The sequence below is a fragment of the Haliotis rubra genome, unplaced genomic scaffold (assembly GCF_003918875.1).
Source record: "Haliotis rubra isolate DU_JTF1 unplaced genomic scaffold, ASM391887v1 Scf1436, whole genome shotgun sequence".
Lineage (NCBI taxonomy): Eukaryota > Metazoa > Mollusca > Gastropoda > Lepetellida > Haliotidae > Haliotis > Haliotis rubra.
The window spans coordinates 8,811-80,899 of NW_025765377.1; the positions used below are offsets into that span (position 1 = coordinate 8,811).

General features: G+C 41.2%; 2 protein-coding genes across 2 annotated transcripts in view; both read left to right on the plus strand.

Annotated features, from left to right (window-relative positions):
• Positions 1-9,958: 9,958 nt before the first annotated feature.
• Positions 9,959-46,174, plus strand: LOC124269286. The gene is made up of 6 exons (XM_046704290.1): positions 9,959-10,069; positions 16,630-16,722; positions 31,965-32,057; positions 34,426-34,518; positions 44,583-44,651; positions 45,069-46,174. Exons 2-6 carry the CDS (start codon positions 16,633-16,635, stop codon positions 45,942-45,944), a joined length of 1,221 nt encoding a protein of 406 aa, XP_046560246.1. The 5' UTR covers positions 9,959-10,069; positions 16,630-16,632; the 3' UTR covers positions 45,945-46,174.
• A 9,309-nt stretch (positions 46,175-55,483) lies between these two features.
• Positions 55,484-72,089, plus strand: part of LOC124269287 (SEC14-like protein 2) — a 23,941-nt gene continuing 7,335 nt past the window's right edge. Inside the window, exons 1-9 of the mRNA XM_046704292.1 lie at positions 55,484-55,629; positions 57,546-57,615; positions 58,078-58,121; positions 64,642-64,798; positions 66,931-67,025; positions 67,432-67,507; positions 69,945-70,025; positions 70,624-70,707; positions 71,238-71,338. Coding sequence (XP_046560248.1) covers positions 55,576-55,629; positions 57,546-57,615; positions 58,078-58,121; positions 64,642-64,798; positions 66,931-67,025; positions 67,432-67,507; positions 69,945-70,025; positions 70,624-70,707; positions 71,238-71,338 — 762 coding nt within the window. The 5' untranslated portion in view covers positions 55,484-55,575. The remainder of the gene's footprint in view (positions 55,630-57,545; positions 57,616-58,077; positions 58,122-64,641; positions 64,799-66,930; positions 67,026-67,431; positions 67,508-69,944; positions 70,026-70,623; positions 70,708-71,237; positions 71,339-72,089) is intronic.

Below are 72,089 nucleotides of genomic sequence, written 5' to 3' on the forward strand. Positions count from 1 at the left end.
TAGTGGGCTGAGGGTGTTTGTAGTGTTAGGTATGTGGACACTAGAAATATACCTAAGGTTTTGAAAGGTTATTTAGTGGGCTGAGGGGTGTTTGTAGTGTTAGGTATGTGGACACTAGAAATATACCTAAGGTTTTGAAGGTTATTTAGTGGGCTGAGGGTGTTTGTAGTGTTAGGTATGTGGACACTAGAAATATACCTAAGGTTTTGAAAGGTTATTTAGTGGGCTAGGGGTGTTTGTAGTGTTAGGTATGTGGACACTAAATATACCTAAGGTTTTGAAAAGGTTATTTAGTGGGCTGAGGAGTGTTTGTAGTGTTAGGTATGTGGACACTAGAAATATACCTAAGGTTTTGAAAGGTTATTTAGTGGGCTTAGGAGTGTTTGTAGTGTTAGGTATGTGGACACTAGAAATATACCTAAGGTTTTGAAAGGTTATTTAGTGGGCTTAGGAGTGTTTGTAGTGTTAGGTATGTGGACACTAGAAATATACCTAAGGTTTTGAAAAGGTTATTTAGTGGGCTGAGGAGTGTTTGTAGTGTTAGGTATGTGGACACTAGAATATATATACCTAAGGTTTTGAAGGTTATTTAGTGGGCTTGAGGAGTGTTTGTAGTGTTAGGTATGTGGACACTAGAAAAATATACCTGAAGGTTTTGAAGGTTATTTAGTGGGCATAGAGTTTTTTAGTGTTAGGTATGTGGGTACACTAGAAATATACCTAAGGTTTTGAAGGTTATTTAGTGGGCTGAGGAGTGTTTGTAGTGTTAGGTATGTGGACACTAGAAATATACCTAAGGTTTTGAAGGTTATTTAGTGGGCTGAGGAGTGTTTGTAGTGTTAGGTATGTGGGCACTAGAAATATACCTAAGGTTTTGAAGGTTATTTAGTGGGCTGAGGGTGTTTGTAGTGTTAGGTATGTGGACACTAGAAATATACCTAAGGTTTTGAAGGTTATTTAGTGGGCTGAGGGGTGTTTGTAGTGTTAGGTATGTGGACACTAGAAATATACCTAAGGTTTTGAAGGTTATTTAGTGGGCTGAGGAGTGTTTGTAGTGTTAGGTATGTGGACACTAGAAATATACCTAAGGTTTTGAAGGTTATTTAGTGGGCTGAGGAGTGTTTGTAGTGTTAGGTATGTGGACACTAGAAATATACCTAAGGTTTTGAAGGTTATTTAGTGGGCTGAGGAGTGTTTGTAGTGTTAGGTATGTGGACACTAGAAATATACCTAAGGTTTTGAAGGTTATTTAGTGGGCTGAGGAGTGTTTGTAGTGTTAGGTATGTGGACACTAGAAATATACCTAAGGTTTTGAAGGTTATTTAGTGGGCTGAGGAGTGTTTGTAGTGTTAGGTATGTGGACACTAGAAATATACCTAAGGTTTTGAAGGTTATTTAGTGGGCTGAGGAGTGTTTGTAGTGTTAGGTATGTGGACACTAGAAATATACCTAAGGTTTTGAAGGTTATTTAGTGGGCTGAGGAGTGTTTGTAGTGTTAGGTATGTGGACACTAGAAATATACCTAAGGTTTTGAAGGTTATTTAGTGGGCTGAGGAGTGTTTGTAGTGTTAGGTATGTGGACACTAGAAATATACCTAAGGTTTTGAAAGGTTATTTAGTGGGCTGAGGGGTGTTTGTAGTGTTAGGTATGTGGACACTAGAAATATACCTAAGGTTTTGAAAGGTTATTTAGTGGGCTGAGGAGTGTTTGTAGTGTTAGGTATGTGGACACTAGAAATATACCTAAGGTTTTGAAGGTTATTTAGTTGGCTGAGGGGTGTTTGTAGTGTTAGGTATGTGGACACTAGAAATATACCTAAGGTTTTGAAGGTTATTTAGTGGGCTGAGGGGTGTTTGTAGTGTTAGGTATGTGGACACTAGAAATATACCTAAGGTTTTGAAGGTTATTTAGTGGGCTGAGGGGTGTTTGTAGTGTTAGGTATGTGGACACTAGAAATATACCTAAGGTTTTGAAGGTTATTTAGTGGGCTTAGGAGTGTTTGTAGTGTTAGGTATGTGGACACTAGAAATATACCTAAGGTTTTGAAGGTTATTTAGTGGGCTGAGGAGTGTTTGTAGTGTTAGGTATGTGGACACTAGAAATATACCTAAGGTTTTGAAGGTTATTTAGTGGGCTGAGGAGTGTTTGTAGTGTTAGGTATGTGGACACTAGAAATATACCTAAGGTTTTGAAGGTTATTTAGTGGGCTGAGGAGTGTTTGTAGTGTTAGGTATGTGGACACTAGAAATATACCTAAGGTTTTGAAGGTTATTTAGTGGGCTGAGGAGTGTTTGTAGTGTTAGGTATGTGGACACTAGAAATATACCTAAGGTTTTGAAGGTTATTTAGTGGGCTGAGGGTGTTTGTAGTGTTAGGTATGTGGACACTAGAAATATACCTAAGGTTTTGAAGGTTATTTAGTGGGCTGAGGGTGTTTGTAGTGTTAGGTATGTGGACACTAGAAATATACCTAAGGTTTTGAAGGTTATTTAGTGGGCTGAGGGGTGTTTGTAGTGTTAGGTATGTGGACACTAGAAATATACCTAAGGTTTTGAAGGTTATTTAGTGGGCTGAGGGGTGTTTGTAGTGTTAGGTATGTGGACACTAGAAATATACCTAAGGTTTTGAAGGTTATTTAGTGGGCTTAGGAGTGTTTGTAGTGTTAGGTATGTGGGCACTAGAAATATACCTAAGGTTTTGAAGGTTATTTAGTGGGCTTAGGGGTGAGTATGCTTTTACGCCGGCTGGGGACACCAGACATGATCTTTACACATTGTACCCATGCGGGGAATCGAACCCGGGTGTTCGGCGTGATAAGCTAACGCTTTAATCACTAGGCAACCCCACCGCCCTAGTGGGCTTAGGAGTGTTTGTAGTATTAGGTATGTTTTAGTGTCAAGAAACCTAACACTGCGGAAAGAAGGGTGCAAACGTCACAAATTGGTGTTCGTGATTGCTGAAGTGAATTCTGGAGCACCATTATGTGTTGTTGGTAGTGTGTGCAGCGTTCTGTTTCGTTGCTGGGTGTGCTTTCGCCCGTTTGGTGTGCGTGCGTGCGTTCGTGCGCGTGTGTGTATGTGTGTGTGATGGGGGTGATAAGGGGGAGGGTTATTTTATGTAGATTGGAATACTATTTTGTGTGGCCCGTTTGTAATTTGGTCATCCCCCTGTCCATATTCTTAGTATTATAGTAGATTATTAGTTTCTTGAGTGGTTTATATTATATTTGGATATTAATCTGTAAGTACATATTGTGTATATATTTGGCACACATTTCACTTTCATTCTATACAGTTACTAATATTGAAATATCACTAAAATATTCTTCCAGCCAAATGTCAAGTTGACGTAACGCACTTTGCACTGATAAATAGCACCAAGCATATGCCATTGGAAGTGTCTACTTAAAATTCAATCTATTGATTCATGAAGCAGTACATTACTCAATGACCATTGTATAGGCAGCGAGACGCTGCTTAGTTGTGCATACATTGTACTCATGCATGGACACATCAAATGTACTGAACATAATTAATTTGCTGACACGTATCTGGTTCAATGGCAAATATCATTTGTACAGTGAAGCCCAGTTAGTCCGGACTCCGACATCCGGATGTCTCGGCTCCCGGACGATTTTAGCTTGTTACCAATCTATGCCTATTATTAGTATTATGTATATGATTTATATGACGACAGTTGAGGCGTATGATTTTAAAATGATTTGCATGAGTGGTCCCCGAATGATTATCATTTGATATTATGTTGACTGAGTGTGGTTTTACGCCGCTTTTAGCAATATCCCATCAATATCACGACGGGGAACACCAGAAATGAGTTTTACAATTTGTACCCATACGAGGAATCGAACCTATGATGATTATTGAACACGTGTTCAGTAAGTTAAGAACTATTGTGTTCATTGGCGAGAATTAGAGATAACGCTTTTCAACGTTAACCTAAGTAAAGGGGCATCCAACAAGAGTGAGTGAGTGAGTGAGTGAGTATGGGTTTACGCCGCTTTTAGCAATATTCCAGCAATATCATGGCGGGGGACACCAGAAATGGGCTTCACACATTTTCCCCATGTGGGGAATCGAACCCGGGCCTTAGGCGTGACGAGCTAACGCTTTAACCACTAGGCTATCCCACCGCCCCCAACCAACAAGTGTGTCCTGATTAAACATTATGATGTCACACATAATGGGGCTAGCGTCGTCGATTATATGATTGCTGGTAGTGAACTTTTCCTCTATTTTTGTGATTTTGGAACCCATCACAGAGGCGAGTCAGTTCACTTGCCCTTGTACTGTAGTGTTGACAATATAGGTCGATGATGACGTGCCCCACACAGAGGAGCAGCCATTGCTTGACGCGTCCGTAAAATATACCAAATACTTGTGGGATGATTCCAAAGTAACACAGTTTCTGATTCGTTTTCAAGAAGTGCTTTTGTATAATTACGAAGAAATCATCAAAGCATCTTTGAATGATATACAATATTCTGTTGAACTATTTGTGAATCTATACCATTCAGCTGCCCATTGTCACAAGGTGTGTGTTACGAGGAAAGGTCGAAGCATTGTTGTACCGGCTCGGCTACCTTGGTGAGACTCGGATCTCGAGAAGATTAAGAAACACAAATACAGAGCTCTAAGGTGAGGTGAAATTGGGTTTTACGTCATGCTTGAGAATATTTCGCTCATATGACGACCTGCATGCGTGTATGTGTAGGTGCCGCTGCTTGTACTAGCCCAGACTTAAGCTGGTTTTATAGTGCTAGCCCACTGAGATACTATGCCACAGTGAAGCATGAATACCCCACTCAGACACATTATACTGACTCCGAGTCGACCAGTCCTTGTGGTACCCATTAATGCCGAGCGCCAGGCAGGGACCAACAAGTACCATATTTTAACGTCTTTTGGTATGACGCGGTCGGAGATCGAACCCGCGACCTTCCGCTCTCCGGGAGGACGCTCTAACCACTACACCACGAAGGCGGTCTAGAGCTCCAAGACAACATAGGGATTTGGGAAAAGAAATTTCTGGATTAAGAACCTTACGCTCTCTCTTTAAAAAGGCATTTAATGAAAAGAAACACCACTGTGTCAAATATAAACCACGTCAACTCATAGAAAGTAGAAACAGTCCGAAACTCTTCTGGAAAACTATTAAAGGATGAAGGAAAACACCTTCTAACAGTAACTATATTCCAGCAAATCAATGGATCGTTCATTTCAGGGCTCTCTTTAACTTAGACTACTCGCCCGATTATGATAGTGTATCAATCACTACTGTCAATGAATCGGTAAGCACCGATGATATCCCCTTATCAGAAGATGTAAACAAACCATTTACAGAACAAGACGTTTTTAATAGTTAAGCAAGCAAGCTGAAGAGAAACAAATCTCCTGGCGAAGATGGGAAAGTCTGTGAATTTCTACAATCAACTTAACATTATAAAACACCTCTATTTACAATATTGTTCAATAAACTCTTTGATTCGGGAATATTTCCTTCTCGGTGTGGGAAAAAGCATTGTATGTCCGCTTCATAAAACCAGGTGATTGACACAACCCGGGAAATTACCGAGACATCTCACTCATCAACACTGTGTGTAAGGTGTTCACCTCCATACTCAACTCACGACTCCAGATCTGGTGTGACGACAATAACTTGATCTACGAAACTCAAGCTGGTTTTGGACGCGGATATTCCACGGTGGACCAGATTTCTTTTACAGTCAATCATTCAAAAGTATATATCAAAAAGGAATGGAAGATTTTGTTGTTTAATCACCGATGTTTCGAAACCTTTGCCTGCGTTCATCACGATGTCTTACTACATCAACTGAAATCTATGGGTATTAATGGTTAACTCCTCAAGATGCTGTGTGACATGTATGGTAAATTAGCAGCTTGTGTGAAAACTGGAACAGGTCTCAGAATATTTCACGTGTAACATGGGAACTCGTCAAGGATGTATACTAAGCCCAAAATTATTTACTATGTTTATCAATCAACTAGTCACCATGCTGGAAGTAAATGATGGTCATTGCACTTTTGTATCAACTGAAATTCCAAATGAATATGCACTACAATTCGCCGACGACGTATCAATGATAGCAGATACTACTCTGCAGCTACAAAAGAAAATCAATGTTCTTAAAGAGTTTTGTGATAAAACTGGAATGAAAATTAAGTGAGATAAAATGAAAATAGTAGTGTTTCGAAACGGCGGCCCATTGATGAACTATGAAAAGTGGTATTTAAAACGGAAAGAAATAAAAGTTGTAAACCATTTCAGATATCTGGGAATTGTATTCACGCCTAAACCTTCGTGGACTAAAGCACTAAATTGTTCTGCATCTCAAGCGAAGAAACCAATCATCAGTATTTATCGATACCAGTATAGTTTTGGTATATTCAACTTTTGTGACCTTTCTATATTGTATGAAAGCATAGTAGTTCCTATACTATGCTATGGAGCTGAAATATGGGGTACAAACACATCAGAAAATCATCGAGACTGTTCACATTCAATTCTGCAAAAGGTTTCTTGGACTGACCAAAGCTACACCGAACAACATGCTCTTGGAGAATGTGGCACAATCTACTTACAGCTAATTTATATGACAAAAGCTATTATATTTTAGTGCAGACCTATCCATCAGGAACCTTCAAGACTCCCTTACCAATCATACTATATGATTACATCCATCTCTGATACAGGTCGCTATACTTGGGCTTCTGGGATTACAAATATGCTCTTTAACTGGGATTTGGACAAGTGTGTCTACAGCACGAAATGGGAAACATTGATCTGTTCTTATTGGAATTTAAGCAACGACTGAAAGATAATCTAATTCAGGACTCGCACTCACTCCTACATGGCAACTCAAAATGTTGCAACTACAAGCTGTTTAAATCTCTCCTTGATGTTAAAAAGAACCTTACAAGTGACATCCAACCTTATCTTATCAAGTATATGGCTAAATTCCGTTGCAACAACTTCAACCTATGAATAGAATCTGGGCCCACTTGCACAGAGCAATCTTAGTTACAATCAATCTTAGGCCCCTACAATCAACTTTACAATCACCATACAATTGCCCTAATCCACTTGCACAAAGCCGATCTTAGAGCGATTGTAAGACGGCATGTATTTAAGATCGCGATCTTAGCTAAGATCGAACCCTTCAACGGTGGAGGTACGAATTTCTTAAACTCGACTCCCGTCTACAGTTGTCTGAAAGTGCGCATAGCATGCTTCGCAAATAAAAAGTGATACTGGTCCCAGCACACAATACATACCTCCCTCAATCGCACCTTGCAGAATTTTCATGAAAAAGTCCCAGAAATCTTAGAAAGAACCGATTACGTGGACGATAGCATATATTTTTCTACATTCTAACTGTCTTGATTTATGAACTGAGAATGTGATATTGCAACCACAGAAATACCTACCCATGTTTTATGAAAATACTGAAATACGAAAAAATACATGAATAAATTTGAATCTAGATTTAGTGACTTAATTATGGAACTTAAAATAACAAATATAAACGGTATTTCCTTATGATATAACACCTAAATGTATGATTTGCCAATGGTTGTCAATGAGACATTGTTTAAAACGCAGCTGTTGGTGGCGGTGGGGTTGGGGGTGGTTGTAAAATCCTAAATATATCCGAGAATAAAATACAATAAAATAATGGCTACAGAAGTGTTGTAAAGAATGCATGGCAGGGAAATACGTGTATTAAATAATATTTCAAGAGAGTAGTTATTAAATACGTATTCACAGTATATTAATTATTTAACCCTATTGCGTTGATAAATATCTTTAATGCCTCATCATGTGTATATCCCTATTTGATGACTACTTGTATATACATGTATTTAAATTGCATAATCAAATTTAGATTTATGGATGAGAAAGAAACTTGATTTTGCACGTTAACTTGTATCTACTTGTAGATTACTTTAATGATAAACTAAGACAAAATCACTCCATGACCGAAAAGAGATATCAGTATGTTGAGCTCTGCAATGGGCATGACAGACTGTACGGCAACGGCATATGCCAAGGGAAACCACTCCCATCTTGCGTATAAAGTAAAATTATCTGCTCTTGAGTTAATGAAAAGGTCACGGCCATTGTTAATCGCACGTCATAAAAATATACCCCGCAGCCAAAGATTATGTGAAATGTGCACAACTAATAATACAAAGTTCATCGAGGATCAATACCATGTTCTACTGTGTTGTGCCAAGCATCACAATCTACGGATAACATATACAGTCAATGGCCAAAAGTCTGTTCGCAAAACATGTTACGTTGCCCATGTTTTGAGGGGTAGGTTGACTTTGAGAGCGTTTCGCCGTGCTGATAAGCCACCAATCGTAATGTGATTTGGGGTACAAATTTCACAGGTCACAAAATATGTTTAGCACCGATAATATGCGATTATCTCCCTTGCTTTGTTTATATTTTTGTCGTCTGCTATCATGCCGCCTGTCAACCGAGAATTGACACCTGACCAAAGAAATTTAATTGTTGACTTGAAACAGCAAGGCCAATCAAGCTACAAAATTGCTGATTTGACAGGTATCAACCCAAGAACAATTCAGAAAATTTTAAAACGTTTTCGGGAGCGAGGTTCAGTTAAATCGTTGCCGAGAAGTGAACGACGGCTTTTTCGTCTTGTGAAAAGAAATCGCCGGCAAACACTTGGGGATTTGACAGCAAAATATAACAATCAGGGACAGACTACACTGTCTTATCGCACTGTCAGAAGAAGATTGTTCACTGAGGGGTACCGTAGACATGTGGTAAGCAAGAAAATCACCATTTCTCGTGTTAACAGAGAGAAGAGACGCCGATTTTGTCGGACAAAATTGCATTGGGGAAGAAATGAGTGGGATAATGTCATTTTCAGTGATGAGACACAAGTCCAGATTGGGATAGACAGAAAAGTTTATGTGTGGAGAAAGTCGCATGAGCGGTTACAATCCGATTGTTTGGGGGTTCGTACCGATCATGAACGAAATTCGAAGTTTTCAGTGATGTTTTGGGGGTGTGTGTCTGCGTATGGAGTGGGAACTTTAACTGTCGTTGATGGCAACATGAACACTGATAAGTGCATTGCCATTCTTGATAACCACTTGTGGCCTGTAGTTGCCAGGCATTTTGTCAACCGGAATTGGATTTTCCAAGAAGACAATGCCCCTTGTCATGTGTCCATTCGGGCTAACCGTTGGAAACAGGAAAATCATATTCCGACTTTGCCGTGGCCCCCACAAAGTCCAGATCTCAATATCATTGAAAATGTATGGAAAAATGTTAAATATCAACTCAAAGCCAGATTAGGTGACATTAACTCCAGACAAGATCTCATCCGTGTGGTGAATGACATTTGGACTGGGCTTAGTCCCGTTTACATTCGTCGTCTATATGACAGTTTACAAAGACGACTCCGAGATGTCCTAAGAGCACAGGGTCATATCTCTAAATTCTGAAAATTTGAGGTGAGTACCTTTATTATTTACATAGATACGCGAATTTTAAAAGGGGACCCGACTCCGCTAGAAATAGCCGTGACGTCACCGGTGCGAACAGACTTTTGGCCACTGATTGTATATCAACCAATATTTCTTTGAAAATCCAACTTTGCATAAATTCGCTCAGCTTATGCAATCCGTTGATATAAAACAACCCAAGCTACAGCTATGTTCCTGTACAAAGTGTTCAACAAACGTCGTGTAAATTCATTTTTTTAAACTAAAATTAATGCATGCAATATATATTATCAGTCAATTTCAATACTGTATTTTGGGCCCGAGGCCTTCTACTGTAATAAGTCTGTCTGTCTGTCATTGTGATAGGAAAGGTCAAATATCAAGGTTTCTACGTAAGTTGATACTCGAGATAACGTGCAGAGATAACCTCAATGATAAAAACACTGTGAGTACACTCGGTAAATATTACAATCAGAACTAGGCAGGATGTGTTAACCTTAAACCTATGGCGCTACACCCGATGTGAAGTGGAAGCTCTTTTCTGAAGGTATTTTAATGACTTATGATTAATGTGAACGGCAGATAGTGGTTAGGTTCTTGAGAGGCATTTAGAAGTTGGTCCAATCAACCATTTTGACCACTAATGTCCATGATTGGCGCAAGCGCAAACTATTAGTGAGAGTCTTTAACGATAAGACAATTACAACCGCAGCTGAACAGGGATCAAGGAGTGTACCGCCCCAGTGCCTGGGAAGTCAATTAGCTCATTACTGGCTTCTACCCACATCTGCTAATCACTTGTATAAGCTCTTCCCTTGTATAAACATACCCATTATCTGTACATCTCACTCTTTCATCTCCCGTTTCTTATCCAATTTATTGTATATACATGCAACACTGGCTCCTTGTACATTTGGTATATATACTCGTTGATGTATCTTGTTTGTTACAATTCACCTGACGAAGGGGCAAGGAATAGCCCAGAAACGTTGTGACATACAATGAAGAAGAAGTTGTCATCCATAATATTTATGGTTCACCAGATAGTGGTTATTGTTACAAATGTTCACGTGAACAAGTCACTGATAACATGCACCTTGGAGATTAATGGGTCATCTACGACTTGCAGAATGTACTGTGAATCAACGGTGTACATAAATAGCGCAATTTTACAAGTCAGTATGACATAAAATGATTTTATATACTATCGTTAATGCGAACATGTATACAGTCAAGTCCCGTCCATCCGACATCGTCCGTTGCACGCCAATTCGAGGACAGAGCACGTCCATGGTCGAAAACAGGACAATCATGATTCATATCCCCTAAGTCACTGTAATAATACTAAAACGATAATCAATTCAGAGTTCATGTATTTTGTTAGCACATAACATAAAAATACCCAACATCCATAAATCTCATTTGCAATATCAAACACAGGTATAAATTTTACGAATAAAACCATTTACTCACATGTTTCACATTCAAGTACACGCTTCCGTAAACGTGTGACGGAGCCCGTATGATACACTATTTTACTGACGAAAAAGTCTTTGATGCTTTTCTGACATTCAGCCTTGCTCGTGATTTTCCTAAGAGTTTGTTGGATATTTTCAAGCGCATCAAGATCAGCCACGCTGAACGTGTCCAGATGATGCTCAACAAAGCTTGCAATCTCGGTCAAATGATTGTCGGATAAACGGAGGTCGGATAAACGGAGGTCGGATTAACAGAGGTCGGATTAACAGAGGTCGGATTAACAGAGGTCGGATAAACAGAGGTCGGATAAACAGAGGTCGGATAAACGGAGGTCGGATTAACGGAGGTCGGATTAACCCCCTTGATGCCGAGTTTTTTTTCAGGCGCACATTTTCATACAGTTTGAAAAGTGAACGTTGTGCGAGAATTGCGCTCGCGTGGTCCTGGATGTACGTAAGGCTATAAAATTACACAGAAATGTAGAATATTAAATTTCCTATCCGTTGGTATAAATATAAGTACAACTACCTCTGCGGTTTGAGAAATAGACCTTGCTAAATGTTGTCCAAATTTTTGTTATGCGTTAAAAAACAGTAAATTTCTCCGCTCTTTATCGCGCACCGATAAAAGCACTGTGCTACGATTTTTTTATTTTCGCATCTTTACGGAAAGTGTGAGCGAAGAAAATACAGCCTGATATCTGAACGACATGAGTGTATATGAATTGGATTTATGTGCTTATGCATAACATTATGCGCTCAACATTTAAAATGAATCGCAATAAATGTCAAAAATTGATTTTCTTCTACGACGTCAAACGACGACAGAGAGGTCATACACGTATAATGATAAGGGGGCATAACTCCGTTATGCTTAATACTAGGTCAATGTAACTCAGATCACATGGAGAGTATTTGTTGTGGATACGGACGCTATATTTTCGTTATTTTGTGTTCACGGTGAACCAAACTATTCCAATTCAAAGTTCCCCAATAAGAGCGGATACGCTTTGTTAGTTTCACAATTTATAAGAAAAGATGACAACGTACTACATGTGAAAGCACATAATAGCGATTTGGATGGCCCTATCCGATATATATGTTAGTTCTTAGATTCCCATATTCTCCTGTTTGTGTAGATGTATTTTGACTAATTTTGCATCGTTATTACCAAAGTACTAGCCATATCTTCAAATGTAATGAAATTGCTGAAAATAATACAACATTTTAGTTGACGTCATTGCGTGTTTTGTGCATTTTGCGACGTCGGAAAAAGACGACATTGGCTTGCTGATAAGTCTATATCTTACCTAACTTCCATTAATTGTGTGAAAGGTCTCGGCTTCAACGTCAGAATTTAACACTCTTTAGACAAAACATAAAATGACTGGTTCTTCCATTTTAATAGTGTCCTGAATATATCAACACAGTTTGACTGTGTATCTTATCATGAGCAACACGCGCACCTGTTTGGCATCGATTTAACGTAAATGAAAAATAACATTTCACAACACACGAATATTTTGTTTAGGATAAGAATTTTCTTTATTTATGATTATGTGTCTGTTTCTCGTCATAAGTATGCAATGGAAGATGCAAAAAAGATAGCTTTTTATATATGAATCTAGTACGTACTATATATTAGAATATGGATGTAAGATTTGTCCAAATTAAGACATGACATGATTTATATATTTATAAACAATTTTCGTATAAATATAGTTAGATTTGATATCCTGTCATCACAATATTTTTAAATCGAATATGAATTGATTATATTATCGAAAACAATGACCGTGAATCATAAAACGTTTCCGACAAACGCGCACCTGGCCAATCAATATACATCATTGTTTTCTCTATAAAACGACACAAAAAATGTGCAAAGAACAAGACAATTCCTTTAAATGTGTGTGCATATACATTTCATAACATACTTAAATCATTTTCATTAAATAATAGCATTTTTACTTATAAGGTTTAATCAAATCGCCGTTCATTAACCTGTTCGTGTGAAACTGCAATATTCGTTCAAATGCATTGAATATTGTACATCATAGGAACTAAAGTAATTGCAGTTATGACTACGTTTGATCTTCTAACACTTGTGTAAAAGTTTAGAATATAATGTGCTGCACTAAATGTGTCAATTTCTTATGTTAATATTATTCAAACAATCAAAAACTTGCAAAGAATAATTACTTTTGCCCTGAACTATTATAGTTAAAGCACGAGGACGCTTGCGTCCGAGTGCTTTAACGTCATAATAGTTCAGGGAGAAAGTGTGTTTTATTACACTATACATGGTGGTAGAGCGAACTGTATTTCTTTTCTAAGATGCCAAATTTAATACTTTCTAAGGATAATTACGATTAATTTAAGGCAGAAAACAAACGACGGTGTCGGTGACCTAAATTAAGAATCCTCGCACAGGGCTAACTGGCGCGCTGTTCTATTGATGTGTCTGCCCCCCTACGTTAAGACGAACGTTACCAGAAAAAACAAATGATAAACAGTTTCATGACGGTTTACGTTCGGATTTAATATCTTCTCTAAAGTATTTTAATTACATCTGTGATTAACGTAAACCATGTGAACGTCGCATTTCTACTACCAACGTATGTTTAGATCAGTACATCCAGACGAAGCTGAGTAGTCTAGCGACATTCCACGATTGCATTGTGGGAATGTAAACATTGCGAACGTTACCGTGTCGCTGAAAACTTGCGAGTCGAATTTAGACATTTAAAACGTCAGAAAACATAAACGTAATGTTTCCACCAGTGATGTTAGGTGAGTGAAGCAACTGCAAACCAAGAAACGGGATGCAACGCAGTAGTTTACTGTAGGAGGCTGTACGAGGCGATGACAACTGACATGCATCGTGACGTCGCTTACATTGTGACGTAATGTAAAATGGTTCGATTACGATATGTTTTTATCGTTTTCACTGTAAGTAAGAGAAGAAGCCAGAAATGCTGATAATTACACTTGTCGTTCTGCGTGATTTTGCGTCAGTCATTGCGTCACGCTGCACGGAAACTTTGACAATTTCTTATGAATTATCAAATCATTGCATTGTTCTATTTATAATTTCCTATTTATTACTACGATACTCTTTCCATGCATATTCCAAAGGTATTGAGCCATTGCCAGCAATGAATAGACGGATTAATGTTGGAAAATTTAAGTAAATGCTACGCAGTGTAAAATCGGAATTTGTCCTTGTTTACATTTCGAACCAGCGCAGTCTTTCGAGCACAGCGTTCGTTTTCACACCCAATATGTTTCGTCTCATTTTATCTGGACAGTTGGTATTGGTGACAAAGACCAGTTGCAGTTTGATTCTAAAATGTATGGGGAATTCAGTGATGCATTTTTCGAAGCTGAATATGAAATATACATGATGTAATAGGCGTCTCAATACCGGCCTTTGCGAAACGTGATTTTGTAAACACTATCCAATATGGCGGAAAGCGCTCTACGGCGTTCGTGTAAGTGTATTTTCGAAAACATCCCAACCGATTCTAGATTCATCGGCAACGTTTCAGAATTATCATTAGCGATTTCATGTTAAAGTGATATCAGTGTTCATTATTATGTTGGTTTTTTTATTCAATACTCCCAGTAATTATCCGATTTTCACATTTCAAAGCATACAACAAATAACGCTGTGAATCGCGATTTCGTACTGTGTCAAAAATGGCGACATTTTCGATGAAGTCTATTTTGAAAGGTCATTTTCAGCACTTGAGCTTTGTCTAAAATAATAGTGGATGGTATCAAGAAACGGGAAATTTCCCGCAGAATTCGAAACTGTGAAGTGTCTTTGTGTGCGTGGGATATTTTGATTTTTATTGGTCTTGAAATTGAGTGTTGAAGGGAAAGGACATATATGTCCCTGTGGCATCCAGGGGGTTAAAATTAACGGGACTTGACTATTGTTGTCATAAAAGTTATATTCAGGTTTTCATGATGATGATGATTTGGAGAGCTAACGTGCGTTCCCGACACAATGCGTACTTCGCACACGTGGGAAGCATATGAGCAATTTCACACAATATTTTGTAAATTTGTATTGGAAAGTGACCGATAAACGTAGCAGTATTATTTGAGAGCGGTCGTTTTAATGTCTTGTGAAATTTCATGCGGCAGATAGATATTGGTGAAAACGTGTATCCATCCCTGACAAAAGGTGCCACTAACGACGTGACAGTACGTAAACGAGATTATATCAACACAGTTACATTACATGGGCCTCACATACATGTGTTTGCAAAAACTACTTAACTCCTATGGTTTAGGTTTTCTTTGGGAAAATAATGGTGTATTATCTATACAGAGAGGTCAGGGAGTTCCTATCAACACACTTGACCTCACAATAAGTAATGAAACATCTGGCCCGTGAAGATCCGGGGTAGAATAGGTCTTCAGCTTGCCGTACAAGGCGACTATGCTTGTCGTAAGAGGCGACTAACGGGATCGGGTGGTCAGGCTCGCTGACTTGGTTGACACATGTCATCGGTTCCCAAATGCGCAGATCGATGCTCATGCTGTTGATCACTAGATTGTCTGGTCCAGACTCGATTATTTACAGACCGCCGCCATATAGCTGGAATATTGCTGAGTGCGGCGTAAAACTAAACTCACTCACTCACTCACTAATGAAACATCTCCTTGACTTACGACATTCTTCATGTAGAGTAGAGATGTAGAGACATGTATATGCTGAGGCTACAAATCTTTATTCTTGTACATGTACATTGACATAACACTTAGTGTTCGGTGGAAGGAAGACCATTTTTACGCGTGTCCGGTGTTTCACAAAAGGATGGGCAGGACAATTGTCTACAAACATCAGGATCTTTGCTGACTTCCCTGTGACTAACTCCCGGACATGTTTGCCGCTTGATGTATACCGCTAAGTCGCTGAGCTGACACTGAGTGAGTTCGCTAATCACGTCGTTAATATTGGGTCTTGGGGGTAGTAAATCAGTTCGCTATAGCCGTTAATTCGCTACTCACGAGTTCGTTATTCGCGTATAATTTTAATGATATTATAAAGGACTATTGACGGGACTTTTAAATTTGTTCGCTATATCCGTTTGTACGCTATATCCGTGTTCGCTATATCCATGTTTTACTGTATATACATATGATGATATGATACATAGATGTAGGTGTGGCAAGTCATAAGTAAAATGATACATAATACTATATGTGTATAATCTAAAGATATAAATATACAAAATGGATATGATGTGATATATATACATATGATGATATGATACATAGATGTAGGTATGGCAAATTATAAGTAAAATGATGCATAATACTATATGTGTATAGCCTAAAGATATAAATATATAAAATGTATATGATGTGATGGTGATCCACAAGCAACCAAACATATATACTCTATTATCACTTTAGAAATCCCGACACTGTCAAATAGTGCATTAAATGCAAAGGACAAAACAATACAAAAGTGAATAAACTTTTTTCATAATCGTGACATATCTGTCAACAACACTGAGCAACAAACTTGTGTACCAAAGAGTGACTCATTTTTCATGTAACGGAAATGAATTGACAAAAATGAAAGCATGCAATTCGATTCTTCCTCCAGAAGATGGCTGCACGATTGACCAAGGCGGGAAGATGTTGGGTGTTCCAATGTGTGACAATGCTGGTCATGTTGCTAGTAGCAATGAGATATCTGGTAAGTGACAATGTTGGCCATATTGCTAGTGTCAATGAAATATCTGGTAAGTGACAATGCTGGTCATGTTGCTAGTGACAATGAAATACCTGGTAAGTGACAATGCTGGTCATGTTGCTAGTGACAATGAAATATCTGGTAAGTGACAATGTTGGCCATATTGCTACTGTCAATGAAATATCTGGTAAGTGACAATGTTGGCCATGTTGCTAGTGACAATGAGATATCTGGTAAGTGACAATGTTGGCCATATTGCTAGTGTCAATGAAATATCTGGTAGGTGACAATGCTGGCCATGTTGCTAGTGACAATGAAATATCTGGTAAGTGACAATGCTGGCCATGTTGCTAGTGACAATCAGATATCTGGAAATTGGCAATACTGGTCATGTTGCTAGTGACAATGAAATATCTGGTAAGTGACAATGTTGGCCATATTGCTACTGTCAATGAAATATCTGGTAAGTGACAATGTTGGCCATGTTGCTAGTGAAAATGAGATATCTGGTAAGTGACAATGTTGGCCATATTGCTAGTGTCAATGAAATATCTGGTAGGTGACAATGCTGGCCATGTTGCTAGTGACAATGAGATATCTGGTAAGTGACAATGCTGGTCATGTTCCTAGTGACAATGAAATACCTGGTAAGTGACAATGCTGGTCATGTTGCTAGTGACAATGAAATATCTGGTAAGTGACAATGCTGGTCATGTTCCTAGTGACAATGAAATACCTGGTAAGTGACAATGCTGGTCATGTTGCTAGAGACAATGAAATATCTGGTAAGTGACAATGCTGGCCATGTTCCTAGTGACAATGAAATATCTGGTAAGTGACAATGCTGGTCATGTTGCTAGAGACCATGAAATATCTGGTAAGTGACAATGCTGGTCATGTTGCTAGAGACCATGAAATATCTGGTAAGTGACAATGCTGGTCATGTTGCTAGAGACCATGAAATATCTGGTAAGTGACAATGCTGGTCATGTTGCTAGAGACAATGAAATATCTGGTAAGTGACAATGCTGGTCATGTTGCTAGTGACAATGAAATATCTGGTAAGTGACAATGCTGGTCATGTCGCTAGTGACAATGAAATATCTGGTAAGTGACAATGCTGGTCATGTTGCTAGAGACCATGAAATATCTGGTAAGTGACAATGCTGGTCATGTTCCTAGTGACAATGAAATACCTGGTAAGTGACAATGCTGGTCATGTTGCTAGAGACCATGAAATATCTGGTAAGTGACAATGCTGGTCATGTTGCTGGAGACCATGAAATATCTGGTAAGTGACAATGCTGGTCATGTTGCTAGAGACAATGAAATATCTGGTAAGTGACAATGCTGGTCATGTTGCTAGTGACAATGAAATATCTGGTAAGTGACAATGCTGGTCATGTCGCTAGTGACAATGAAATATCTGGTAAGTGACAATGCTGGTCATGTTGCTAGAGACAATGAAATATCTGGTAAGTGACAATGCTGGTCATGTTGCTAGTGACAATGAAATATCTGGTAAGTGACAATGCTGGTCATGTTCCTAGTGACAATGAGATATCTGGTAAGTGACAATGCTGGTCATGTTGCTAGTGACAATGAAATATCTGGTAAGTGACAATGCTGGCCATGTTGCTAGAGACCATGAAATATCCTGTAAGTTACAATGCTGGCCATGTTGCTAGAGACGTTGAAATATCTGGTAAGTTAAACTGCTGGCCATGTTGCTAGTGACAATGAGATATCTGGTAAGTGACAATGCCAATCATGTTGCTATTGACAATGAGATATTTGGTAAGTGACAATGCTGGCCATGTTGCTAGAGACAATGAAATATCTGGTAAGTTACAATGCTGGCCATATTGCTAGAGACAATGAGATATCTGGTAAGTGACAATGCTGGTCATGTTGCTAGTGACAATGAGATATCTGGTAAGTGACAATGCTGATCATGTTCCTATTTAAAATGAGATATTTGGTAAGTTACAATGTTGGCCATGTTGCTAGAGACAATGAAATATCTAGTAAGTGACAATGCTGGCCATGTTGCTACAGACAATGAAATATCTGGTAAGTGACAATGCTGGTCATGTTCCTAGTGACAATGAGATATCTGGTAAGTGACAATGCTGGCCATGTTGCTAGAGACAATGAAATATCTGGTAAGTGACAATGCTGGCCATGTTGCTACAGACAATGAAATATCCGGTAGTGACAATGCTGGTCATGTTCCTAGAGACAATGAGATATCTGGTAAGTGACAATGCTAATCATGTTGCTAGAGACAATGAGATATTTGGTAAGTGACAATGCTGGTCATGTTGCTAGTGACAATGAAATATCTGGTAAGTGACAATGCTGGCCATGTTGCTACAGACAATGAAATATCTGGTAAGTGACAATGCTGGTCATGTTGCTAGAGACAATGAGATATCTGGTAAGTGACAATGCTGGCCATGTTGCTAGAGACAATGAGATATCTGGTAAGTGACAATGCTGGTCATGTTGCTAGTGACAATGAAATATCTGGTGAAGTGACAATGCCAATCATGTTGCTATTGACAATGAGATATTTGGTAAGTGACAATGCTGGCCATGTTGCTAGAGACAATGAAATATCTGGTAAGTTACAATGCTGGCCATGTTGCTAGAGACAATGAAATATCTGGTAAGTTACAATGCTGGCCATGTTGCTGGAGACAATGAAATATCTGGTAGGTGACAATGCTGGCCATGTTGCTAGTGACAATGAGATATCTGGTAAGTGACAATGCTGGTCATGTTCCTAGTGACAATGAAATACCTGGTAAGTGACAATGCTGGTCATGTTGCTAGTGACAATGAAATATCTGGTAAGTGACAATGCTGGTCATGTTCCTAGTGACAATGAAATATCTGGTAAGTGACAATGCTGGTCATGTTGCTAGAGACAATGAAATATCTGGTAAGTGACAATGCTGGTCATGTTCCTAGTGACAATGAAATACCTGGTAAGTGACAATGCTGGTCATGTTGCTAGAGACCATGAAATATCCTAGTGACAATGCTGGTCATGTTGCTAGAGACCATGAAATATCTGGTAAGTGACAATGCTGGTCATGTTGCTAGAGACAATGAAATATCTGGTAAGTGACAATGCTGGTCATGTTGCTAGAGACAATGAAATATCTGGTAAGTGACAATGCTGGTCATGTTGCTAGTGACAATGAAATATCTGGTAAGTGACAATGCTGGTCATGTTGCTAGTGACAATGAAATATCTGGTAAGTGACAATGCTGGTCATGTTGCTAGAGACCATGAAATATCTGGTAAGTGACAATGCTGGTCATGTTCCTAGTGACAATGAAATACCTGGTAAGTGACAATGCTGGTCATGTTGCTAGAGACCATGAAATATCTGGTAAGTGACAATGCTGGTCATGTTGCTGGAGACCATGAAATATCTGGTAAGTGACAATGCTGGTCATGTTGCTAGAGACAATGAAATATCTGGTAAGTGACAATGCTGGTCATGTTGCTAGTGACAATGAAATATCTGGTAAGTGACAATGCTGGTCATGTCGCTAGTGACAATGAAATATCTGGTAAGTGACAATGCTGGTCATGTTGCTAGAGACAATGAAATATCTGGTAAGTGACAATGCTGGTCATGTTGCTAGTGACAATGAAATATCTGTAGTAAGTGACAATGCTGGTCATGTTCCTAGTGACAATGAGATATCTGGTAAGTGACAATGCTGGTCATGTTGCTAGTGACAATGAAATATCTGGTAAGTGACAATGCTGGCCATGTTGCTAGAGACCATGAAATATCCTGTAAGTTACAATGCTGGCCATGTTGCTAGAGACGTTGAAATATCTGGTAAGTTAAACTGCTGGCCATGTTGCTAGTGACAATGAGATATCTGGTAAGTGACAATGCCAATCATGTTGCTATTGACAATGAGATATTTGGTAAAGTGACAATGCTGGCCATGTTGCTAGAGACAATGAAATATCTGGTAAGTTACAATGCTGGCCATATTGCTAGAGACAATGAGATATCTGGTAAGTGACAATGCTGGTCATGTTGCTAGTGACAATGAGATATCTGGTAAGTGACAATGCTGATCATGTTCCTATTTAAAATGAGATATTTGGTAAGTTACAATGTTGGCCATGTTGCTAGAGACAATGAAATATCTAGTAAGAAAGTGACAATGCTGGCCATGTTGCTACAGACAATGAAATATCTGGTAAGTGACAATGCTGGTCATGTTCCTAGTGACAATGAGATATCTGGTAAGTGACAATGCTGGCCATGTTGCTAGTGACAATGAAATATCTGGTAAGTGACAATGCTGGCCATGTTGCTACAGACAATGAAATATCTGGTAAGTGACAATGCTGGTCATGTTGCTAGTGACAATGAGATATCTGGTAAGTGACAATGCTAATCATGTTGCTAGAGACAATGAGATATTTGGTAAGTGACAATGCTGGTCATGTTGCTAGTGACAATGAAATATCTGGTAAGTGACAATGCTGGCCATGTTGCTACAGACAATGAAATATCTGGTAAGTGACAATGCTGGTCATGTTCCTAGAGACAATGAGATATCTGGTAAGTGACAATGCTGGCCATGTTGCTAGAGACAATGAGATATCTGGTAAGTGACAATGCTGGTCATGTTGCTAGTGACAATGAAATATCTGGTAAGTGACAATGCCAATCATGTTGCTATTGACAATGAGATATTTGGTAAGTGACAATGCTGGCCATGTTGCTAGAGACAATGAAATATCTGGTAAGTTACAATGCTGGCCATGTTGCTGGAGACAATGAAATATCTGGTAAGTGACAATGCTGGTCATGTTGCTAGAGACAATGAAATATCTGGTAAGTTACAATGCTGGCCATGTTGCTAGTGACAATGAAATATCTGGTAAGTGACAATGCTGGTCATATTGCTAGAGACCATGATATATCATGGTAAGTGACAATGCTGGCCATGTTGCTAGTGACAATGAAATATCTGGTAAGTGACAATGCTTTCATGTTCCTAGTGACAATGAGATATTTGGTAAGTTACAATGCTGGCCATGTTGCTAGTGACAATGAAATATCTGGTAAGTGACAATGCTGGTCATGTTGCTAGAGACAATGAGATATTTGGTAAGTTACAATGCTGGCAATGTTGCTAGTGACAATGAAATATCTGGTAAGTGACAAAGCTGGTCATGTTCCTAGTGACAATGAGATATTTGGTAAGTGACAATGCTGGTCATGTTGCTAGTGACAATGAAATATCTGGTAAGTGACAATGCTGGTCATGTTGCTAGTGACAATGAGATATCTGGTAAGTTACAATGCTGGCCATGTTGCTAGTGACGATGAAATATCTGGTAAGTGACAATGCTGGTCATGTTGCTAGTGACAATGAGATATCTGGTAAGTTACAATGCTGGCAATGTTGCTAGTGACAATGAAATATCTGGTAAGTGACAATGCTGGTCATGTTGCTAGAGACAATGAGATATTTGGTAACTTACAATGCTGGCCATGTTGCTAGAGACAATGAAATATCTGGTAAGTTACAATGCTGACCATGTTCCTTGAGACAATGAGATATCTGGTAAGTGACAATGCTGGTCATGTTGCTAGAGAAAATGAAATATCTGGTAAGTGACAATGCTGGCCATGTTGCTAGTGACAATGAGATATTTGGTAACTTACAATGCTGGCCATGTTGCTAGAGACAATGAAATATCTGGTAAGTGACAAAGCTGGTCATGTTGCTAGTGACAATGAAATATCTGGTAAGTGACAATGCTGGTCATGTTGCTAGTGACAATGAAATATCTGGTAAGTGACAATGCTGGTCATGTTGCTAGTGACAATGAAATATCTGGTAAGTGACAATGCTGGCCATGTTGCTAGAGACAATGAAATATCTGGTAAGTGACAATGCTGGTCATGTTGCTAGTGACAATGAGATATCTGGTAAGTGACAATGTTGGCTATGTTGCTAGTGACAATGGAATATCTGGTAAGTGACAATGCTGGCCATGTTGCTACAGACAATGAAATATCCTGTAAGTTACAATGCTGGCCTTGTTCCTGGAGACAATGAAATATCCTGTAAGTTACAATGCTGGCCTTGTTCCTGGAGACAATGAGATATCTGGTAAGTGACAATGCTGGTCATGTTGCTAGAGACATTGAAATAAGTGGTAAGTTACAATGCTGGCCATGTTGCTATTGACAATGAGATATCTGGTAAGTGACAATGCTGGTCATGTTCCTTGAGACAATGAGATATCTGGTAAGTGACAATGCTGGTCATGTTCCTTGAGACAATGAAATATCTGGTAAGTGACAATGCTGGTCATGGTGCTAGAGACAATGCGATATTTGGTAACTTACAATGCTGGCCATGTTGCTGGAGACAATGAAATATCTGGTAAGTGACAATGCTGGTCATGTTGCTAGAGACATTGAAATATCTGGTAAGTGACAATGCTGGCCATGTTGCTATTGACAATGAGATATCTGGTAAGTGACAATGCTGGTCATGTTGCTAGAGACAATGAGATATTTGGTAACTTACAATGCTGGCCATGTTGCTAGAGACAATGAAATATCCTGTAAGTTACAATGCTGGCCATGTTCCTTGAGACAATGAGATATCTGGTAAGTGACAATGCTGGTCATGTTGCTAGTGACAATGAGATATTTGGTAAGTTACAATGCTGGCCATGTTCCTTGAGACAATGAGATATCTGGTAAGTGACAATGCTGGTCATGTTCCTTGAGACAATGAGATATCTGGTAAGTTACAATGCTGGCCATGTTCCTTGAGACAATGAGATATTTGGTAAGTTACAATGCTGGCCATGTTCCTTGAGACAATGAGATATCTGGTAAGTGACAATGCTGGTCATGTTGCTAGTGACAATGAGATATTTGGTAAGTTACAATGCTGGCCATGTTCCTTGAGACAATGAGATATCTGGTAAGTGACAATGCTGGTCATGTTCCTTGAGACAATGAGATATCTGGTAAGTGACAATGCTGGTCATGTTCCTTGAGACAATGAGATATTTGGTAAGTTACAATGCTGGCCATGTTCCTTGAGACAATGAGATATCTGGTAAGTGACAATGCTGGTCATGTTCCTTGAGACAATGAGATATCTGGTAAGTGACAATGCTGGCCATGTTGCTATTGACAATGAGATATCTGGTAAGTGACAATGCTGGTCATGTTGCTAGAGACAATGAGATATTTGGTAACTTACAATGCTGGCCATGTTGCTAGAGACAATGAAATATCCTGTAAGTTACAATGCTGGCCATGTTCCTTGAGACAATGAGATATCTGGTAAGTGACAATGCTGGTCATGTTGCTAGTGACAATGAGATATTTGGTAAGTTACAATGCTGGCCATGTTCCTTGAGACAATGAGATATCTGGTAAGTGACAATGCTGGTCATGTTGCTAGTGACAATGAGATATTTGGTAAGTTACAATGCTGGCCATGTTCCTTGAGACAATGAGATATCTGGTAAGTGACAATGCTGGCCATGTTCCTTGAGACAATGAGATATCTGGTAAGTGACAATGCTGGTCATGTTCCTTGAGACAATGAGATATCTGGTAAGTTACAATGCTGGCCATGTTCCTTGAGACAATGAGATATTTGGTAACTTACAATGCTGGCCATGTTGCTAGTGACAATGAGATATCTGGTAAGTTACAATGCTGGCCATGTTGCTAGTGACAATGAGATATCTGGTAAGTGACAATGCTGGCCATGTTGCTAGTGACAATGAAATATCTGGTAAATGACAATGCTAATCATGTTGCTAGAGACAATGAGATATTTGGTAAGTTACAATGCTGGCCATGTTGCTAGAGACAATGAAATATCTGGTAAGTTACAATGCTGGTCATGTCGCTAGTGAACATTCAAATCACAGAATTTTGTTTTAGGATAAAAGTTGTTTAACAAACGATCATAGATTCAAATCGCTATCCTTGGTTTGTATTACAAGGGGGTAAGCGCAGTAGATGTAACAGTCAAACAAATGCACGTGCGGTACATGATCAGCGTTAACATAGACCAACCCTACTTGTTCTCGGTGTTTCATTTCAAGTGTAAATATCTACTAAGTGACGATGTCGACAGTGAAAGTGTGATACGAGGTAGGTAGCGATGTTGGCCATGTTGCTAGTGACAATGAAATATCTACTAAGTGACGATGTCGACAGTGACAGTGTGATAGGAGGTAGGTAGCGATGATGGTCATGTTGTAGTGACAATGAAATATCTACTAAGTGACGATGTTGACAGTTTCAGTGCAATAGGAGGTAGGTAGCGATGTTGGCCATGTTGCTAGTGACAATAAGATATCTACTACTAGTAAGTGACGATGTCGACAGTGACAATGTGATAGGAGGTAGGTAGCGATGTTGGCCATGTTGCTAGTGACAATGATATATCCACTAAGTGACGATGTCGACAGTGACAGTGTGATAGGAGGTAGGTAGCGATGATGGTCATGTTGTAGTGACAATGAAATATCTACTAAGTGACGATGTTGACAGTTTCAGTGCAATAGGAGGTAGGTAGCGATGTTGGCCATGTTGCTAGTGACAATGATATATTCACTAAGTGACGATGTAGACAGTGACAGTGTGATGGGAGGTAGGTAGCGATGTTGGCTATGTTGCTAGTGACAATGAGATATCTACAAAGTGACGATGTCAACAGTGACAGATTGATAGGAGGTAGGTAGCGATGTTGGCCATGTTGTAGTGACAATGAAATATCTACTAAGTGACGATGTTGACAGTGACAGTGTGATAGGAGGTAGGTAGCGATGTTGGCAATGTTGTAGTTACAATGAAATATCTACTAAGTGACGATGTCAACAGTGACAGTGTGATAGGAGGTGGGTAGCGATGTTGGCCATGTTGCTAGTGACAATGAAATATCTAGTAAGTGAGGATGTCGACAGTGACAGTGTGATAGGAGGGAGGTAGCTATGTTGGCCATGTTGCTAGTGACAATGAGATATCTACTAAGTGAGGATGTCGACAGTGACAGTGTGATAGGAGGTAGGTAGCGATGTTGGCCGCGTTGTAGTGACAATGAAATATCTACTAAGTGACGATGTCAACATTGACAGTGTGATAGGAGGTAGGTAGCCATGTTGCTAGTGACAATGAAATATCTACTAAGTGACGATATCGACAGTGACAGTGTGATAGGAGGTAGGTAGCGATGTTGGCTATGTTGTAGTGACAATGAAATATCTACTAAGTGACGATGTCGACAGTGACAGTGTGATAGGAGGTAGGTAGCGATGTTGGCCATGTTGCTAGTGACAGTGAGATATCTACTAAGTGACGATGTCGACAGTGACAGTGTGATACGAGGTAGGTAGCGATGTTGGCCATGTTGCTAGTGACAATGAAATATCTACTAAGTGACGATGTCGACAGTGACAGTATGATACGAGGTAGGTAGCGATGTTGGCCATGTTGCTAGTGACAGTGAGATATCTATTAAGTGACGATGTCGACAGTGACAGTGTGATAGGAGGTAGGTAGCGATGTTGGCCATGTTGCTAGTGACAATGAAATATCTACTAAGTGACGATGTCGACAGTGACAGTATGATACGAGGTAGTAGCGATGTTGGCCATGTTGCTAGTGACAGTGAGATATCTACTAAGTGACGATGTCGACAGTGACAGTGTGATAGGAGGTAGGTAGCGATGTTGGCCATGTTGCTACTGACAATGAAATATCTAGTATTAGTAAGTGACGATGTCGACAGTGACAGTGTGATAGGAGGTAGGTAGCGATGTTGCTGGTTACCATGGTATATCTGGTCAGTGAAGATACCAGTTTGTTGCTGGTGACCATGCTATATCTGGTCAGTGACGATACCGGTTTGTTGCTAGAGACCATGCTATATCTGGTCAGTGACGATACCTGTTTGTTGCTGGTGACCATGCTATATGTGGTAAGTGACGATACCGGTTTGTTGCTAGAGAGCATGCTATATCTGGTCAGTGACGATACCTGTTTGTTGCTGGTGACCATGCTATATCTGGTCAGTGAAGATACCGGTTTGTTGCTGGCGACCATGCTATTTCTGGTAAGTGACGATACCTGTTTGTTGCTGATGACCATGCTATATCTGGTAAGTGACGATACCGGTTTGTTGCTAGAGACCATGCTATATCTAGTATGTGACGATACCTGTTTGTTGCTGGTGACCATGCTATATCTGGTCAGTGACGATACCGGTTTGTTGCTGGTGACCATGCTATATCTGGTCAGTGACGATACCGGTTTGTTGCTGGCGACGATGCTATATCTGGTGAGTGACGATACCGGTTTGTTGCTGGCGACCATGCTATATCTAGTATGTGACGATACCTGTTTGTTGCTGGTTACCATGCTATATCTAGTATGTGACGATACCTGTTTGTTGCTGGTGACCATGCTATATCTGGTCAGTGACCTGTTTGTTGCTGGTGACCATGCTATATCTGGTCAGTGACGATACCAGTTTGTTGCTGGTGACCATGCTATATCTGGTCAGTGACGATACCGGTTTGTTGCTGGTGACCATGCTATATCTGGTCAGTGACGATACCGGTTTGTAGCTGGCGATCATGCTATATCTGGTCTGTGACGATACCGGTTTGTTGCTGGCGACCATGCTATATCTGGTCAGTGACGATACCGGTTTGTTGCTGGCGACCATGCTTTATCTGGTCAGTGACGATACCAGTTTGTTGCTGGTGACCATGCTATATCTGGTCAGTGACGATACCGGTTTGTTGCTGGTGACCATGCTATATCTGGTCAGTGACGATACCGGTTTGTTGCTGGTGACCATGCTATATCTGGTAAGTGACGATACCTGTTTGTTGCTGGTGACCATGCTATATCTGGTCAGTGACGATACCGGTTTGTTGCTGGCGACCATGCTATATCTGGTCAGTGACGATACCAGTTTGTTGCTGGTGACCATGCTATATCTAGTAAGTGACTGAACTTGCCTAGCTGTAGTAGGTACTGAGGGCAATCTCATCCTACCGGGCACCCATTTTACTGCTAGACTTGACCGAAACATTTAGAAAGGGTCTGCTGGCGTGATATAGCTCTGATATTACTGACTGGTATAAAACAACGATCATGCTATCGAAACGTAAACTGTGGCATACGTTCATGCTGTGGAAATGTAACCTGTCATACGCTCATGTTATCGAAATGTAAACTGTCATACGCTCATGCTATCGATATGTAAACTGTCATACGTTCATGTTATCGATATGTAAACTGTCATACTCTCATGCTATCACTATGTAAACTGTCATACGTTCATGCTATCGAAATGTAAACTGTCATACGCTCATGCTATCGAAATGTAAACTGTCATACGCTCATGTTATCGAAATGTAAACTGTCATACGCTCATGCTATCGAAATGTAAACTGTCATACGTTCATGTTATCAATATGTAAACTGTCATACGCTCATGTTATCGATATGTAAACTGTCATACGTTCATGCTATCGAAATGTAAACTGTCATACGTTCATGCTATCGAAATGTTAACTGTCATACGCTCATGCTATCGCTATGTAAACTGCCATACGTTCATGCTGTCGAAATGTAAAATGTCATACGCTCATGCTATCGAAATGTAAACTGTCATACGCTCATGTTATCGATATGTAAACTGTCATACGCTCATGTTATCGATATGTAAACTGTCATACTCTCATGCTATCGCTATGTAAACTGTCATACGTTCATGCTATCGAAATGTAAACTGTCATACGCTCATGCTATCGAAATGTAAACTTCCATACGCTCATGTTATCGAAATGTAAACTGTCATACGCTCATGCTATCGAAATGTAAACTGTCATACGTTCATGTTATCGATATGTAAACTGTCATACGCTCATGTTATCGATATGTAAACTGTCATACGTTCATGATATCGATATGTAAACTCCTGTCATAAACTGTCATACGTTCATGCTATCGAAATGTAAACTGTCATACGCTCATGCTATCGAAATGTTAACTGTCATACGCTCATGTTATCGATATGTAAACTGTCATACGCTCTTGTTATCAATATGTAAACTGTCATACGTTCATGCTATCGAAATGTAAACTGTCATACGTTCATGCTATCGAAATGTAAACTGTCATACGCTCATGTTATCGAAATGTAAACGGTCATACGCTCATGTTATCGATATGTAAACTGTCATACTCTCATGATATCGCTATGTAAACTGTCATACGTTCATTCTATCGAAATGTAAACTGTCATACACTCATGCTATCAAAATGTAAACTGTCATACGCTCATGTTATCGATATGTAAACTCTCATACGTTCATGCTATCGATATGTAAACTGTCATACGTTCATGCTATCGAAATGTAAACTGTCATACGCTCATGCTATCGATATGTAAACTGTCATACGCTGATGCTATCGATATGTAAACTGTCATACGCTCATGTTATCGATATGTAAACTGTCATACGTTCATGCTATCGAAATGTAAATTGTCATACGTTCATGCTATCGCTATGTAAACTGTCATACGCTCATGTTATCGATATGTAAACTGTCATACGCTCATGCTATCGATATGTAAACTGTCATACGCTCATGCTATCGATATGTAAACTGTCATACGCTCATGCTATCGATATGTAAACTGTCATACGTTCATGCTATCGAAATGTAAACTGTCATACGCTCATGTTATCGAAATGTAAACTGCCGTACGCTCATGTTATCGAAATGTAAACTGTCATACGCTCATGCTATCGAAATGTAAACTGTCATACGCTCATGCTATCGAAATGTAAACTGTCATACGCTCATGTTATCGATATGTGAACTGTCATACGTTCATGCTATCGAAATGTAAACTGTCATACGCTCATGTTATCGCTATGTAAACTGTCATACGCTCATGTTATCGATATGTAAACTGTCATACGTTCATGTTATCGAAATGTAAACTGTGAACAATCTCCATTCTTGGTACGAAATGCGTAGGTAAAATATCCAAATCATCATCATCATCATTAGAATCGATACCATAGTTGTTCCATGAGTAGAATTGATCATGCGGTGTCAGCATAACATGATACAACCCCACACAATCCAAAAATCATATAAATCTGGACATTGAGCCCTAAACCATCTGGCCATACCTCAGTCAGAAGAAGGACACGGTATACAGGGCAATCACCATTCCACTTAGATTTACAAGTGTCACAAACGTAGTCTATTAGCCATGGCCTTAGCGATCATAGCAACTGACCTAAATCTATGCTTAAGTGTGGGAGTTACGATAGTCTAAGCGATACGATCGCTTTTGTGGAAAGGGTCCAGTTGAATGATGACAGTTCTCATGGCAACTAGCCAGACAGGACGGTGGTGACCGGATATCAGCAGTGAGGCTTGTGGACTTCAGTCAGTGCATGGACAGTGCATTATCTGACTGTTCATACAGTCATACAGTGATGTGTTCATGCACCGGATATCCCTCATCAGAGACTGATACACTAGTTGTTGCGATGCTCGACGAAGGAATGAACTTTATCTCTTGCAACTGATGGAATATTCTGAATCAAAATCTATTATGCATTTTCTGCTGATCCAGTTATCAAAACAAAATATCAATCTGAAGTATATTTATAATGGATTTATATAAGGGTAGATATCGAATGTGATGGAGAGGTAGAGAAAAAATTTGAATAATTTACTGAAGTTTATTAGTGGGAGGAGTCGGTAGCCTAGTGGTTAAAGTGTTCGCTCTTCACGCCGAAGAACTGGGTTCGATTCCCAACATGGGTACAGAGTGTGAAGCCCATTTCTGGTGTCCCCCGACGTGATATTGCTGGAATATTGCTTAAAGCCAGGGTGTCGGTGTACAAACAACCTTAACGCTACGGTGATCGTAAGTCCCATACATCAACATAGACTTACGATAGCCTTAGCTAAGGTTGTTTTGTACAATGTCACCCTGACCCAGTGTGGTAGTGGGTAAGATCTGGGTGGAATGAGGTCTCTTGTCTAAAGAATTATGATCTTTTATCATTATCATTACACTGACAGGGGTTCAAAAATCCCATCGCCCGACGCCCGCGACATGTCAGTTTTCATTTCGGGCGATCAAATAATGGTATTTTACTTGTCCGTGGGCTACTAGAAAATTTCTGCTTACGGTTTCAAACAGCAAATAAACTTTGATTTCATTTCATATCTGCTCAAAATGTAACTATTAAAATTTGAAACGATACGAGAACGAAATGAGTTATCTTGTGATTACACAATGCCATTTAGAAAGTGGTCAAATGTAACATATGTTATATTTGGGATTACACTTTCTTAGTAAAGTACAAATTCTAGTACTTTTTATTTATTTATTTTTTTATCTTCCTTTGCTATTTATCACTTCTCGATAAACATTAACATCAAATACCATGTTGATTTATTCTTTCATAACTACATCATCATGATTATGTTATAAAAAACAGGGCAAGTGGAAAATTAGTCAAGCCAAGTTACTTTCTTAAAGTCACTTACCCTGTGGCAAGTGGCGTTTAACAAAAAATTAACCCCTGACTACACAGATGTACCATAGTAAACATACGTACATTGGTTAATAAATAAGAAGACTATTTCTACAGCCGCGATAATCAAGAACATCTTTTGAAAAATTTAAGCAAAGCCAGTTTAGAGCAGGTCTTAGTTGACATTTATTTATTCCGTTCCTCAATTTCAAGTGCTCACTCGAAAATACACATTCGTGAGTTATCAATTTGTTTGTTTGTTGTTTAAAGCCCCACTCCCAGTATCCCAGCTATACGGCTGCCGTATGTAAATAACTGAGACTGGACCAGTCAATCCAGTGACCGATATCCTAAGTATCGATCTACACAATTGGGGTACGATGACATGTGCTAAATAAGTCAGCGAGCCTGACCACTCGATCCAGTTAGTCGCCACTTACGACAAGCATGGGTTATTGAAGATCAGTTCTGTCCCAGATCTTCACTCTTACTGGGGTAGGAGATGATGAATTATCATTATTTGTTTGAGTGGTGACAGTGGCCCACGAGTGTGGCACTGGTTGTTTATGTTGGTGCATGTTTAGGAAAGTGACCTGTTTGTTTTGTGTATGTATTTCAGTTTATTGCAAGAAATGAAAGTCGCCAAGAAGCCGGAAAGAGACCGTTGGAAACTCCCAGGGAGAGGTCGATTCTCCACGGAAAAGCTTCTCCCGTAAGGTTGTGAATTATGATGATTATTGGTCAAATGGTTAAATGATTGTAGGTAAATGGCTAACATATCAAAGAAGACACTTTTTTTTAATTTGCTGAAGGGATAGTACTGACATATGTGACATAATATGATGGATTTCAGCTTCTTCTTTATTGTAAACATAACGTAATTCACCTGACAAAGGGACAAGAACATAGCCCAGAAACGCTGTTTACAATATAGAAGAAGTTGACCTCCGTAATATTTTGTCTCATACTAGAATACCAACTTCTATTTGTCTTTCAAGTACCTTTACTGACATAGTTTTTCATGTCCTGAGAGGGTAATACGGGCATCATCTTCATGTCCTGAGTAGATCATCTTCATGTCCTGAGGAGATCATTTTCATCTCCTCAGGAGATAATACAGGCATCATTTTCATGTCCTGAGGAGATCATTTTCATCTCCTCAGGAGATAATACAGGCATCATTTTCATGTCCTGAGGAGATCATTTTCATGTCCTGAGGAGATAATTTTCATGTCCTTAGGAGATAATACAGGCATCATTTTCATGTCCCGAGGAGATCATTTTCATGTCCTGAGGAGATCATTATCATGTCCTGAGAGGATAATACGGGCATCATTTTCATGTTCTGGGGAGGTAATAGGGAAATAATTCAGTGTCATCTGCATATTGACCAATAACATGTTCGATGTCGTTTAAAACAATTCCTTTATTCTGTGGTTGTCTCTGATCATTATTCCTAGTATTTCTGCTACCAATAAGAATAAATATGGAGATATGGGATCATCCTGTCTACATCCCCTTTCATTATCGAAAAACGTGGACAAGTGACCATTCTGTATCATACACGAGGATGCATTAGAAATCAATATGTTAACCCATCTTTGAATGTTACTTCCAAAACCAAACTTGTCTAGGACCATCTTAATGAATAATTTTGACACGGTGTCGAAAGCTTTTTCAAAGTCAATTAAGATTAGTAAACCTTTTATGTTTTGCCTTTTAATTTCAAACATAATGTCATAAAGAAGTCTAATGTTTTCCGTAATGCATCTTCCTGGAATGAATCCTGTTTGATTTTCGTTTATAAGCAAAACAACCTTAACGCTACGGTGATCGTAAGTCCCATACATCAACATAGACTTACGATAGCCTTAGCTAAGGTTGTTTTATACAATGTCACCCTGACCCAGTGTGGTAGTGGGTAAGATCTGGGTGGAATGAGGTCTCTTGTCTAAAGAATTATGATCTTTTATCATTACCATTCTTACGACAACACTGACAGGGGTTCAAAAATCCCATCGCCCGATGCCCGCGACATGTCAGTTTTCATTTCGGGCGATCAAATAATGGTATTTTACTTGTCCGTGGGCTACTCGAAAATTTCTGCTTACGGTTTCAAACTGCAAATAAACTTTGATTTCATTTCATATCTGCTCAAAATGTAACTATTAAAATTAGAAACGATACGAGAACGAAATGAGTTATCTTGTGATTACACAATGCCATTTAGAAAGTGGTCAAATGTAACATATGTTATATTTGGGATTACACTTTCTTAGTAAAGTACAAATTCTAGTACTTTTTAATTTATTTATTTTTTTATCTTCCTTTGCTATTTATCACTTCTCGATAAACATTAACATCAAATACCATGTTGATTTATTCTTTCATAACTACATCATCATGATTATGTTATAAAAATCAGGGCAAGTGGAAAATTAGTCAAGCCAAGTTACTTTCTTAAAGTCACTTACCCTGTGGCAAGTGGCGTTTAACAAAAAAATTACCCCCGACTACACAGATGTACCATAGTGAACATACGTACATTGGTTAATAAATAAGAAGACTATTTCTACAGCCGCGATAATCAAGAACATCTTTTGAAAAATTTAAGCAAAGCCAGTTTAGAGCAGGTCTTAGTTGAGATTTATTTATTCCGTTCCTCAATTTCAAGTGCTCACTCGAAAATACACATTCGTGAGTTATCAATTTGTTTGTTTGTTGTTTAAAGCCCGACTCCCAGTATCCCAGCTATACGGCTGCCGTATGTAAATAACTGAGACTGGACCAGTCAATCCAGTGACCGATATCCTAAGAATCGATCTACACAATTGGGGTACGATGACATGTGCTAAATAAGTCAGCGAGCCTGACCACTCGATCCAGTTAGTCGCCACTTACGACAAGCATGGGTTATTGAAGATCAGTTCTGTCCCAGATCTTCACTGTTACTGGGGTAGGAGATGATGAATTATCATTATTTGTTTGAGTAGTGACAGTGGCCCACGAGTGTGGCACTGGTTGTTTATGTTGGTGCATGTTTAGGAAAGTGACCTATTTGTTTTGTGTATGTATTTCAGTTTATTGCAAGAAATGAAAGTCGCCAAGAAGCCGGAAAGAGACCGTTGGAAACTCCCAGGGAGAGGTCGATTCTCCACGGAAAAGCTTCTCCCGTAAGGCTGCGAATTATGATGATTATTGGTCAAATGGTTAAATGATTGTAGGTAAATGGCTAACATATCAAAGAAGACACTTTTATTAATTTGCTGAAGGGATAGTACTGACATATGTGACATAATATGATGGATTTCAGCTTCTTCTTTATTGTAAACATAACGTAATTCACCTGACAAAGGGACAAGAACATAGCCCAGAAACGCTGTTTACAATATAGAAGAAGTTGACCTCCGTAATATTTTGTCTCATACTAGAATACCAACTTCTATTTGTCTTTCAAGTACCTTTACTGACATAGTTTTTCATGTCCTGAGAGGGTAATACGGGCATCATCTTCATGTCCTGAGTAGATCATCTTCATGTCCTGAGGAGATCATTTTCATCTCCTCAGGAGATAATGCAGGCATCATTTTCATGTCCTGAGGAGATCATTTTCATGTCCTGAGGAGATCATTTTCATGTCCCTAGGAGATAATACAAGCATCATTTTCATGTCCCGAGGAGATCATTTTCATGTCCTGAGGAGATCATTTTCATGTCCCTAGGAGATAATACAAGCATCATTTTCATGTCCTGAGGAGATCATTTTCATGTCCTGAGGAGATCATTATCATGTCCTGAGAGGATAATACGGGCATCATTTTCATGTTCTGGGGAGGTAATAGGGACATAATTTTCATGCTCTAAGGAGAGCATATTTTTTATGCCTAGAAGAGAAAATACGGACATAGTTTTTCATGTCCTGAGAGGGTAATATGGGCATCAGTTGCACATTCTGAAAAGATAATATGGGCATCACTTTTCATGTAATGGGCGTATATAATACGGGCATCATCATTTGTTCTTTAGAGATAATACAGATATCATTGTTAATGTCCTGAAGAGGTAATAGGGGCATCATTTTTATGTTCTAATGAAATAATATATCATTTTTCCATGCCCCTGAGGAAAGAATATGCACACAGTTTGGGCCAGCTTGAGCGGCAAGGTAATTAGTGACGTCATTTGATTGTAATGTGATGGTACCGACCAAGTGACAATGGTCTAAAGAGGATTATGATGCCGTTTCATTGTACCGATATCTTTCAGAAGATATTGTTTAATCTCTCCGCACTATATCGTAAGTGGAAGCCAGTTTTGGATGACAAAATGCTAGGAGGGCTGAAACCAGTCGAACCAAAACAACTTAAATACGTCACTTCCGACATCGATGGTGTTTCTCCCCACCATCAAACATTGGTGTATTATTTCTTTTTCCTGACAGTTTATTATTTGGACCTGTGAAGATCCGGGTTAGAATTGGCCGTCAGCAAACCATGCTTCCCGTAAGAGGCGACTAACGGGATCGGGTGGTAGGCTCGAAGACCTGATTGATGCATGTCATCGTATCCCAACTGCGTAGATCGATGCTCATGCTGTTGATCACTGGATTGTCTGGTCAAAACTCGAGTGCGGCGTTAAACAATAAACAAACAATAACTTTACTGTTTGATGTTGTTGACTGTATATCATAATCTCATTATAGTTTATCATAATCTCACACGGGAACGCCTCCTGTTTCCTGCAATATAATTCTTTACCACATTGGGGAGGATAGTGCCAAAGGCATCCTTGCTCTGTTGAACATATATGATCATTAATCAAGCACCCAATACCCCCAAGTACGAGAATAGTACATGTTGTATGATCCGCCTATTAAAATGGTAACTGTAACATATTTTACTCTGATAAAAACAAAACCAGAAATTGATATAAAGTAACACTTTTGTAATCTGAGAGGAATACACATAACGATGTACATATGTGTGGTCACCATGACTATGTGGTCTAGTTCTCAAATATTGTTTGTTTGGGTTAAAAAAAACACTTTGCGACCCCATCAGTACATCGCGCGTCAGCTTGGTTACTGCCACTGCGCCATTAGTAGACTGATCCGAAACACCAACAAACAGGCACAATCAAGGATCGCCAAGGCCAGGGCAACCCAGGCAGACCACTCCAGCGGAAGGTCGAAATCTGACCCGTTACGTGAGGCGTGGACCCTTCGCTTTTAAAGAAATTCTTGGTGCCAAACAGACATGTCAACCAAGACCGTTCCGAGGGATTATCCGGCGTCAAACTCTTATGAACAGGCAACGTTTGCCGTGGTGCTGTGCCCGACGGCGCTGGAATCTTCGCTTCATGTCACGGATGGTCGTCTGAGAGATTTGGAGGCGAATAACACTGTTATGTGCCGAGACAATTTAACCCACTGTTCCCTTTGATGGAGGCTCAGTTATGTTGTGGGGATGTGTCTCTCATAACTGTAAGTTGGCATTGGTGACAGCTCGGGGAAATATTAATGACCAGCGCTACATCACTGACATTCAAATTACTGTGCCTCATTTTGATAACTACCATTGGCTCCTCGCCCCATATTCATAGACGACAACGCTAGTACACTTCATTCCCGTGTTGTTAAAGAGGTCCTGCTACTGAAACTCTCTCTTGGCCTGCATGGAGCCCTGATCTGAACCCCATCGAGTACATCTGGGACATTCTTGGTCGTCGTTTGCAGGCAAGGGTCCCCCCGGTACAGACTGTTGGTGTATTGGGCCAATTGCTTGCATTTCATGACGAGTGGCGGGAATTGCCTCGGGAACGTATCCGCAGGCTCAAGAGTGAAGGCTGCCATCCAATCACATGGCGGACACACGAGAGACTGATGTCAAACACACCATTATATATCAAGGGGCGTACACAGAGAGCGATATCCGGCATTATCTCACCATGTTTCGTGTAAGGACAATTAACTGTTTTCCACAAAAACAACGGCTTTGGCAGTTCTCACAGAGCATGCCAATTAACATATTGCCTACATTTTGTTGTTTTCTGGAGTCAGTTATTCAGTCTTCCATTAAATAATCAGGAATCATTGCCATTCTAAAAGTATGAAGCTTTATGTTCACATATATCACTGTTCTAAAATAGGGTAGATGGATGTTTGCTTAAATAAGGTTCACGTGTATAATACATCTCTAGCAGTTCAATTCGATATATTTTGACAGCAAACGTCATTAAGACAGTTCTCTTGTTTGATTCCCGTTAATCATGCCGTGGTGGATGTGTATTGCCCGCAAACGCATCCCAAAATGTGTTTGCAAAGGTTTTGTCATAAAAAAGACAAAGATACTTGAAAAGTGAATGCAGAATAATGTACGTGCAATGTGTCGGGAAAATGAGTACAGACAATAAAAGGACAAACAGAATTCATCATTTCATTTCGAAATGTATGACGTAAGCGAAGATAAAAATTGCCAAGATTGAATGCAACTGACCAAAATATAGCCATTGGACGTTTGGAAGCATGGGAGTCCCGGTCTGCCGTTTCAAGAAACTTCAACGTCCACAGCACAATATCTCGATTATGGCATCGATATGCCCGCTTCAGCTCAAGCAAAAGATCGTCCCAGAAGTAGAAGGCCAAGAGTGACCACTCCGAGACCGAGTCATACGGGGGTTTCACGTCACAAATTTGCAGCAGCAACGGACACTGCAGGACAGGTGCCTGGTCTTCGAAGAATTTCCGACCAAACATCAGAAATCGTCGGAGAGAAGTGGGAATTCGAGCATATCGACAAAACGTTGGACCTGTCCTGACACGACTACACCGACAATGACGTGTCCAATGGTGCAACAGGGTACAGGCATGGAACCTGGGGAACTGACGACGCAAAGACGGGATGGGAGGCAACGTGTAGACAGATGTTGTTTGAGTTAGCGTCATGGTGTGGAGAGCCATGACCTACGAGGGTAGATCAGAGCTAATGGTGGTTCAAGGCTATCTTACAGCAAATCGCTATACCGACCAAGTCCTGCAATGCCACCTCCTCCGACTTTTTAACCGCCAGGGGAGCTGTTTCAACACGACAACGCTCGACCCACTCACAGCTTATGTAACAGGTGCTTGCTTGTCTCGCCACTGCAAACGTCAATGTCCTTCCTTTCCTGGCCTTCCAAATCGCTTGATCTGAAACCGATCGAGAATCTGTGGGACGAAATTGATCGTCCCCAGACACTTGCAGAACTTGCCGACGCGTTGCAGGTGGAATGGTAAAGAATTCCCCTCCATGCCCTCGAAACCCGACGATTTGTGCAGTCCTTCCAAGGCGGTGTCGAGCAGTGACGGCTTCAAGGGGTGGTGTCGTGAAGTACTGGCCTGAACGTCCCCTTGAACACATGTGCAGTGAGTGAACTGAATTATTGCTGACAATGACAGCAATGCATATGTTCACCTCTGTGTCCAATTTCATTCATCTATGTTCAAGCTTAATTGACTTATATGTACGTTTAATACATTTCCTTATTTTTTACCTATGCGTTTTTATTTGGAGAGTGTATATAATGCACGCCTTACACAACATAATAGGCATTTGTTTATGAATCACTCTTAATAACTGATATTGCCACGTGTGGAAAAAAAGTCATCACCAACCTATGACACGTCACATGTATTATCTCCCCAGAACATGAAAGTTGATGCCCGTATTATCTCCTGGTGACATGAAAAATGATGCCTGTATTATCTCCTCATGACATGAAAAATGATGCCCGTATTATCTCCTCAGTACATAAAAAATGATCCCCATGTTACCCTCTCAGGACATGAAAAAATATGTCCTTATCATCCAAACAGAAAATGAAAAATGACGACCGTACTCCCTCTCAGGACATGAAAGGTATTGCACGTACTACCACTTCAGGACATGAAAAGCATGCCTGTAGTACCATCTCAGGGCATGAAAATCATGCCCACAGTACCATCTCAGGACATGAAAATCATGCCTGTAGTACCATCTCAGGACATGAAAATCATGCCTGTAGTACCATCTCAGGACATGAAAATCATGCCTGTAGTACCATCTCAGGACATGAAAAAATATGTCCTTATCATCCAATCAGAAAATGAAAAATGACGACCGTATTCCCGCTCGGGACATGAAAGGTATTGCACGTACTACCACTTCAGGACATGAAAAGCATGCCTGTAGTACCATCTCAGGGCATGAAAATCATGCCCACAGTACCATCTCAGGACATGAAAATCATGCCTGTAGTACCATCTCAGGACATGAAAATCATGCCTGTAGTACCATCTCAGGACATGAAAATCATGCCTGTACTACCATCTCAGGACATGAAAATCATGCCCTGTAGTACCATCTCAGGACATGAAAATCATGCCTGTAGTACCATCTCAGGACATGAAAATCATGCCTGTAGTACCATCTCAGGACATGAAAATCATGCCTGTAGTACCATCTCAGGACATGAAAATCATGCCTGTAGTACCATCTCAGGACATGAAAATCATGCCTGTAGTACCATCTCAGGACATGAAAATCATGCCCGTGTAGTACCATCTCAGGACATGAAAATCATGCCTGTAGTACCATCTCAGGACATGAAAATCATGCCTGTAGTACCATGTGCCTGAGGACATGAAAATCATGCCCATCTCAGGACATGAAAATCATGCCTGTAGTACCATCTCAGGACATGAAAATCATGCCTGTACTACCATCTCAGGACATGAAAATCATGCCTGTAGTACCATCTCAGGACATGAAAATCATGCCTGTAGGACATGAAAATCATGCCTGTAGTACCATTCAGGACATGAAAATCATGCCTGTAGTACCATCTCAGGACATGAAAATCATGCCTGTAGTACCATCTCAGGACATGAAAATCATGCCTGTAGTACCATCTCAGGACATGAAAATCATGCCTGTAGTACCATCTCAGGACATGAAAATCATGCCTGTAGTACCATCTCAGGACATGAAAATCATGCCTGTACTACCATCTCAGGACATGAAAATCATGCCTGTAGTACCATCTCAGGACATGAAAATCATGCCTGTAGTACCATCTCAGGACATGAAAATCATGCCTGTAGTAGTACCATCTCAGGACATGAAAATCATGCCCGTAGTACCATCTCAGGACATGAAAATCATGCCTGTAGTACCATCTCAGGACATGAAAATCATGCCTGTAGTACCATCTCAGGACATGAAAATCATGCCTGTAGTACCATCTCAGGACATGAAAATCATGCCTGTAGTACCATCTCAGGACATGAAAATCATGCCTGTAGTACCATCTCAGGACATGAAAATCATGCCTGTAGTACCATCTCAGGACATGAAAATCATGCCTGTGTAGTACCATCTCAGGACATGAAAATCATGCCTGTAGTACCATCTCAGGACATGAAAATCATGCCTGTAGTACCATCTCAGGACATGAAAATCATGCCTGTAGTACCATCTCAGGACATGAAAATTATGCCAGTACCATCTCAGGAGTACCATCTCAGGACATGACATGAAAATCATGCCTGTAGTACCATACCATCTCAGGACATGAAAATCATGCCTGTAGTACCATCTCAGGACATGAAAATCATGCCTGTAGTACCATCTCAGGACATGAAAATCATGCCCGTAGTACCATGAGGACATGAAAATCATGCCTGTAGTACCATCTCAGGACATGAAAATCATGCCCGTAGTACCATCTCAGGACATGAAAATCATGCCTGTAGTACCATCTCAGGACATGAAAATCATGCCTGTAGTACCATCTCAGGACATGAAAATCATGCCTCAGGACATGAAAATCATGCCTGTAGTACCATCTCAGGACATGAAAATCATGCCTGTAGTACCATCTCAGGACATGAAAATCATGCCTGTAGTACCATCTCAGGACATGAAAATCATGCCTGTAGTACCATCTCAGGACATGAAAATCATGCCCGTAGTACCGTCTCAGAACATGAAAATCATGCCTGTAATACCATCTCAGGACATGAAAATCATGCCTGTAGTACCATCTCAGGACATGAAAATCATGCCTGCAGTACCATCTCAGGACATGAAAATCATGCCTGTAGTACCATCTCAGGACATGAAAATCATGCCTGTAGTACCGTCTCAGGACATGAAAATCATGCCTGTAGTACCATCTCAGGACATGAAAATCATGCCTGTAGTACCATCTCAGGACATGAAAATCATGCCTGTAGTACCATCTCAGGACATGAAAATCATGCCTGTAGTACCATCTCAGGACATGAAAATCATGCCTGTAGTACCATGAAAATCATCCTGTAGTACCATCTCAGGACATGAAAATCATGCCTGTAGTACCATCTCAGGACATGAAAATCATGCCTGTAGTACCATCTCAGGACATGAAAATCAGACATGAAAATCACCTGTAGTACCATCTCAGGACATGAAAATCATGCCTGTCAGTACTGTATCTCAGGACATGAAAATCATGCCTGTAGTACCATCTCAGGACATGAAAATCAAACCGTCTGAGGACATGAAAATCATGCCTGTAGTACCATCTCAGGACATGAAAATCATGCCTGTAGTACCGTTTCAGGACATGAAAATCATGCCTGTAATACCATCTCAGGACATGAAAATCATGCCTGTAGTACCATCTCAGGACATGAAAATCATGCCTGTAGTACCATCTCAGGACATCAAAATCATGCCTGTAGTACCGTTTCAGGACATGAAAATCATGCCTGTAGTACCATCTCAGGACATGAAAATCATGCCTGTAGTACCATCTCAGGACATGAAAATTATTCCTGTAGTACCATCTCAGGACATGAAAATCATGCCTGTACTACCATCTCAGGACATGAAAATCATGCCTGTAGTACCATCTCAGGACATGAAAATCATGCCCGTAGTACCGTCTGAGGTCATGAAAATCATGCCCGTAGTACCGTCTGAGGTCATGAAAATCATGCCTGTAGTACCATCTCAGGACATGAAAATCATGCCCGTAGTACCATCTCAGGACATGAAAATCATGCCTGTAGTACCATCTCAGGGCATGAAAATCATGCCCGTAGTACCATCTCAGGACATGAAAATCATGCCTGTAGTACCATTTCAGAACATGAAAATTATGCCTGTAGTACCTTCTCAGGACATGAAAATCATGCATGCAGTACCATCTCAGGACATGAAAATCATGCCTGTACTACCATCTCAGAACATGAAAATCATGCCTGTAATACCATCTCAGGACATGAAAATCATGCCCGTAGTACCATCTCAGGACATGAAAATCATGCCTGTAGTACCATCTCAGGACATGAAAATCATGCCTGTAGTACCATCTCAGGACATGAAAATCATGCCTGTAGTACCATCTCAGGACATGAAAATCATGCCTGTAGTACCATCTCAAGACATGAAAATTATTCCTGTAGTACCATCTCAGGACATGAAAATCATGCCTGTAGTACCATCTCAGGACATGAAAATCATGCCTGTAGTTCCATCTCAGGACGTGAAAATCATGCCTGTAGTACCATCTCAGGACATGAAAATCATGCCTGTAGTACCATCTCAGGACATGAAAATCATGCCCGTAGTACCATCTCAGGACATGAAAATCATGCCCGTAGTACCGTCTGAGGACATGAAAATCATGCCTGTAGTACCATCTCAGGACATGAAAATCATGCCTGTACTACCATCTCAGGACATGAAAATCATGCCCGTAGTACCGTCTGAGGTCATGAAAATCATGCCTGTAGTACCATCTCAGGACATGAAAATCATGCCCGTAGTACCGTCTGAGGACATGAAAATCATGCCTGTAGTACCATCTCAGGACATGAAAATCATGCCCGTAGTACCATCTCAGGACATGAAAATCATGCCTGTAGTACCATCTCAGGACATGAAAATCATGCCTGTAGTACCATCTCAGGACATGAAAATCATGCCTGTAGTACCATCTCAGGACATGAAAATCATGCCTGTAGTACCATCTCAGGACATGAAAATCATGCCTGTAGTACCATCTCAGGACATGAAAATCATGCCTGTAGTACCATCTTAGGACATGAAAATCATGCCCGTAGTACCGTGAGGACATGAAAATCATGCCTGTAGTACCATCTCAGGACATGAAAATCATGCCCGTAGTTCCGTCTGAGGACATGAAAATCATGCCTGTAGTACCATCTCAGGACATGAAAATCATGCCTGTAGTACCATCTCAGGACATGAAAACATGAAAATCATGACCTGAAAATCAGCCTGTAGTACCATCTCAGGACATGAAAATCATGCCTGTAGTACCATCTCAGGACATGAAAATCATGCCTGTAGTACCATCTCAGGACATGAAAATCATGCCTGTAGTACCATCTCAGGACATGAAAAATGCCTGTAGTATGCCTGTAGTACCATCTCAGGACATGAAAATCATGCCTGTAGTACCGTTTCAGAACATGAAAATCATGCCTGTAATACCATCTCAGGACATGAAAATCATGCCTGTAGTACCATCTCAGGACATGAAAATCATGCATGCAGTACCATCTCAGGACATGAAAATCATGTCTGTAGTACCATCTCAGGACAACAAAATCATGCCTGTAGTACCGTTTCAGGACATGAAAATCATGCCTGTAGTACCATCTCAAGACATGAAAATCATGCCTGTAGTACCATGCCTGTAGTATGAAAATCTCAGGAAATGAAAATCATGCCTGTAGTACCATCTCAGGACATGAAAATCATGCCCGTAGTACCATCTCACTACATGAAAATCATGCCATCTAGGTATGCCCTACCATCTGAGGACATGAAAATCATGCCTGTAGTACCATCTCAGGACATGAAAATCATGCCCGTAGTACCATCTCAGGACATGAAAATCATGCCTGTAGTACCATCTCAGGACATGAAAATCATGCCCGTAGTACCATCTCAGGACATGAAAATCATGCCCGTAGTACCATCTCAGGACATGAAAATCATGCCTGTACTACCATCTCAGGACATGAAAATCATGCCCGTAGTACCGTCTGAGGACATGAAAATCATGCCTGTAGTACCATCTCAGGACATGAAAATCATGCCTGTAATACCATCTGAGGGAATGAAAATCATGCCTGTAGTACCATCTCAGGACATGAAAATACGACAAATCCATACATCAGCCTGTCGGTCTTCTATTCTTTCAGGTCCGGGTTGTGGATAAGAAGAAACAAAACGTGAAACCTGTCAGCGGGCATCCAAATCGGAAGAGCAAGGTGTGGTAAAATGTGATCATTTTGTTGTGAAACTCAATCTTATTTCATGACTGAACGCTGTGGTCGCAAAACCCTTCACGTTACATTCATAATAGTACAAAGTGTTATTTTCCAGCGTACAGTACAGTAGGAAACATCAATATATTTAATTCCGAGCAGGAGAAAATTTGCTTTGTTCTCAAATTTGCGTCCCTCAGTATATACATATTCAGGGAAGAAATTAATGAAACATGTAGCAGCGAAATTGGGTCTGTGGTTTATTTTTTCAATTTAATTAAATATATTTATGCGTATCTGTAAACTTCTGAATAACTTTACATATGTATGCGCGCGTTATATGTTATAAAAATCAGGTTGGTGTAACATGAAATTCTGTTATGTATTTTGGCATACATGATATACTTTCAACAATTACAGAAACTGTGCGTGGAGGGTGTCATACCTCTGAACAAATTCGTTCAATATGACCCGGATGTCGACACTGACCTCGCAGTGGTTTCAGCATACTTCAACGTCGGGCGCTTCAAGAAAGGACTTACGAAAGACCTCTATTTTAACGTTAAAACTTACACGAATTGGGCGGGGGCTTTTTCCAACTTGTACAACCCTTTGGTTTTCTATACAGACTCGGATATATTTGAAAATATCATCAGAACATTACGGATTAAACTGCCAAGAAATCTGACACGAGTGATACGAGTAAACCAAACGTCCATGTGGTCATTTAAACTTCAGGACAGAATCTCAAAAATATACCACGATCCAAACTATCCAAAGTTTTACCCAAACACCGTGGTTCCAAAGTATTCGTGCGCAATGCACGCGAAATATGAAGTAGTGGAAGACGCCATTTTGAAGAAATACGTCACTTCCGATTACGTCACGTGGTTAGACGTGGGCTACTTCCGGTATTTAAAACGAAACAAACTATTTAAACTCGTCGTCCCCAAAAGCTTTTCCGACAATACTGTGGCTTTCAACAAACTTCATCACCCTGATCCCGTTTTAGAACCAGAGGTTATTTTCAAAAACAACAGTTTGTATGTTGGGGGAGGAATGTTCATAGGTACTCAGCAAACGATGTCGCTCTTTATCCTTGACTACCGGCATGCATCTGAAGTGCTACTGCATATGGGACTGAGCAACTCTGACCAGCAGGTGTTGTATGCAATGTACCATAGTACCTTCCAGTCACGTGTCAATCCTGGGGTTGATCTACAACTTTACAAGTCGAATATTGTTGGTGATTGTTGGTTTTACCTGGGATTTCAGTGCTACAGGGAGTTACATTGACAAGTTGAACACCTTTGGTTGACTTTAGGAACAATTCCAAATTCTACTGATGGATTTTATGGAGGATCAGAACAACCTTTAAATGTCCAGAGACTTGATCAGAAAATCCTTGGTGGAGGTTGATAACACCCCGTGCTATCTCTATTTGATAGTGACTCTTGTACTCGTATGCTCAAGATACATTCAGAATTGTATAATAAACTCTGGTTTGGGCAACTATTTCTAACGAATACGGGTTTTGTTTATTTTATTTCTTTAGGAATAATCACAATATTCTTGATAAACTTTGTGAACAATCAGACTATTCTTGACGGACTTAACGAATAATCTGTATATATTTGTTTGAGGACTTGTTGTACATAATTTCTTACTCTCGCTGTTTAAAGTACTGGTGTAAAGTAATAAATATGCCAGAACATCGTCTGCCCAAAAAAACCTACAATATGATTGTCCATCTTGATAATATTGGTAAAAATACTTGGGCAACCCGTATTCGTATTCTTTTGTTTAGATACGGCTTTGGATTTGTTTGGCTATCCCAAACCCAGGGCGACGTTAATGCATTTATCAAACTCTTTCGTACCAGGGCTATTGATATCTTTAAACAAGACTGGCATTCATCTTTATATGAAAGTTCAAGATATGATTGCTATCGTGAGTTTAAATCTTTACTTGAACCTGAGTCGTATCTATACAACTTACGTAGTAAAAAGCTTCGTAGTGTTTTCATGCGCCTGAGACTTGGCCTAAATGATTTATATATCAATCAAGGAAGATATTCATCTATTATAAAATCACAAAGGTTCTGTCCATTTTGTAATACTGTAGAGAATGAATTACACTTTCTATTTCTTTGTCCTGCATATAATGATTTAAGGCAACTGTATTTTCCGCAATGGCTACAATCAAATATTAATGCTACAAAACTGTATTCAATACTTTCATGTAAAGCATCCCTATTACAATATAAGGTAGCTCTATTTATTTATCACGCGCTTATATTGAGAAGAGATTCAATGTAACGTGTGTGTCGCATGTTTTATATGTTGTACATATCATACATATTTATTCTGTATATGGGCCTCTGGCCTTCATGCAATAAACTGATACATACATACATGCTTCACTGCGGCTTGGTATCTCAGTGGGCTAGCACTATAAAACCAGCTTCAGTCTGGGCTAGTACAAGCAGCCGCACCTACACATACACACGCATGCACGTCGTCATATGAGCGAAATATTCTCCAGCGCGACGTTAAACCCAATTTCACCTCACCTCACCTCATTACAGCATGTTCCGACCATGTAATGGGTTATTCTGGTGGATAAAGCGTGAGCTCGTCACACCGAAGATGCGGATTCGATTCCCCACATGTGCGAAGCCGATTTCGTGTGTCCCCCGCCATGATATTGCCTTTTATATTCACTCACTCCGACCATGCACTAGGATATATGAAATTTCATATATTTCAAATTTAGTGTTTGATTGTTATAATGTCGCCAGCATAATGCTGGTTTGTGTACATGGAACTAATACACGGCGTAAAGTCCCATCTTCGGAAACATTAATGCACATGACGAAATTGTCAGCTTGCTTGAAATGTCATGGAGGAAAAGTGGTTCGCAATATGCACGTGCAGTTCTGAGGAATCGTGACCAAGGGCATTGCCTATATAAGTCCGTTTTGCTGTTAGACGGCCATTGGCATTAGATATCTAAATGAATGAATATAGTGGGGAAATACTGGCCCCTTTCAAATAGGTTCTAAACACGTTTAGACTACATGCAGAACGGCCGTCAAGTCCCAGTGAGAATACAGCGCTAGCGGCATCATTGTATTGTTTGTTTGTTTGTTTGTTTGTTTGTTTGTTCGGTACGGTCCCGCAAATTCTGCAGGTGACTTCAGAGACGAGTCTGCTCTTGCCCTACTTCTTGAGAAGTGGATGTTATTAGTAGGGCTGTAACGATGCACCGAACTATCGATGGATCGCAATTGTTGAGTCTCCGGTAGCAATTAATCGATGGTAGAAACGAAAAACTATCGATTCATCGATAGTTTGTGTGACTATCGATAGTTTAGTAATTGACTTCCGTTGATAAATGCGCAGCGCAGAATACAGGTTGTTTGGGTGCAGACTTGCAGCTTCATTCAGTTTATGTGTTTACTTGATCTGGGTTTCAAGATTCATGTCCGTTATTACGAGAAACTGAAGCTACTTAAACTTGTTTTTATTTCATATAAACCATACATTCATTTCGAAAATGACTTCAAATGAGACAATTCAAGGGAATAAGAACTATAGCAATAATATTGCAATAGTTGGCGGTAACAGACTATCGCTATCGCAATAGTATATTGCAATTGACTATCGGTATCACAATAGTTGTTTCCCCCTCAGTAGTCACCTCTAGTCACATATTTTGATTTTCCACAATTGTTATTTGCGAACCGTTCGGGAACGTATATGAGACATGAGTCTTTCTGTAAGTTTAACCTATATTTAGTGGACACTGCTTGCCAGCGACCAAGACTGTGACACTGACTCAGATGATGATGATGATGATGATTTGGAGAGTGAACGTGCGCTTTCGACATAATGCGTATTTCGCACACTGGACTGACTCAGGTCGACACGCTGTTTACGTCCACAACTCGCATCTGTAGCACCAGGACACCACTGGACTGACTCAGGTCAACACGCTGTTTACGTCCACAACTCGCATCTGTAGCACCAGGACACCACTGGACTGACTCAGGTCAACACGCTGTTTACGTCCACAACTCGCACCTGTAGCACCAGGACACCACTGGACTGACTCAGGTCAACACGCTGTTTACGTCCACAACTCGCATCTGTAGCACCAGGACACCACTGGCTGACTCAGGTCGACACGCTGTTTACGTCCACAACTCGCACCTGTAGCACCAGGACACCACTAGACTGACTCAGGTCGACACGCTGTTTACGTCCACAACTCGCACCTGTAGCACCAGGACACCACTGGCTGACTCAGGTCAACACGCTGTTTACGTCCACAACTCGCATCTGTAGCACCAGGACACCACTAGACTGACTCAGGTCAACACGCTGTTTACGTCCACAACTCGCACCTGTAGCACCAGGACACCACTGGCTGACTCAGGTCGACACGCTGTTTACGTCCACAACTCGCACCTGTAGCACCAGGACACCACTGGCTGACTCAGGTCGACACGCTGTTTACGTCCACAACTCGCACCTGTAGCACCAGGAAACCACTGGACTGACTCAGGTCGACACGCTGTTTACGTCCACAACTCGCACCTGTAGCACCAGGACACCACTGGCTGACTCAGGTCGACACGCTGTTTACGTCCACAACTCGCACCTGTAGCACCAGGACACCACTGGCTGACTCAGGTCGACACGCTGTTTACGTCCACAACTCGCACCTGTAGCACCAGGACACCACTAGACTGACTCAGGTCAACACGCTGTTTACGTCCACAACTCGCACCTGTAGCACCAGGACACCACTGGCTGACTCCAGGTCGACACGCTGTTTACGTCCACAACTCGCACCTGTAGCACCAGGACACCACTGGCTGACTCAGGTCGACACGCTGTTTACGTCCACAACTCGCACCTGTAGCACCAGGACACCACTGGCTGACTCCAGGTCGACACGCTGTTTACGTCCACAACTCGCACCTGTAGCACCAGGACACCACTGGCTGACTCCAGGTCAACACGCTGTTTACGTCCACAACTCGCACCTGTAGCACCAGGACACCACTGGCTGACTCAGGTCGACACGCTGTTTACGTCCACAACTCGCACCTGTAGCACCAGGACACCACTGGCTGACTCAGGTCGACACGCTGTTTACGTCCACAACTCGCACCTGTAGCACCAGGACACCACTGGCTGACTCCAGGTCGACACGCTGTTTACGTCCACAACTCGCACCTGTAGCACCAGGACACCACTGGCTGACTCAGGTCGACACGCTGTTTACGTCCACAACTCGCACCTGTAGCACCAGGACACCACTGGCTGACTCAGGTCGACACGCTGTTTACGTCCACAATTCGCATCAGTATAGCACCAGGACACCACTGGCTGACTCAGGTCGACACGCTGTTTACGTCCACAACTCGCACCTGTAGCACCAGGACACCACTGGCTGACTCAGGTCGACACGCTGTTTACGTCCACAACTCGCATCAGTATAGCACCAGGACACCACTGGCTGACTCAGGTCGACACGCTGTTTACGTCCACAACTCGCACCTGTAGCACCAGGACACCACTGGCTGACTCAGGTCGACACGCTGTTTACGTCCACAACTCGCACCTGTAGCACCAGGACACCACTGGCTGACTCAGGTCGACACGCTGTTTACGTCCACAACTCGCACCTGTAGCACTAGGACATCACAGGCTGACTCAGGTCGACACGCTGTTTACGTCCACAACTCGCATCAGTATAGCACCAGGACACCACTGGCTGACTCAGGTCGACACGCTGTTTACGTCCACAACTCGCACCTGTAGCACCAGGACACCACTGGCTGACTCAGGTCGACACGCTGTTTACGTCCACAACTCGCACCTGTAGCACCAGGACACCACTGGCTGACTCAGGTCGACATGCTGTTTACGTCCACAACTCGCACCTGTAGCACCAGGACACCACTGGCTGACTCAGGTCGACACGCTGTTTACGTCCACAACTCGCACCTGTAGCACCAGGACACCACTGGCTGACTCGGGTCGACATGCTGTTTACGTCCACAACTCGCACCTGTAGCACCAGGACACCACTGGCTGACTCAGGTCGACACGCTGTTTACGTCCACAACTCGCACCTGTAGCACCAGGAAACCACTGGACTGACTCAGGTCGACACGCTGTTTACGTCCACAACTCGCACCTGTAGCACCAGGACACCACTGGCTGACTCAGGTCGACACGCTGTTTACGTCCACAACTCGCACCTGTAGCACCAGGACACCACTGGCTGACTCAGGTCGACACGCTGTTTACGTCCACAACTCGCACCTGTAGCACTAGGACACCACTGGCTGACTCAGGTCGACACGCTGTTTACGTCCACAACTCGCATCAGTAAAGCACCAGGACACCACTGGCTGACTCAGGTCGACACGCTGTTTACGTCCACAACTCGCACCTGTAGCACCAGGAAACCACTGGACTGACTCAGGTCGACACGCTGTTTACGTCCACAACTCGCCTCAGTAGCACCAGGACACCACTGGTTGACGTCAGATTGCTACACACTTTTACAGTTACGTTTAATTGAAAATTATAAATTGATCTCATCTCGATGACATATTTGCTTAACTTATCCACAATAAAGCAACCGCCCTTTTGGGGTGTCAATGAATCATCCGTTAATGGCAAATGGCGGACAGCGACACGAGTGTGTGAGTTTAGTTTTACGCCGCTTTTGGCAATACTCCAGCAATATCACGGCGGGTGACACCAGAACTGGGCTTCACACATTGTACCCATATGGGGATTCGAATGCTGGCAGAATGATCCACGATGTTGCTGGGGTTGATACATGAGTACTCAATAGTTATAAGTATACATTACAGTTACACGCACGCACGCACGCACACACACAGGGGTATTAAACACGTTAAGTAGCTGTTACTTAAGTTCAAGAGAAATTGGCGAAAAATAATAATAAGAGCTGAAAGAAACACTGAAATAATTATTGAAGAACATATTCACACATGCATGCTCTCCGCAGATTCACAACACTCATAACAAAGCACCAACAGAATTCAAACAAGGTTAAAATAATCATTGTACTTCATATATAAACTCACAATCTGGAAGAGCACAGATCTGTACTTGTCTCATACAATTGTAGTGGTCAGAATCCATGATTAAGCTTGCACGGATTTAATTAGATATATGTAATTAAATCCCACAAGTTTTCCAAATAATAATATACAGCCCATACAGAAAAATCATCACATCTGGATGTGGCATTACCGGATGTGACACCAGAAATGGGCTTCACACATTGTACCCATGCGGGGATTCGAACGCTGGCAGAATGATCAACGATGTTGCTGGGGTTGATACATGAGTACATGAGTACTCAATAGTTATAAGTATACATAACGCACGCACGCACGCACGCACGCACGCACGCACAGGGGTATTAAACACGTTAAGTAGCTGTTACTTAAGTTCAAGAGAAATTGGCGAAAAATAATAACAAGAGCTGAAAGAAACACTGTCTAGACACTGAGCACTTCACTGTTTTAATAAACGTTTACTGAGTAAACAATAAACAGGATTTCATCTTGTATTGTCACTATGTAATATGAGAGTTGAGATTTGTCTTCCAGCGTGGTCTATTGGATAGCATTATTTGGACTCGTTTAATATGTTAGTATACAGAATATTCTTCCCAATGCTTAAAATAGCATGATTATGGTATTGAGATGGACATGTATTTTGTCTCCCGAAAATATATACAAAAGGAGCCCCAGTCAAGTCTAGAATGACTGGGCAAGTCTAGGTCGCCTCAGCTGAAATTACAAATATGTATTGTTCTGGGCTCCTTTCAGAGTATATATATTGTTGTGTCTCGAGTAGAAAAACATCTTCAGATCAAATTTTGTCTGTACATAAATGTTAATCGACATGGTCTGCGGAGATTTACGCGACGCGTGCTAAAACCTGTAATAAAGTGAACACATTGTATATAGGAAGCAATATAAGTTATGAAAACATAAACAATATCGTTAATAATCAGCAGAGAGTCGGGGCGTGTCGAAGGTTGATGAGACCATACTTGTCACCACAGCTGTTGAATATATATTGGACATCCCTGCTGGTGATCTTAATAAAGGTGTTCTTTGGGACTCCATACGAGCAATAAGACAAATTGATGGATATTGCTGTTACTTGTTGCTGAAGAATACGCCCTAGTTCGCATCCAAGGCACATCAAAGGCGCATCAACTCCGGTAACAGAAAGCATATAAGGAGGAATGCCAAAATGACGTTTTGATATCAACAGTTTATAAATTATTTTGTTGTTGATGTTTTTAGTTTCTTTTGGGGGGGTTCAGAAGAGAAATTCTGTAAAACCTTAAGTGTCCTATGTGAAGGCCTTGTGTTATAACGTCGACCTAAACATTAAATAGGGGCGGCGGGGAAGCCTTTAGCTAGTGGTGAAAGCGTTCGCTCGTCACGCTGAGGATTCGGGTTCAATTCCCCACATGGGTACAATATGTGAAGCCCATTTCTGGTGTCCCCCGTCGTGATATTGCTCGAATATTTCTAAAAGCCGCGTAAAACTAAACTCACTAAACATTAAGTTTGCTTACAACAGATTGTCATAATACAGCAATATATCTTGAAGTGGCATATTGAGATGAAATGGGGTTTCAATTTTACACCTTACACCGGTGGCGTGTGTGAACATGCGTCTGATTAAAACAAAAAAAGACTGAAATTGAAATTTGGTAACAAGTTACATGGAATCTCAGAGGAATACACGTAAACGTGAATATCAACAATGCCGGAATGTATGGTTATCAGAATTACGCCACGAATCTTATTGTCACCCAGCTCTCAAATAATGATATTGCTGGAATATTGCTGAAAGCTCTACTTACTATTGCTTTACTCGCTCACTCCATTCGGCTTGACATCGACACAAAAATCGGTAGTACTTAAATGTCACCTTCCAGACGTTGCCTTATAAAGATAGGACTTTAATATAAACACTTCATTCAGAACAAAATAGGCAATATTTTGGGGTTCTAAAAAATATTCAATCAAAAAATCAATCTCAAAATCGAGGGAAATTGCGTCTTAGAGACTAGATATTCAAACAGATTTAACCCCCGGGCTAGTATCCTTTAAGAGTGAGTGAGTGAGTGAGTCAGCAATATTCCAGTAATATCAGACGGTGGGGGACACCAGAAATGGGCCTCACACATTGTACCCATGTGGGGAATCGAACCCGGGTCTTCAGCGTGAAGGGACAAGCAAACGCTTTCACCACTTGGCTACACCACCGCCCAGTTGAAGCTGCCCAGAGATATATAGTGTACTTTATACACATTTAGACCAAAGTATATACAGCAAGTGGTAGGTACCAAAAATTAGTTCGTTACTCCGTCAGTGTTCCTTAAGGCGTGTTCGTTATGAATGTTTTGTTTGTGGTTTAACGCCGCCCTCAACAATGTTCCCCTACACGACGGCGGTCTGTAAATAATCGTGTCTGGACCCCACAATCCAGTGATCATCATCAGCCTCTTACGGCAAGCATGGGTTGCTGAAAACCGTTACAATAAATGTGATGTCCACGCACGCATGCACGTACGCACGCACTGAAGCGTGAGAGTTATAAATGTAATTCAGTGCGCGTGCGCGTGCGTGCGTGTATTTTGTATAACTAATTAAAGTACTACAAACAGCAGCAAAAACTCAACCATCTCGCCATCTCATCTGACATAGCTGCATAGACTAATTGAATAATTATTGAAGAACATTATATTCACACATGCATGCTCTCCGCAGATTCACAACACTCATAACATAGCACCAACAGAATTCAAACAGGGTTAAAATAATCATTGTACTTCATATATAAACTCACAATCTGGAAAGCACAGATCTGTACTTGTCTCATACACTTGTAGTGGTCAGAATCCATGATTAGCTTGCACGGATTTAATTAGATATATGTAATTAAATCCCACAAGTTTTCCAAATAATAATATACAGCCCATACAGAAAAATCATCACATCTGGATGTGGCATTACCGGGACATCTATCTTCAGAGGACCTTTAAGGTTGGTAAATGGATTGTCTGTTCAATGATTGGTTGATGTGGGGTTTTTTAAATTTTAACGATTGAACTGTGGGAGAAAATCCCGGAGTCATTACAAAGACCATGAAAGTGTATTAAAATATATTTATAACCATGTTTAATATATACTTTCATTTGGTCTTTTGACTCGTCTGTCGAGACGAGATTAAAAGACCAGACTCGGTGATATTGCAAAACATTCCCACAACAATTCGAAAAGGTAAGTCCATAATTCGTTCGTTCATTGTTCATTCATCCATTTTATTGCGACCCTCGTTCAACGCGTTGTGACACTTGCAAGATGGTAGATATGAATGTATTCATTAGACATATTGTCACCTAATATGTTACTAACGGCATTTTACAACACATTTACCGTTTTACTCCAAATCTGCGATAATTACCTATGCCCTGCTAAAAATAGGTCGCTGACCGTGCGAAATGTATAAAAATAGATTGGTGTTTACGTTTTCTACTTTTTCGTAACAACTATTTGTGTTGTAATCACGTCCTTCTGGTAGTTTATTAAATCAAAATCATTTTACATATCAATTTACCTATATTTATTATGAAATGTTCATTTTCCTAGTATGGTGGCATATTATCTGTTTAAGAAAGCGTGTAATTCACAGTTGGTTAATCGATCGTCCATTTACTGTTATTAGTTGAAGGGAAATCTTATTTCCGGACCGTTCGCCCAAATGGCATGATAGAAAAGATAACTTGTTATTTGCAGGTCGCCACTGTAGCAACATAGTTGAATGGAACATAAGTAACAATGAGTGGAAATGTCGGCGATCTCAGTCAGAATCAAAAGGACATTTTGGAACAGGTAAAAATATTAAGTTGTGGTAGTCACAGTCACTGATGAATGGATGCCATCAGTCTCAAGTCACTGTCACTGTTATGAGTAGAATAAGGGGTGTCTACCATGCCGCCATATATGTTCTCTCTCAGATAAGACTAGCACTTATTTACTTAATGGTGACCTATCATATGACAGGTCATATAAGCCATGCGAATGATACAAATGCTACAGTCTAAACCGCGAGACAAGACTTGTCCGTGTTCCTTGAAATGCGGTGATTGTTTCTCGGGTGTCTTATGACAATCTCCTGCGTAAACTTATTCCAGCATATAACTAGACGACTTAGCACTATACCAAGAGGCCTTGCCTGGAATACGAGTTTATTTATATGAACTAGCGTGAACACGTTCGGCACCAGCAGAGGTTTTGTCTGTTCTTGACCGTGTGGAATTTCAACATGTTCAAGGGACCAGTCATTTTTTAATTAGTTTAGGGCAGTTGGATCGAGGTCCGTCCACTGCGTCAGAGTGGGGTATTCCAGAATACCATTCAGCATGGAAACACAAACACACCACAACACACACAATCACCCACACATGTACACCCACATAGCACCACCACCCACAGAACTGGTGGTGAAAAGAAATTATAAAGTTTTGTGACTATATCTACGATTGAGTTAAAATGTACACAGACTTTCATATTGACAAAACAGCATACTTTACATTCCATAATTTTGATAAAAAAGAAAATACAAATTGTCAAAATAAAATCTGATTTCGAGATTTCTCTTATCACAACCATAACAATTATTTTAAGGGCTTTAATGTGTGGAAAATAGGCATGTACAATCAATGTCACTCACTGTAAAATACTGAAGCTCCCAGTATATCGTAATACGGGTACCTGAATCACAATATATAGCAATACAATTTCTTGGCCAATACATAGCCCTAATGTACACACACACAGCTATACCCACCCAACAACACACATGTACACACAACACACAATTGTACACCCATACAGGACCACCACCACCACACACACACATCACCACACACACTGTATGTCCCCTAAGCCCACTGATAACTAAACTCACTCGCTCACATACTGTTGGAATAGCAAAATGTTTCGCTGTCTTTTAAAAAAACGAAAAAACAGTTTAGGGTCGGGAAGTTTGTGATGGGGTCAGTCGGGAAACCGTAAACACACACTTTTTTGGGGGGGGGGCCTTATGAGAAAACATGATCGATTGCTTGGTCATTTAGTAATTGCGACCAATCTTCGATTATTTCAATTAATCGGACCACCACTAGTTAGTTCATGGGTCCAGGACAAATGAAGCTGAACTATTCTTGCAGTCATGATAGTGTTCAGGAAATCCTGCTCTCAAGCTTACAGGTTTATGTGAAGTTTACTGATATATTGAACAATAAATTGAGATGACATAATTGTTGTGATCTTTTTATTGGATCATCAAAAGGTATGGACACCCTTATCAGTGTTCAGGAATAGCGTCAAACCCTCGACAAATCCGACACTTTTGCTCTCAGTCTGATGGAAGTCTATAACCCGCCGGCCCTGGTGTCCGACTGTATAGTCCATAATGACTTTCACTGAAGTTGTTATATGTGACATGTCACACTTGTTTGCTGTTTATAAATCCTACATTTGTTAATAATTTCAGTGTCAATTACAAGAAATGTTGAATCTAAAATGTGTGTCTATTTTGTCTTCTGTGGGTCCCGTGAAATTTCAGTGGGTCAGACAGACATCTGACACTTACAGGATCCAATGTCCTGTTATTTTGAAACATCATTCGTGAACACTGCCTTATTTTCACAAAGGCACAACTAAATTATCTGTCTGATGCCCTAAGGCACCCTTAAAAAAATGCAAATCTGTGTCTGCATTAAAACACTTTTCTTTCTCTACAGTTCAAGAACACAGTGAAGGACATATTAAAACCAGAGCATGATGATTATTATGTTCTCCGATGGCTGAGAGGTAAGTATAAGAGATGGAAAAATACTCCCAGAAATCTCATCTTTTATCAATGCTTAACTAAGAGTCATCATTCTGTAGTTTTGTCAGTTTTTCAACCAGTCCATGTTAGAGGTGTGATGATACGGAAATTTCACGATACGATACCTATCGCGATATCTTGGAACGATACGATTTGATTCAATGCATATCACGATATGCTATCTTTAATTATTTTCTTTAAAAAGGTATATTGTGATAGCAAGTAAAAGTGTAAATTTTTACATACCCATCAATTTCTAGAGAACATTAACAATTTTAAGGTCAACGATACATATCACGATACGAAAAGAAAGTATTGACGTATCCATCGTCAGATTTAGTATCACGATTATTGATACTATGATATATGGTCACAGCTCTAGTCCATGTATATTATGTGTCGTATGAGAACATTAAAGTTTATATCTATTATATATTTTTCAGCCAGGAGTTTTGATTTGAAAAAATCTGAAACAATGATCAGAAATGTGAGTATAACAGAAAATATGGTGAACAATATTCGTCTCAACTGTGGCCAGTTTCACAAAGTAGCATTCCTAAATTTAGAGGTATTTACGACATTGTATCCAGTAGAATAATGTCTCTTCCCTTTTGATTGACCTATTGTTGATGAAATGATGAAATATAAGTCACCTCTGAAAATGCATAATATTACTGGAACGGTGGGGTAGCCTAGTGGTTGAAGCGTTCGCTCATCACGCCGAAGACCCGAGTTTGATTCCCCACATGGGTACACTGTGTGAAGCCTATATTTTTAAACTTATCCTATCCCACAACTTGCACCTCTCTCTCTTGCTTCGACTTTTAGTGGAACAACTGTAAACTTTTTTCCATAGGCCTCCTTGTCCATTCGCCCGTGCACTCCAGGCTGCTCTCCTTAATTAGCTTCCTAGTTCCTAATAAAGCTTGCAGCATGCTCCACTAATTGCCCACGTGACTACCTTGAATGATTCTCTTTCTTGTCGCACGACTGTGTGGACGTGCTGTATACTAGGGACATTATTTCACCCTAACATCATGGGGAAAACTGATAATCAGTCAAGGAAAAGGAAAGTTTGTGCTCAATGCAAGACGATTTATTCATCCCTCGACCCTCACTTGTCTTGCAGTGACTGTATAGGACAATGTAACTGGAACAAACGATGTGGCAAGTGTAATTCACTAAAAGATGGGGATTTTAAGGCCTACCTTCGTGTTTGCTCCCGGAGAATCGCCAATAGGGACAGGAAATCAACGGAATCTGATCCCACTCCCGCCAAGCGTAACAAGTTACAGCGACAGAAAATCGTACCTTCACGCAAGAGAGCGACGTCTGTGGTTCAAGAGGATTTTATGGACGCTTCATCAGATTCTTACTTATCTGAGGACGTTCGGCACCTATTACGTACACATCAATCACCTCCTTCCATAGCGTCAGATCACTCGTGGGTGGTTGTAATCGATAATTCTTCGTTGCCTGTCCCATCTACACTACCAGGGGACCTTAGATCGACACTATCATCATCCAGATCATCGGTACATATCCCCTCGACTGTCTCATTTTTTTTGGAGCCTGGCCAACCGCGTTCAACCAGCCAACTGTCTCCCCACAGTTCATTGAACCGGACGGAGTTGGCTACAACAGCGTCGCCAGGGGACGTTCATCATGAATCAACACTTCAGGTTTCGATCCGATCCAGATTGCCACATTATTCCAGATCACCACAACGATCTAGATCACCTTCACGATCCAGATCACCATCACTAGCCCAATCTAGATCACCGTGCCGATCAAGATCACCGGATCGATCCAGATCACAGTCACGATCCAGAGCACAACTACGATCCACATCACCTGATCAATCCAGATGACCTAACCGATCCAGATCACCAAACCGGTCCAGATCACAACTTCGAATCAGATCACCGGACAGATCCAGATCACCTAGCCGATCCAGATCACCAACCGATCCAGATCACAACATCGAAGTAGATCATCGGACCGATCCAGATCACCGAATGGATCCAGATCACAACTTCGAATCAGATCACCGGACCGATCCAGGTCACCTAACTGATCCAGATCACAACATCGAAGTAGATCGCGAGACCGATCCAGATCACCAAATCAAGCCAGATTGCAACTGCAAACCAGATCACCTGTTCGATCCAGATCACCTTATAGATCCAGATCACGATCACAGTTTCCAGTTAATGCATCGAATCGCTCCAGATCACTTTACAAATCCAGATCATCTTACCAACCCAGTCACCTATACGATCTAGATCACCTTACAGAGCCATTGACCAATCGGGATCACAGTACAGATCCACATCTCATGGCCGATCCTATTCAGATGGTCGAACCAGAGCTCCAATCAGAACCAGATCACCAACTAGAACTACAGCGACCTGGACTACTTCTTCATATCATACCGGATCACCTAGCCATACTAGGGAATCCAGATCACCGCTTACCAACCTACTTCGGTACTAACCACGTCGAGATTTCGTTACAGTTCCTCTGACCGATGTTCGGGTGATCATTGCTCTGATACCACTAATAGGCCTACAGTCTCTTATGATGTTCCGTCTACAAGCTCTGAGAATCCTTTGGCTCACTCTAGGATCATCGCTGAGTCATGGGAACCTGATAACAATCCCACTCCTACAGCGACTCCAGATCTAAATATGATGGTCAGGGCCATAACCTCAGCCTGGAACCAAATACAGCCTTCTACTCCAGCCCATCCGGCTTCGGTAGCTCCTGGCTCTTCATCTGGTCCACCTCCTGAGATTGATCCAGTCCAAATAGCCATGCCTGCATCTCCCGCTCACTCTGAGTTATCTACCCCTGGGGGGTAGCTTTGCAGCAGTTGAGACACCTCAGGTATTCCTTTGGATTGTTGAGAAGCTTTCAGAATACAAGGTCGAGGTGGTAGGGTGATGGTAGACCAATCCCGGTTCCTAAGAGTATAAGAGTGATCCAGGTCATCTGCTGAAGTACTCAAGGGAAGTTGGATTATCCAGTACACTAAATGATGGTTTCAAGAGCCTGAAACGGATTAAGGACGGATTCTCTGCTCCCAGATATCATCCTTCTACCTCTCATGTCCACTACCTAACAAAAATCTCTACGGCTCCAACAGTTGATATTGGAACCCTGTGTGGCAAACTAGCTGCTTCGCCCTACCTTATTGAGGACTGAGAGTTGGCTCACATGGATTCAGCCGTGAGAAAGACGTTGCCATCTATTAGTTGCGTGATTGCAGCAGTCGACGCTGTTAACACTGCTCTGTAGCATACTTACTCTGATCAAGGCGCTTTCATCCGAGGATGCATGACTTGGACCAGTTCCAAATTATCCTGGATCAGTTGTCTCATTTTTTGGGCTACACTCTTGCTGTTTGCCGACGTGGACCCCTCAACATCTCTTCATGGGAGGAGCGATTTAAAACAGAACTGTTTCACCAGCCTTGGTTTACTGACTCCCTCATCAATGGTAGCATCCAAGAAGTATCTAATAAAGTTGATAAAGAAACCCACTTTCAAGGACTCATTAAAACAGCGTCGAACTGCACAGTTCACCCCTACCAATCCGGATTTATGCAATCTTTTTCGTGGCGCATCCACTCAAGGCCGTGGCAGAGGAAACAGATCCATACGTCACCAACCTGCTACTTCACGGCTATCAGCTACCCGTTATTGGCAGTCCACCACTGACGTCGCATCCGGCTCATCGCTCATATCCTGTAGACCAGCTTCAGACTCTGCAATCCACAATAGGTACGCTAATAGACAAACTCGCGATAGAGCTCCTAGGTCCATCGCCCGTCACTCCAGGATTCTACTCCCCCATCTTCTTGGTTCCAAAGAAAAATTCCAACAAACTCTGGCTCATCTTCAATATGAAGTTGTTCAATGCCCGATTCCTGCTTCTACCGCCTCACTTCAGGATGGTGTCGATCAACCTTTACCCACCATCTTGAAGAAGGGAGACTTCCTCATCAGCCTAGATCTTCAGGATGCTTATCTTCACGTTCTGATACATCCAGAACACCGGAAGTACCTTCGCTTCATGTTCAACGGGAATCACTACCAATGGAAAGTCCTACCATTTGGAATTTCCATGGCCCGGGGCTTTTTACCCGAATTACCAAGCCAATAACGAGCTTCCTCCACTTTCAAGGGATCACTTTCGAAAGCTACATAGACGATTGCATCCAGACTCAACAGGATCCGATCTTATTGCTTCGCCAGCTACAGTTCACCACCACGCTGCTCAGACATTGCGAAATCGGAACTAATACCGACTCAGAAACTCCAATTCATCGGAGCACTGTTCGACACTGGTCAGGGGATGATGTTCGTACCTCACAACAGGTGGATAAATATTCAGCAATGCATTTCTCCAGCACTGTCTCAGGCGAGAACCTTACAACAGTGGCAGGAGCTACTGGGCCTTCTGACGTCAGCTCAAGCCTTAACGTACAGAGGCCAGCTCCAACTTCGGCCGATACAGCGATTTCTACGCCAGTACCTTCAGACCGACAACCCTAAGGAACTAATTTGCCTTCCAGAACCGCTTCGTCCAGTCCTTCAATGGTGGCTCGACGGATGAAATGTTTGCGCCGGAGTCTCAATGATGCCCCTTGCACCGAATCATCACCTATTCGTCGATGCATCCCTCATGGGTTGGGGAGCTCACTTCCTCGACCACCAAGTGGCCGGGCTGTGGTCATCTGACAAACGGGTACTTCATATAAACGAGCTGGAATTCAAGGCGGTAATTCAAGCCATCTCACATTGGGCAACAGAGCTTCAATCAACCAGTCTGTTGATTAAATCAGGCAATTCGACAATGGTTTGGTATATAAATCATCTTGGCTCGACAGGCTCGGCGAATCTGCTACAATGGGCGATCAGGTTCTTCCATCTCATCGACTCACTCATACATCGTAGCCAGAGCCAGACACATTCCTTGGGTAAAAAATGTGATCGCTGATGCCTTGTCCCTATCCAACCAACCGTTCCCGACAGAGTGGAAGTTACTGCCCCAGATCTTTCAGTCGATGATCTACCCGTTATCACGGCCTCAAATAGATCTGTTCGCCCCAAGGTTCAACAACCAACTTCCAAAGTTCGTATCACCAATGCCTACGCGTTCTCCCCTCCAGCTCTGCTACCAAAAGAAATACAGAAACTATTGGCCACCAGCAACATACTACTGCTTTTGGACGCACCCTTGACCGCTATCATGGAAGGTTGCTTCTGGCATTCTGATACTCTTCTCTTCACATTACCTGCGAGACCTGTCTGTCACGGATGTCCAGGGACTACACCAGTTCGGACCTCTTGTACTGGCTCAGCAGCTTACATCGGTCCAACAACGCAGATGAGGGACGGTTCCGCATTCGCGTTATACTTCTTTGTATATACTGAACAAAAGTTCAACTGGATCTCAACCTTTCGTTCTCATTATATGGGTTTAAGAACTACTTCACTTGGCCTCCATACCAAGGCATCGGAATACGGACACCTGCGTGGCCCTACGGACCTGAGGCACAATCAGTATGACGATGCAGAGGTGTTCGACATTCACGCTTACTGACCTCTACTCCACGGAGCAATTACGTCAGTGAAGTGTGACACTCCCGAATTCCAGTGGATTTCGTTGCGTTCTCCCTCCAAAGTTGCCGGGCACATCCTTTGACTAAGCTTAGGCAAAGGAGTGAGGGTCAATTTGATGCTGCCCGGAACTGATCGTTAAACCTGTGAGATTGCATGCCTCGGTCGGTGTCTGGGGGGCTTTCTTGAAGCAGGGGCTGGCCCGATTCTAGTCGCAAGACTTTAATTACGGGGGTACCTTGTAAATCGTGGCGAGGCGAGGCTTACTTGCCAAGTTGCATCCCTTGTCTTGTACAAGGTTGCGGCCGAACACCACATCGCTCGGGAGCACCCATCTCCTTGGGAGTCGTTGTGCTTAGTAAGCCAAGGGGTTCCGGAAAACCCACTACAAGCATAGGAGTTGCGTGCATGCGTAACAGGCCTCCCTTGTACATCGCTATCTACGGTTGTCATCGGTCCACACAGCTCCAAGACCAGCTGTCCAACCGTCCAACCGTGGGATAAGTGCAAGTCGTGAGATAGGATAAGTTTAAAAATTGTGAAATTTTAATATAAATTGTATATTTATATACTTATCCTATCTCACGCGATGGATGCCCGCCCAGCCTCCCCACTACTCAGATTACAACATTGGCTCCAAGATGAGAATGATCATTCAAGGTAGTCACAGGGGCAATTACTGGAGCATGCTGCAAGCTTTATTAGAAACTAGGAAGCTAATTAAGGAGAGCAGCATGGAGATCACAGGCGAAAGGACAAGGAGGCCTATGGGAAAAGTTTACAGTCGTTCCACTAAAAGTTGAAGCAAGAGAGAGAGGTGCAAGTCGTGAGATAGGATAAGTATATAAATATGCAATTTATATTAAAATTACCAATTCTGGTGTCCCCTGCCATGATATTGCTGGAATGTTGCTAAAAGCAGCAAAGCTAAACTCACTCACTCACTCATAATGTTACTTAAAACTATATTCATGTGAACAGGGAAAATCGTAATTCCAGTGTTATGATAGTTACAGCCCTACAATCACTCTGTGATGCAGGCCTGGACTGGTGTTCTATAGCCCCTATAAACTGGGCTGCTTATTCATTTGTGTAAATGGAGTGAATGTGACAAATTTGAAAAAAATGTGAAAAAAAGAGAGTTATTTTCCAACATTTTAAGCTGACATTTTTTAGAAATGTTTAGAAACAAATACTTCACCCAACAGCCAACCCCATTAAAGGAACACAGTCTGCAATCGGATTACTTTTTTGTAAATTTATCAATTTTCCAATATCACCTGTGAATTATTGATGTGTTAAAAAAAAGAATTGCATCTCTCTATGGTGAAACTTTTCATGTCATGAATGTGAAATGTTTCTTGGTTGCCTTGGTTACAGGATTATGCATGGAGGAAGCAGATAGGGGCTGACACAATACGGGAAGACTTCAAGCTCCCGGAGGTTTTACAGAAGTACTACATCGGGGGCTTCTGTGGCTATGACAACGAGGGGTGTCCTGTGTGGTACGAGCCATTTGGCCACATTGATTTGAAAGGTAAGAAGTAGAAGAGTCCGACTGACCATGCTGTCCATCTTACAGCAGCACTTTGTAACCTCTTCTGATTCGAAGGAATCTTGCACATGGTCATATAGCTGGAATATTGAGAGTCTGGCATAAAACAAAGAAAGAATACTGAAAAGATTTTGTTTGTTTGTTGTTTAATGCCTCACTCAGCAATATTCCACCTATGTGGCGGCGATTTGTAAATAATCGAGTCTGGACCAGACAATCCAGTGATCAACAGCATGAGCATCGATCTACGCAACTGGGATACAATGACATGTGGCAACCAAGTCAGCGAGTCTGACCATCCGACTCCGCTAGTAGCCTCATACAACATGCATGGGCTGCTGAAGACCAATTTTAACCCAGATCTTCACAGTTTGAAATAATTTCTATCCACATTAGAGTGAAGTTTATTACAGGAAGTGTACCTCAGAAACCCATGATAGGGACTTCGGAATCCAGGTTCAATAATGTTTCTTCCTCTGAAGCCTGATGAGGCAGTCAGTCAGTTCGACTAAACAGTAACTATGGTAACTCTTTATTCAGTTTGGTTTTGTTAGTGTCAGTATATCGTGTGACTATGATTAACCATGACAAGGAAAGAAATAGTATTGACAGAGTTCCACAGTCTTTATCTGAGTGGTCCCATGTCATTGCAGGCAGGTGTTCTGTGGGGGCGTTGGGGTAGCCAAGTGCTTACAGCATTCGCTCGTCACGCCGAAGGCCCAGCTTCAATTCTCCACATGGGTACAATGTGTGAAGCCCATTTCTGGTGCCCCCACTGTGATATTGCTGGAACATTGCTAAAAGTGGTGTAAAACCATACTCACTCACTTAAGCAGGTGTTCTGCGGTCTGTCTTTCTGACATTCCATACCTTTGCATTCTGTGACAATCCATGTCGTTGCAGGTGTTCTGAGGTCTGTCTTTCCTGACATTCCATATCATTGCATTCTGTGACTCTCCATGTCGTTTTAGGTGTTCTGAGGTCTGTCTTTCTGACATTCCATATCATTGCATTCTGTGACTCTCCATGTCGTTTTAGGTGTTCTGAGGTCTGTCTTTCTGACATTCCATATCATTGCATTCTGTGACTCTCCATGTCGTTTTAGGTGTTCTGAGGTCTGTCTTTCTGACATTCCATATCATTGCATTCTGTGACTCTCCATGTCGTTTTAGGTGTTCTGAGGTCTGTCTTTCTGACATTCCATACCTTTGCATTCTGTGACACTCCATGTCGTTGCAGGTGTTCTGAGGTCTGTCTTTCTGACATTCCATATCATTGCATTCTGTGACTCTCCATGTCGTTTTAGGTGTTCTGAGGTCTGTCTTTCTGACATTCCATATCATTGCATTCTGTGACTCTCCATGTCGCTTTTAGGTGTTCTCATGGTCTGTCTTTCTGACATTCCATATCATTGCATTCTGTGACTCTCCATGTCGCTTTTTAGGTGTTCTGAGGTCTGTCTTTCTGACATTCCATATCATTGCATTCTGTGACTCTCCATGTCGTTTTAGGTGTTCTGAGGTCTGTCTTTCTGACATTCCATATCATTGCATTCTGTGACTCTCCATGTCGTTTTAGGTGTTCTGAGGTCTGTCTTTCTGACATTCCATATCATTGCATTCTGTGACTCTCCATGTCGTTTTAGGTGTTCTATGGTCTGTCTTTCTGACATTCCATATCATTGCATTCTGTGACTCTCCATGTCGTTGTAGGTGTTCTGAGGTCTGTCTTTCTGACATTCCATATCATTGCATTCTGTGACTCTCCATGTCGTTTTAGGTGTTCTGCGGTCTGTCTTTCTGACATTCCATATCATTGCATTCTGTGACTCTCCATGTCGTTTTAGGTGTTCTGAGGTCTGTCTTTCTGACATTCCATATCATTGCATTCTGTGACTCTCCATGTCGTTTTAGGTGTTCTGAGGTCTGTCTTTCTGACATTCCATATCATTGCATTCTGTGACTCTCCATGTCGTTGTAGGTGTTCTACGGTCTGTCTTTCTGACATTCCATATCATTGCATTCTGTGACTCTCCATGTCGTTGTAGGTGTTCTGAGGTCTGTCTTTCTGACATTCCATATCATTGCATTCTGTGACTCTCCATGTCGTTGTAGGTGTTCTGCGGTCGGTGAAGAAGATGGAGATCATGAAGATGAAGGTCCAGCAGATGGAGAAGATCTACCACTATTTCAGGACAGCTGAAGAAAAGGTTAGTTGTGCAAAAGCAAAGAAAACAAGAGCATGACAATATTATCTCAGACTGATCTTGGTCCAGCTACCTCTATTCATCCTGAATAGTTGTCCAGTTTTTTATCATTTTGGGATAAAATAAGTGTAAACTTATGAATCAACCAGAGTGTGTCATGGGACTTTGTTTACAGCTGAAGTACCATATATTTCCCTTAATTACAATTGAGCCTGAATATTTCTTTTTGAAAACACTTTGCAAGAATGTATGGGAAATTATCTTTTTCATCAACAGCCTGAAACATGGTATATGTTTTCGCAATTTGTTTTGAAGTCTCAGAACCCCTCACAATGTCAAATAGTCAGTCTCTAACACTTTGATATTTCAACTCATTTTCAATTGAATTTTCAATTGTGTTTTGTGAAAGGGTCACAAGGTTCCTGCTCAGATCATCATTGTGTTTGACCTGGACAAGTTTAGCATGAAGCACCTTTGGAAGCCAGGTGAGTTAATGTCCAGAATCTCCACAAGGAGACATGCAATGAGGTCTGTGAACCTAGTCTTCCCCAGAATCTCCACAAGGAGACATGCAATGAGGTCTGTGAACCTAGTCTTCCCCAGAATCTCCACAAGGAGACATGCATTGAGGTCTGTGAACCTAGTCTTCCCCAGAATCTCCACAAGGAGACATGCATTGAGGTCTGTGAACCTAGTCTTCCCCAGAATCTCCACAAGGAGACATGCAATGAGGTCTGTGAACCTAGTCTTCCCCAGAATCTCCACAAGGAGACATGCAATGAGGTCTGTGAACCTAGTCTTCCCCAGAATCTCCACAAGGAGACATGCAATGAGGTCTGTGAACCTAGTCTTCCCCAGAATCTCCACACGGAGACATACATTAGGATCTGTGAACCTAGTATTCCCCAGAATCTCCACACGGAGACATGCATTGAGGTCTGTGAACCTAGTCTTCCCCAGAATCTCCACACGGAGACATACATTAGGATGTGTGAACCTAGTCTTCCCCAGAATCTCCACAGGGAGGCAAACATTGATATCTGTAGAGCAATTCCTGTGGGAACCCCTAAAAGAAGGCAGATTTTGAGATCTGTGGAGCAATTCTTCCCAGGAATCCCCACACTGAAACAAGCATTGAGGTCTGTGGTACCTTCAAAAGGAGATCAACATCTGTTAACCTTGTCTAAACAGGAACCCCCACAAGGAGACAAGCATTCTGTGGATCTATGTGTCTCAGGAATCCCCACAAGTAGACAAATATTTAGGTCTGTGCACTTATATATCTCAGGAATCCCCACAAGTAGACAAATATTGAGGTCTGGGCACTTATATATCTCAGGAATTCCCACAAGGAGACAAATATTGAGGTCTGTGCACTTATATATCTCAGGAATTCCCACAAGGAGACAAATATTGAGGTCTGTGCACTTATATATCTCAGGAATTCCCACAAGTAGACAAATATTGAGGTCTGTGCACTTATATATCTCAGGAATCCCCACAAGTAGACAAATATTGAGGTCTGTGCACTTATATATCTCAGGAATTCCCACAAGGAGACAAATATTGAGGTCTGTGCACTTATATATCTCAAGGAATTGAGGTCCCACAAGGAGACAAATAAATATTGAGGTCTGTGCACTTATATATCTCAGGAATCCCACAAGGGAGACAAATATTGAGGTCTGTGCACTTATATATCTCTCAGGAATCCCCACAGGAATGAGGTCCACACAGGAATTCCCACAAGGAGACAAATATTGAGGTCTGTGCACTTATATATCTCAGGAATCCCCACAGGGAGACAAATATTGAGGTCTGTGCACTTATATATCTCAGGAATCCCCACAAGGAGACAAATATTGAGGTCTGTGCACTTATATATCTCAGGAATGCACTTATATATCCCACAAGGAGACAAATATTGAGGTCTGTGCACTTATATATCTCAGGAATCCCCACAAGGAGACAAATATTGAGGTCTGTGCACTTATATATCTCAGGAATTCCCACAGGGAGACAAATATTGAGGTCTGTGCACTTATATATCTCAGGATCCCCACAAGGAGACAAATATTGAGGTCTGTGCACTTATATATCTCAGGATCCCCACAGGGAGACAAATATTGAGGTCTGTGCACTTATATATCTCAGGAATTCCCACAGGGAGACAAATATTGAGGTCTGTGCACTTATATATCTCAGGATCCCCACAGGGAGACAAATATTGAGGTCTGTGCACTTATATATCTCAGGAATACCCACAAGGAGACAAATATTGAGGTCTGTGCACTTATATATCTCAGGATCCCCACAGGGAGACAAATATTGAGGTCTGTGCATTTATATATCTCAGGAATCCCCACAAGGAGACAAATATTGAGGTCTGTGCACTTATATATCTCAGGATCCCCACAGGGAGACAAATATTGAGGTCTGTGCACTTATATATCTCAGGAATCCCCACAGGGAGACAAATATTGAGGTCTGTGCACTTATATATCTCAGGAATCCCCACAAGGAGACAAATATTGAGGTCTGTGCACTTATATATCTCAGGAATCCCCACAGGGAGACAAATATTGAGGTCTGTGCACTTATATATCTCAGGATCCCCACAGGGAGACAAATATTGAGGTCTGTGCACTTATATATCTCAGGATCCCCACAGGGAGACAAATATTGAGGTCTGTGCACTTATATATCTCAGGAATCCCCACAGGAAGAGACACGTATTGAGGACATTGCAGCTAGTCTGTGCAGTCTGTTTGTTGTACGGTCAATATTTGACACATTGTACCCTAATATATCCTTAAGAGTTGGTAAGATTAGTGACGAAAAAGAAACAATTAAGTTACATAAGAAAATAATATGATATAAATGTTTTCTGACTGTTTGATCTTCTCTGTTTTCTGTCCCCAGGGGTGGATGTGATGTGCGACCTCATCACCATGTTCGAAGACCACTACCCAGAAACACTAAAATCATCCTACATTATAAATGGTACAGTCAACAGGTGTTTCATACTAACATGAGGAGAATTAAGATATGGAGGAGTGGCCTTATAGTTAAAGTGGTTCCTATTCTCGACAAATACCCTGGTTTGATTCCTCACATGGTACAATGTGTGAAGCCCATTTCTGGTGTCCCCCGCTGTGATATTGCTCGAATATTGCTAAAAGCGGTGCAAACCCATACCCACTCACTCACTCGAAACATGGCTCTTTTACTGATCATATCTCATGAATGTTCTTCAGCGAATTATTTTATATGTTAATTTTGATGAAGAATATTCCTGGGTTCATTATGTATTTATAGGTAACAAATGTTAGTAGTGTATTTATCTAAAGTTGTTAAATTAATATTTGACTCAAATGTTGCGACGCCTTAGTTGGAACTACTTTGTGTGGGTCACATTGAATCTACAGTCTTCATACAAACATTCTCAGCAAAATGCTTAACAAATGTTTTGCTTTTCGTGAGTTGCAGTGTCACTCTTGAAAATAGCAAAGTTGTAAGCTCATTAAATATGACAGGCATGTTGTGCAATAAGATAAAGTTCCTCTCTATATATTTGTAATATACTTCTTCTTTTTAACAGCTCCTCGTATATTCCCAATCGCCTACAATCTATTTCGACCATTTCTCAGTGAAGGAACCGTGATGAAAGTCCAGATTCTTGGCTGTGAGTTAAGACTATATATTCCTACATAAGTTTTTAGTTCAAATGCTTCCATGCTGTTGTGGATAAACTATGTGCTTGGGTGAGATGATGTGAAATAGGGTTTATCGTCATACTTATGAATATTTCGCTCATATGACGACGTACATGCATGTGTATGTGTGGCTGCTTGTACTAGCCCATACTTAAGCTGGTTTTATAGTGCTAGGTCATTCATTTTGTACATGACATGCAGGGGGTATCACTTACTTTCAACATAAATGTTAGGTGGGGGGTGTCATTCACATTGTACATGCTTATTATGAACAGTCCCTTATCTGAATCACTTCTTCAAAGATCTTACTCATCATTCATGTATTCATTTGTCCTGATGCAGTAATATACTGAACAAAAATAGTGAGGGATCATGAACTCTACTACAGAATATTTATCATGAATTTGCGTGTTCAGTCTTCACTCCCAAAATATTTGTCATCCCAAACCCTTTTTAGTCCAATATATTTATCATATATTGTCATATCTGTCCCTGGCAGCCAACTACAAGGAGGTGCTAGCACGCAACATCCCACCCCAGGAGCTGCCCATCTACTATGGGGGATCCAAGAATGATCCAGATCCAAGATGTACCAACCAGGTGCGTGTTAAAGGAAACCCAGATGTAATACTATCCAGGTGTGTTTTGAAGCCTAGATGTACAATCCAGGTGTGTTTGAACGAAAACCAAGATGTACGTTTCAGGTAAGTTTTGAAGGAAAGCCTAGATGTAAGATCCAGGTGTGTTTTGAAGGAAAGCCCAGATGTAATACTATCCAGGTGAGTTTTGACAGAAAGCCCAGGTGTACGTTTCAGATGAGTTTTGGAGGAAAGCCCAGATGTACAAACCAGGTGTGTTTTGAAGGAAAGCCCAGATGTAAGATCCAGGTGAGTTTTGGGGGAAAGTCCAGATGTACAAACCAGGTGTGTTTTGGGGGAAAGCCTAGATGAAAGATCCAGGTGAGTTTTGGGGGAAAGTCCAGATGTACAAACCAGGTGTGTTTTGGGGGAAAGCCAAGATAAAAGATCCAGGTGAGTTGTGAGGGAAAGTCCAGATGTACAATCCACCTAAGGTAAGTAAAAGTCAGATGCCAGTAGTGTGTCCCTTAGCTGTACAAATTTGTATAACTTCGATGTACAGAGTTTGTCCCTAAACTATGAAGGTCTTTGTCCCTTGTCCAAGCTTTCATAGATTTGAATCAAAGGTGTGACCTGATTATTTTGCCAGGCATGACCTCCCACTTTGTCAACAAATCCATGTGAACATGGGTTGCTGAGAGTCAGTTCTAGCCCAGAACCCCTCAGTTACTATGATGATCTCCTGGATCCCGATCCACAAAGTATCCGTAGCT

Coding starts and splice junctions, on each gene's coding strand:
- LOC124269286 (XM_046704290.1), top strand. CDS start 16,633: ATGGCTGCACGATTGACCAAGGCGGGAAGATGTTGGGTGTTCCAATGT. Junction 16,723..31,964: donor TAGTAGCAATGAGATATCTG/GTAAGTGACAAT, acceptor TATGTATTTCAG/TTTATTGCAAGAAATGAAAG. Junction 44,652..45,068: donor ATCCAAATCGGAAGAGCAAG/GTGTGGTAAAAT, acceptor CAACAATTACAG/AAACTGTGCGTGGAGGGTGT.